This window comes from Tauraco erythrolophus, chromosome 2 (assembly GCF_009769465.1).
Source record: "Tauraco erythrolophus isolate bTauEry1 chromosome 2, bTauEry1.pri, whole genome shotgun sequence".
NCBI classification, from domain to species: Eukaryota; Metazoa; Chordata; class Aves; order Musophagiformes; family Musophagidae; genus Tauraco; species Tauraco erythrolophus.
Genome location: NC_141466.1, coordinates 73,697,165 through 73,769,253, shown reverse-complemented (window position 1 = coordinate 73,769,253; position 72,089 = coordinate 73,697,165). Strand labels below are relative to the sequence as shown.

General features: G+C 41.2%; 1 protein-coding gene across 1 annotated transcript; it reads left to right on the top strand.

Annotated features, from left to right (window-relative positions):
• Positions 1–44,378: 44,378 nt before the first annotated feature.
• Positions 44,379–71,113, top strand: OPRM1 (opioid receptor mu 1). Its single transcript, XM_086625103.1, has 4 exons — positions 44,379–44,719; positions 59,572–59,924; positions 60,864–61,384; positions 71,075–71,113. Exons 1-4 carry the CDS (start codon positions 44,379–44,381, stop codon positions 71,111–71,113), a joined length of 1,254 nt encoding a protein of 417 aa, XP_086481229.1.
• The last annotated feature ends 976 nt before the right edge of the window (positions 71,114–72,089 follow it).

Below are 72,089 nucleotides of genomic sequence, written 5' to 3'. Positions count from 1 at the left end.
TCCCAGAGCAGGTGTGTAATTCATACTCTAAGACAACTGGAAGTTCCTCTAGCTATTATTTGAATGCAACGCAGCACTGAATATATTAATTTATAGTTATTTTCCCTCTATATTCTAATCTGTCTCACATATATCTAAATAACATGACTGATTCATGCATTATTTATCTGGTGCCCAGTAATATGCCTGTCAAGGAATGCAAACTTGAATTTAAAAGTTGTTGAGATGTATTTGTCAAAGTAGGAAATTATTTGGGTTATTCATTAGGATCAAAGAGTCTTCCATGTTGTGCCCACAAAACATGATCCTTCAGGTCACAATTATCCCCTATTAACTTGCTATTTGTGTATACATGATGAGCAGGACAAAATACAGAGCAGAAAGAGTGTGATTGGATCAAGCACTTTATTATCATGTAGCTCCACTCATCTGCTCAATTATGATTCATTTTGCGAAGTGAACTAAATGATTCAAGACTGAAATACACAAAGATCTCTATTCCTTATTTATCTTCAAGACACTGTGAGCAGATCCAATGTTTCCCAACTTCAGATCTCCCTCATGGAGGTCTTTGAGTTAGGATAGGTCTTATTTTTCTTTAACTTCTGCATTTTCAACAAGTAATGTGCATGAGCAAGGTGTCGGTGGAAGAAGTGTTCCCTTTTATTGGTCCGCAAAACCTTAAAATTGTCATTTTCCCCAAAGCAATATGGATGTGGAATAGGCTTTCCTTCATTCAAAATATTAATGGATAGATAATGTAGAAACTAGTTACATTTCCATCATATCAAACCTGCCCTATTAATTAAGAAATAATTTTCAAATATTTTCACTGACAAAGCCCACTTTAAGTAACGCAAATACCACTGCTGAACAACTAAGAAGTCATTAGTTTTTTCTTTCTTGCTTTTGTATTGCTTACTTTTACTAACCTGGTTTTGAATATTGACCAATTCTTTGGCAGCGTTTAAGAACAGATACATAATCTGAGTGGTTTTTTTCCCCATTTTCCATCTTTTCTTTTTGCTTCCTCCTGCAGTAAACTCAGGATTGCATATTAATGACAGTACTATCTACTCACTGAGTTCATAAAAACCACATTGCACCACTTAAATATTTCCTGAATCAATCCTTCTGTCTCTCCTATTCCCAAACACATATACAAACGTATCAGGTTTGGAATATCCCCTCCACCAAAACTCTCACAGCGTAGGAAACAGCATGCAGTAGGAAACCTCAATGAGTATCTCTTTTTGTAACAATCCCCTGAAAGCTTTGTTAGTGTGGGAGAGAAGCCTCTGTTCATTATCATATCAGCTATGATAGGGGAGGTCAACAAGGTTGCTACTGATATGGCCACTACCTATACAGCCAGAAAACTCCTCATAAATCCTACTGCCAGATACCCATCCCATTGTATAATGGCTCCCCTAACTAGCAGAGAACTGCCCAAATTCCTCAAATGAAAATATCCTGGAGATGAGAGTGAACAAAAATTGCGTTGATTTCTCACTCCAACAATTAGCACAGTCTCCTGACAGTGCTGGTTGACTTTGTGACTCAATGGCAGTCCAGTTCCAAGAGTCAAAGTATTGGATGTTTCTGAACACTTGATTCAGGAGCATCCCTGCAGAAGGACAGCAGCCCAAGCCATAGGACGGCAGGAGAGGGGAGGGAGTGAACTTCATGTCATACTGAATGAGAAAGAAACAACATAAACCTGCAAAACTCTTCCTGTAGGGCTACCCTTCTCTCTATATGAAAAGGAAGGTAAACTGAGGAAGAAAGCATGTCTCCATACAATCTTCTCGATATAAATCTAGGAGCATAATTAACATTTTTAATGCAAAAAAAAAAAATGTTACTCCGGTAGCCTGATAACATCAACAGTAATTCAAGTAAGAGCACGACAGACACAAAAAAAACCTGTGAGGATGTGGAAAGGAATGGGATCTGTCAAGACTAAACTCAAATACACATCATTGTCCTTGTGTGCTGGTTTCCATGGCAAGTTGGCTTTGACACAGGCCAGAAGGTGTCTTGGTGTCTTGGCCCACTCAGACTAATTCCTTGTCTGGACAGTAAGGGCCTTAAGACCTAAGGTTGCTCCAGGTTTATATGCCTGCCTCTGCAAGAAGGACATCCTGGAGCCATCCAGAAGCACTGATGAAGACCTCAGTGAGGACAAGCCCTTCCCAATCTATCGGAATGTGCTCCAGCTGCATCTGGGGAGCATGTCCCTGTTACTAATGAATGAGATCAATACCATAGGTCCCCATCAAAAGGGCTTGATGCAGCTGCTAGCAGCAGCAAATATGGAATAAAAACTGGGGAAAAAAAATGAAATCGTGAAAGGGAATTTCCAACTGGTTTTGTTTGTTCCTTGTATTGACGTTCTGGTGATATTTACATGAATCAGAAAAGACATTATCAGAGCATAAAAGCCACAGGGAAGAAGGAGCTGGAGAAGACCAGAATACAGTGCAAAGCAGGCTAACTTTCCAGCCTCATCTCAGAAAGCCTCAAATGTCCTTATCCCAGTAAGCCCTGGCACTGACTACAATAGGGTTGGTTTTGGATAATGAATTCATAACAAAGGAAAAGTTTGCAGAGCTTGACCTCCACTTACGGTGCAACTTCCCACATGCTCTGTGTCACAATATTGCACAGACTTTCATACCAGAATAAGAGATATGAAATGAGAGCAATTAAGAAAAGACAGTAAGAAATGAGCTGCAACCCACAGGTGCTACTAGTAAATCGAGCTTATTTTCATTTCCACTACCTGTCTGATGAAGGCTAGATGAATTCATCTCCAGCAGATTACCTTTTTTTCACTAAACAATAAAATATCAGTAAATATACCAAACAAATAAACCTTGTTTCCGGTGTTATAGCTTCCCAACCTTTTTTCATTTTCTAAAATAATTTTATGTTTTGCTGTTTGGCTAAGTATTACAAGTAGGGTGCTTTTCTCTAATTTTAAATTCACTCAAAGTCATAACTCGTGGCAGCTGAGCATAGTTATGATTAATACCCCAAATCTCTTCTGTTCAAGTTCCCACTGCATTTCACTCTGCAGTACCTGAGCAATCAGCACCATCTCTGGTCAGCTGCATAAAGTACAAGCTTAAATTCAAATAAACAAAAATCTCCAGTATGAAATTCACAGGACTCAAGAGGGATGAAGTTGTCATGAAGATTTTGTAGAGAAAAAGACCTTTGCTAGTCTGGAACACAAGGTGCCCCTAGAAGTGAAAAACATGTGAAATCAGATTTAGTTCTTTCTATAAAACTCTAAAATTTCTATAAATTTCTGTATTACGCATTATGCTTTTCAATTTGTGATTTATTTTTTCCTTTATCTAAGAAGCATTAAAACCCTGTGCTTCCTTTTGCAGGATGGCAACATTTTTTGCCTTTAGATTAATCTCACTATTTAATAGCTGCAGAACGATGGACTAGGCATAGAGAAACTGTGAGGAAGAAATCCCTACTGGGACTTGAACCTCTATTTCCTGCTTGGTTCCTTACCATAATGAAGCAAACCAAAACCACAGAACTAAAGACTCGTTATTACAGAGGAAACTTCTGAATTTGAACTTACGTATCTGAATCAAGAAAAATGTCCTCTCCAACCTTCTTATCCTATATTGAAGCCTGCATCTTTCCTTCATAAACTGAAGTGTAAATGTATTTGAAGGATAAAGGTAATATGTGGAATCTAATTTGCACATAACTTTTCTTTCAAATCTTGGCAAAAAATCAAGTTTCACCTATTTGGTTGCATGAGTCCTCTTTCAGTGGTGGAGGTTTAACAATATACAGGAAATATTAAATGACTGGAGTTGAAAAATTATTCCCTCGAGTTACATAAGCTGTAACAGACACTGTTTCTCCACACATAAACATATTTATATAAACACATGTATGAAAAAAATACAATATTGAGGCTATGTGGGTTAGATCAAGCCTTAATCTCTATAAGTGGTTTTATTCACACCTGCTTTTCTTCCCATGGTCTCAACTGCACACTTAGCAAAGCCCCAGAGGAGAACAAGCTCTTCAACTGTATTTGCATGCACACAGAACAAGGACAGTGACCTCCCACCTGTGAGTCTGTGTTAAGTGCAAGAATATATTTCAGCTGCACATTAAATTCTGATCCCTGACCCAAAACAACTCAGAAATTCACACTGAAGCAAACTTAACATAAGTCTTCCATCTTCATTCTGTGGTCTCACATTCTACAGCATTTGAATGTTTTTCTTCCCATTACAAACTGATAATCACCTCATTGGCTTAAATGGTTTATAAAAAAGAGGATTGACTCATAAGAGAAATTTCAGACTTCAAAACTACAAAGGCCTAAAAGGCAATTTAGAATAAAAGTATTATGATAACCTAAATTACAGACAATGCCACATTGGAAAATATACTTCTCATCTATTCAAATTAAAATATCTCATCGGCATGCTAAGTAGCTAGGCATGAAATAAATACCAATTAACCAATCCACTGCATTTTCTCCGATGTCCCAAAGACAGGAAAAATAAAACTGAGTTTTCTTTCTATTTTTTTTTTCAATTCGTCCCTGGCTTTACTCAAGAACCGCAAGCAGAACAAATGTCATAAATTCACCAAGTATTTACTCAGATTTTTATTCTAATTGACTTCCTGTGTTTTCCAATTCTTTGCATCTTCTCTTCCTGTTAAGGTAAAAAGCAACTGACTTTCAACAGCATAATGTGGTTGTAGAAAGCAAATTTAGACACTCAACCTTGAATACCTGAGGTAAGTGGATTTAAAACTCAGTGTTCAGAAGAACTTATTTGGAAATCAGATTATAATCAGCTAGCTTTCATGCTATCCTGGAACCAAAATAGTCAGATGTCACTTGTGTCCCAGCCCTAGAAGATCAACTTTCACTGCTTCTGAAAGCTGAGTAAGGGTTACCTGAGCAGGGGCTTGTCATTTTCCTCTGTTTTATCCCCTCAGCTCCCTGCGTGCCATCCGTTCCTCTCCCTCTGTTTCTAGCTCATGCAGAGGGTTCTCCTCTTCACCCTTCTCCAATCAGCTCACCTTCATCTGTATGGTCTCACATTTCCATTTTCCACATTCCCACACACGAGGTCTCTCCATTCCCATTTACCAACTGTCCTCTTTTCTCACATCAGGACTCCTATGTAACCATTCCTTCACATGCTCCTCTTCTTTTGTATCTTCTTGCTAGGCAAAAAGTTTCCCTGTGTACCTGAACGTTCCTGTTCCCTCTTTCTTCCATCTCACAGCTCCTCTGAGGTTGCTCTCAAACCTAGTGCACCTTCTCTTGGCGGAGAGAACAGTGACGTTGGAGGAAACAAACTTTGGACAACTGAACCCTGCTCAGCCGAGGTGGTAATACCAGGGGAAGAGGAAAAGCAGGAATTAAGATGCTGAAGAAAGTCCTGGACTGCTTCATGGATGTCATTAACTGTCAGTTTGACTCTTTGAATAAAACAAATTGTAAGAAAAAAAAAAAAAACCAACTGTAGATAAAATTGTGTGTATTTTCTCTCCATCCTCCTTTTTCTCTGACTTTCCTCTCAATTCAATAGGATTCTGACTGTCATTGCCAAGAACTTGGTCTGAAATATCATTCATGAGATACAATGTTCAAAAGTTCATGTCAGATAAATGGTCCAATGCACCATGAAGTAGTGTGCAATCTTGGTTGATTCAATCAAGTAAGTGCTGATTTAAGTGGTGGGCCCTAGATGAAACATAAGCATGCAAAACATTACTAAATGTTTTCCAGTTAGCACAGTTAAGGAAATGATCGTTATTTTCTGAAGGCATGCGGCAAAGAGAAGGGAACAACATTATTAAAATGACCTTTCATTAACAGTTATTCTCTCAGCTCCAGGAAAACGAATCAAAGAAAACAAATGCAAAAGAGCTCAACTTGAGGAAGAGAAGAAAATGTTGAAAGCGTGGCATGTCTTCATTCAGTTGGGGTTTTGTGCATCTTTTCTGTATTGCAGATTTCATGATCTTAAGCCCCTGTAGGCCCAGGGACGGTTGGGTAAATACAAGACTTTTTTCTAAAGCTTGTTTCCAAATTATATGCTAGAAAGAAGAGAAGTTAGAAGAATTAGCAGCAATTCTGTGGTCAAGCTGAATTGCATGCCAATATTAGGTAAAAAAGGCATGGTTATGCATGCAGAAATCTCAGCAGAAGGCCTGCTTGCTTCTAAAATGTACAGCAGCACCTTCAAGGACAATAAACAGCAGGATCTTTACGTTTGTGTCTCATTTGTGCCTTGTATGACAATTCTTCAAAGCAATACAGTGTCTCTAACATCTTATCAGAGCTCTGGCTCAGTAATAACTTTACAGAAAATGTGACATCCAGATCATCAGCATCACTTACGGACAGTGTATCGTTCCCTTGAGTATTGAGGATTTCTCAATCACAAGTAATGTAACACCTCAAGAAAACAGCATGGCACACAGTGTCCTTCTCACCAGCTCCACAGTACAGCTTAGATATACAAATGCCATACATTACTTACGAGACCTGTTAGTAAATTCTTGCAATTGGGATACAGTGACAGCTACCGAGCTGGTGTTTATTGTCATAAGTTCAGTTTCTGAAGGCACGCTGCAAAGTGGAGGGAACAACATTATTAAAATGACCTTGCATTAACAGTTACTCTCTCAGCTCCAGGAAAAAGAACCTAAGAAAACAAACTGTTTGGGGACAAACAAAACAGTTTGTCCCATATCCCCTTACAGCTGGGTTTTTTCAATTGGCTTTGGATTTTTTTTTAAGAGTGAGCTTTCCTCTTAGAAATTCATCTTTGAACATGAAAACAATTACTGATGATGGGACAAACTCTACCTTCGTTAACAAATTCATACAAATCCAAATCAAATTTTACTTTGTGTTTCAAATGTTTACAAATGCTTGCAAATGAGATTTATCCTTGACTGTTGCATAGGGGAGTAACCCAAAAAGACAGAAATTTTGCCTCTTATATAGAAGAAAGACAGAACTAATTTTTGCCATTTCTAGTTTTTATCTTTTCTTCCCAGTTGTTTGATGCATATCAGAGTAAATACCAGAAAAACAGAATCAAAATGCTTACACTAATCCTGAAGTCATATGTAACCCTTACTAATGCCTCTTACTTCTGTCACACAGGATAGAGACCCACTGGTGTTTGACAGAGACGAGCATGTGCCAGGAGCAAAATCTTAGAGAGACTGACCAGATTTGCAACTGGTATAAATCATCAAAGCTCCACTGGATTTCATACTTTTGCAACTGAATGGAGATGGCCTACAGCTTCAGAGAATAAAAATCTGTAGCTGCTCTTTATGAAATCTTTGTGTAAAATCTTAGCATTAAATCATGAAACAATGGCAAGACACTAACTACAAGGCAGCAAAAGTAAGATTTGAAAGGATAGCGTGACAAAGCAGAGACAAACGTGTATGACAGATATAAATGTTTCAGAGTTAAAAAGCAAGTGCTACTCCCTTGACATTTCTTTTCTGTCAAAATATAATTAAAGAATAGCAAAAATGTGTTTCAGTAATGCATATAATTATGTCTCCAGCTGTAGACATATTTGCTTGAAGTGATAAAAATAAAGGCATTCCCAGGTGCTAATGTTGACTAATCAATCCACTATTAAAAAGTAACACAACTTTAACAGAAAAAAAGGAAAAGGGCATTTTCCTACATCAGTTAATGCATCAGTCAAGAAGTCAATCAAGAGAAATCAGGATAGCAGAAGCATTAGATGCGTACCACAGGCTCTGAATTAATGTGAATTACTAGAATTAAAAAAAAAAAAACTTCTATCCAAAAAGTTAATATTCCTCCAGCTCCTGCAAGAAAGGTAAAACTGTTGATCACATTTCTTGAGAAGCCTGAATTGTAACTTTTGCATATTATTCTTCAGTAAAGACGGAGAAATTATGAGTTTTGACATGCAGAATTGTTTCCTGATTCTTCTTTGGAGACAGAGCAGCAAAATTTGCAGCTGTTCCCCACCTGCTCCTTCCCAAAATACATATCTTTTCAAACCTGTAAAGTCTCCAAAAGTGAAGGTAAAATGCATTTCCACCTAAGCTACCTGACAACATACTGTCACCAAAATTGATCCCTCCTTCCCAATCTGGACAGAAGAGTTTGCTTTGCCATTGCCTCCCTTGCCCCTAACTCTAAGAAGAACTCATCCAGGAATGAGGAATGACAAAAAGAACTTCAAATGCACAAATGAGTAACTAAAAGTCACGGCAGACCTTGGTTCACCATTCACAGTGCATATTGCTTTGCCTTGCAAGCACTGAGGAAATGGAGGAGGCTTCACTGCAGTCCTTTAGGGCAATCCCCACATCTATGCCTTCCACTCTTCACAAACCTGGAGCTGAAATCATAGCTAGGAGCCCCAAAAAGACAATGCAAAAGTCTGTGCCAACTGGGAAGAGCCTGGCAAGTCTAGTTCCTGCTCTCAGGATCACTTCTGATTTATTGCTTACTGTTGGGAAGCAAGTAAGGTGTTGGCCAGAGTCCTCTGCCTTGTAACTCACGTAGATCCTGCTCTGGAAACACAGCAACACAGAAGCGCTGGCACTGAAGGGACCTCCAGGTCACAACAGAAGGTACCAAGTCAGCTAAAGTGCTGTTGGTATTAGGGTGAAAATAGTGATCATAGTATGGGATCTTAAAGTCCATCTAAGTTCTGCTTTAGTGGTCATAATCCTTTTCTAGATGCTTCCTCTCTGTCCTTATAGAAATCTTGCACCTGAACAGCAGGTGTGAAAATCTCCCATTATTTTGGTGGTGTGCTTATTGTATTCTCCCTCTCCTTCAGACATTTCTAACTTTTTCTCCAGTGGCTCCAGAGCACTAGTTATCTCATTTATTGTAAACCTAATGCAATGGTAGTATCAGAACATCAATCTGGCTTGCTGATCAGCCAAGCAGTCCTGTCTCCAAATGGAAGAATATTGCTAATGGAACAAAAAATTCAGAAAATCTAAATTATTTTTGTTATCAAAAAAGGTAGGTAAATAAGCAGAGTTTATAAACTCTGTAAATATCACTGTTTTCTCTTGGGATATTTGATTGGCTCCATTTTTAATTCATGTACAGATAAAAGGTCACATTTCTGAAAAGTGATTTCTATTAGCTGTGGAAATATTATGATTCAATGTTCTTCTCACAATAAATGTAATGTTCAGGGACTCCTTTATATGGACCCAGTTCAGCAAAGCTCTTAAATAAATGTTTACACTGTAGTGATGCTATGTATGAAACAATATCATACATTTCCTGTTTTTCCAAAATGATTATTGGAATACCTGCTTTGACAGAAACATTTCCAATAACTACGAACCACACCCCAAAAAAAGAAAAAAATATCAATAAAGGAATTATTGAGTTTTTTTCCTACTGATGAATAATCATATTGGCAAACAAACCGATCATAATCTCCTGGCTGCTAGGGAAAAAGACCTTTTGTGTCTGTGTGGAACAAGTCACATTTAAATCCTGCTTTATGACTGAGACTCCACAATGCTATTGTATTTAACAGTAATAATACTACTAACAATGGCCTGATCCTTGCTCTCAAAGATATCTCCTTTCACACACAGTGACAGCAATGATACTTTACCTTCACCCAGGAGAAGCTTCTTGTACCACTGTATGTCAGGAAAATGAAGGAAATGCACTTTCTCAGCAAACACACCTGAGTGCTGCTCTACCCACCCTAACCCAAACAAATAGAGAAAGCTTTTCCATACTTCCCAGCACAGGCACACACACTCCCTGGGCACCACGAGGAACGCAGACTGGACCATGCCCGATTCTACCCTGCATCGCGCCGACCAACATCTTAGTGATGTCAGCTGCAGCAAGCGTTCTGGGAAGTGTGGAGATGGACCGAAAACGTTGCTTTAACCTTCTAGATGTTTCCAGTTAATTAGAAAACATCTTGCTACATGTCTAAAGGTTAAAAAAAAAGTAGTAAATAGTTTAATGCTTTTGGGTTTCTTTACTGCATTTTAATCAGTTTTCTGGCCGGATGATAGCCAATGATTGTAATACTTCAACTGTATCAACTTTTCCTGGCAAGTAATGTTTCAACACAAAAGCACAAACAATTAAGGAAAAAAGTTAATCAGGGATTTTTATGTTAAACCACTATGCACTTTTGGAAAAGAAGAGGAGGTAAAGAAGTAGAAATGCAGGACAGCTTGTTTTCGCACGAGTTAAAGGCATCGGCTCTTGTCTTTCCATGTCATCTCGATATCAATAAGCTGTTGCTAGGATGTGGATGTTTCCATGGCAATGAGTGAACTCTTCAGCTTCACTAACAGCACTGTTCTCCACCCACCCTCCCGCCTTTCGTTTTCTGAGACTGTTTCTTTTTTCATACCACTGGAACAAATATGGAAATGAAAATATAATGAGAGGGGCAAATCGTGCATCAGGCTGAAACCTATGAAGGCCTGAGGACTTCAGTGTGACTTCAGGTAACGTCACTGAGAGGAGACCACAACTTTAGCCATAGTTTGCATCTGTTTCTTTGTCGCGGTTTAGGCCAGTTTAGTCTTTAGGTGGTTTAGTCTTTAGGTGGTTTAGTCTTTATATCGAACTTCTGACATGGAGCAGAGTACTAGACCAGGCTCAGAAAATGGCCTGTAACCTGAAAGGCAGCAGCTTGTTCAGAGGAAGCTGAATTTTAGGAGCCATCTTTGCTGGGTTTGGAGGACTTGGGAGGGCAGAGGCTGTTGTGCAAGTGCACCTTGGAGACGGAGGCCGGGCGGCGATTGCCACCTGTTGGGTCTGGAATGGCACCTGCAGGGCCGGGAGCACCACGGGGTTGTCCCCCTGCCGGGCACCGCTGCCCGGGGCCGGCGCTCCGCCCGCCGGCCATCCCCACCCCGCGGCCCCGCCGCCTCCTGCCTCCCTCCGTGGGGAGGAACCACAGCCGCTTCCGCTGCCCTGGCGTGCAGAGTAACTTCTGCTTCAGCTGGGTTGTCAGGTACTTATTTTTGCTTGACAAACTATTCAAGCGAGCAAACGTTAAATCAGTAGTAGGTGAGAAAAAGACAAGCGGCTTCTTTACTTCCTCCTCTCTGTTTTTTACAGGAGGAAAAACACCTGGGAAGGAAATTTGTTGGCGGAAAGTTTCCCTCCTTAGGCAAAGCAGACAATGAGGATAAGGCCATAGCTCTCACCTCTGTTGCTCTGTTTGCTCTTTCTTCTTCAGACAAAACACAAGGAGATAGGGAGATAAATGGCAAAAGGGGAAATTGAAGTTCCCCTTCTCAGCTTGCTGCTCAGTGTCTGAAGGACACTGAGAGCAGATGGCATCTCCACAAGCTGGGTCTAAACCCTGATGTCACGCTCTTATTGCTAAGAAACCCTTGACTGAGTTGCCCTGATGCTCCTTTCAGGAGACTTGAAGCCCATACAGTTGCTCAGTCATTATCTTCAGCCTGTCAAACTAGTTCCCCTGGGTTCAATTCTGTATATTTTTTAGTTACAGGGAAAAGACAAAAGGAAGAAGAAGGAAAAATGTGATAGAAAAATGATACACAAAAAGGTAGGAATCCGCAAGAAATTTGGATTCAGCATATAGGAAGTTGTAGATAAAGCAGTCAATGAAATCCTGATCCATAGTTGCTTCTTTGCCTGCATTCATCAGATGGCTTTCTAGGAAACAATGAGTGACAGTAAATCCCAGCAAGGATAGTCCTTATGGTGGTGGAGTTCGAGGGCAACAGAGATGGTTAGCCATGCCAAAAATGAGACCAAGAAACTCATAAAATACTTATAAAGATCTTTGCTTTAAAATGGATCAGATTGACCAAAAATGAGAGGCACATTTATTCTGGTTTTCTTGATGACAGGGAAATACAATTTTAGAGCCCAGTTTATGAGCTCTTTACATCCCATCCCTTCTGCCTCACAATACTGTGCGGCAACTTATGCTAGGCTCTCAGATACACTCAGCATTTATTTTTTTACCTTACGAATAATTCATAAATATTTCTGGCACTAAGTACTTTGTGTGTTTATTTGCCAAGTGGCTTTGACAGCTACCCTTGATTATAAGACAATATTTTTCTTTAAACTACTCCATTTTCTAGACAGCCACCTTAGGCATAGACAGTTTCCTACAACAAAAAGCATATTTATGGAACTACATTGTTAAAAAATTAATGGTCTGTTACTGCTTTTCATCATTCAGCTTGTCCTCTGTTTTCCACAGTCAGCTCCTCTGCTTAGCTGAGACATCTCAGTCAGAGTCTCACCGGAACCACATAGTCTGAGGTTTAGTCAGGATCTTCAGTATCGCTGAATTTATCTCCTAACAACCATTGCCTTCTCTCACTTTGATAAATCTGCCTTTACACTGAAGGTATTTTCCAGCGCCACACTGGAAGTTAAAGTAGTTTTCGGGGCTTCCTCCTGAGAGGCCGATGAATCAAAAGTAGATCTGCCTCTGACCCATATACCTATTTGAAGCATTTATAACCCCAAAAATATTGCTGCTCAAGTTGCAAAATTAGCATAGGGCCTGTGATTTGTTACTAGCAATAGCAATACTGATCTTACTGGGCCACTTGGCAACAACATTAATTGATTTCTCATAGATACTACCTTGACAGTTGGCATAAGGCTGTCTTTTGCAACAAATATCACTTGAGGACGCCAATTTATGTCAGCTGGGGATCTAAAGCTACATGAACTAAGTGTTGATGGGGTAAGTTATATGATGGTAAGGCAGCACATGTTGGGCATAATCAGGTTGCTAAAAAGCTGAAAGAGGAGACTGTTAACTGGCACAAACTCATAAGGATACAAGATAAAAGCATAATATTCTTAGAGTTGCTTCTAGCTGTGCTAAATTCATTAAGTTTGTCAAATATATTCAGATCCTTTAAACTACTTAGCAAAAATTTGTAATTTATCCACTTTGAGAAAATGTGATTTGAATAAGAAATGGGTCAGCTTGAGACATGGCATAACTTATTCTTGACTATTTGTAGTGCAGATGAAGATAAACCACATGCTAGAATCGGGTCCAAAATCCACACAGGCCAGTGAGAATCCTGCAATGGACTTCAGGGCACTTTGAGATTCCCTTTACAAAGGAATTAGAAGTATTAAACGTAAGAAGAAGCACTAAGAGAAGATAACACTTTTTGAAACGCATCAAGCAAAGGCTTACATTAAGATCCTGAGCATCAGCTTCACACGAAACTCAAAAGTGAAAATATGAGCATGACTCTCAGCTCTCTTTTATTTCTGCTGATGTAAATTATTTTGGGGGGTAAGAGGTATTTCTTTGCTGCAACCCAATATGAAAGGCTCCCTGGATTCTGAGCCAACTTCACACCCCGCCTCGAGAATGCTGCTGAGAAGATCATTAGGAAAACCCAAAGCTGTCCTCCCAGGCCAGAGATAACAAGGGAATAGCACAGTAGCTGTCCTGCGCTGCTCCCGCTGCTGCAGTGCTCCCATATCCAAGCAAGCGAGTTTAAAGCAAACAAGACAAGTCCTCTCAGCTGGCACCGCACCACGGAGTATAAACACGCTTTGGCTTTCCATTGCAGTTACAGTTCTCATCCTTCATGCCTTGAACACAGTACTAAAATCTCTCTTTACCATCTGGAAGAACGTGTCCACAGAATAAGCTTTGGGTACAAATCCAGGCTTTTCCCACTCGCTCCCCTAGATCCCTACCAACGTTTCTTGACTTAGTATTCTCTTATAGCAAAGCACCAAGGAGTGAAGGGATAAAACAGTACGAGATTTAAAAATTAATATAGTGTAAATTAATTTAGATCAATAAACATTAAAATTACCAAAACGCAGTCTTGCAGGCTTTGCACAATGTTGCTATAAGGAAAGTCAAGATTTCTTCTAAAGGAAGTTGTTTCAGTGACGAATGAAAACTGGAGGCAATATCTGAACTATTTAAAGCAAACTCAGTGAGCAGGATTGCAGCCTTTAAACCAGGTGAGAATTTGGAAAGGTTCTGAAAGGGAAGATTACAGTTCATACCTCACTTAAACACATGTTCTTATGCCTTATAATGTTTAGATTTACCTATCTAATAATAAATTATCTTTATTTGTTACTTTTGGCTTGAAACTAATGAATTGCAACTGTCTTTAAATATATTTAAACATATTTCAACTTAAACTGTTGAGAAATGTTTTTAACCTGGACTTTATTTAAATGGATTTTTTGTCTGTGAATGAATCAAGAGCTTGAACCAATTCACAGGGCTCTTATTTGGTGATGGATTTTGATGCAAACTGAGAAAGGCCTTTATACAAATGGAATAATACTAAGTAAATCTACACAAAATATCTTTCTATCCTACATTATTTTCAGCATTTACCAGCCTTTCTTGAATATTTTATTCTCTTCAATCATTCTGGTTTATGCAAGATAAAATTTATGTTGCCTTACGACAAAGCAGCCTGATGTGCATTTATTTGTTTTCTGTATATTTATCACTTATCTGTTTCAGTTTCTTGATCTGGGCTGTCATTGCGTAAAAACTGTCCTTTTATCTACATTCTTGGCGTTTTATGTCTTGCATACACTCAAGACAGCTCGCTTTTTATTTTTGTTACTGCTAATAAAGCTTACTTTCTTTGACAGTTTTATTCTGAAAGCATCTTTATTTTGCCCCTGACACATGTAAGACAATATGTAATTTAGAGATGTGGCATATCAGGAAATCTGGATTGCAGTTTAAGTTGAAGAGAACCAGCATGTACCATGATTAGACATCTGCTAAAAGTAATAGATTTCAGCCCTATCACAGCCACGCAGCAATTCCTCACATTTGAAAGCCATGTTATCAGGGATGAAGGGGAACAAAGAAAGGCAACTTCTAGGAGATTCAATCTAATATTATTTTGGCAACACTTGAGAGGTGGTCATACACCATCAGGCCTTGGTATAGCTCATGGAGAAGAGAAAAAGGCTTGATGGCACCAAGCCATTACAAGTTTTCTCTGGGCAAACCAGGCAGGCATGGATGTAGAATTATAGAATAGTTTGGGTTGGAAAGGACCTTTCAAGGTGATCTAGTCCAACCCTCCCTGTAACGAGCAGGCAACATCTTCAACTAAATCAGGTTGCTCAGAGCCCCATCCAACCTCATCTACCACCTCTTCAGGCAAACTGTTCCAATGTTTCACGATCCTCATTGTAAAAAATTTCTTCTTTGTAGCTAGTCTAAATCTACCCTCTTTTAGTTCAAAACCATTACCCCTTGTCCTGTTGCAATAAGATCTACTAAAAAGTCTGTCCCCATCTTTCTTATAAGCCTCCTTTAGATATTGAAAGGCTGCAAGAAGGTCTCCCCTTAGCCTTCTCCAGGTTGAACAACCCCAACTCTCTCAGCCTGTCTTCATAGGAGAGGTGCTCCAGCCCTCGGATCATCTTTATGGCCCTCCTCTGGACCCAGTCCAACAGGTTAGTGTCCTTCCCATGTTGGGAGCCCCAGAGCTGAACACAGTACTCCAGGTGGGGTCTCACAAGAGCAGAGTAGAGGGGCAGAATCACCTCCCTCGACCTACTGGCAATGCTTCTTTGGATACAGCACAGAATATGATTGGCATTCTGGGCTGCAAGCACACCTTGCTGGCTCATGTTGAGCTTTTCATCCACCAATACCCCCAAGTCTTTCTTCTAAGAGCCGCTCTCAATCCCTTCATCCCCCAGCCTGTATTGATATTGGAGTTTGTCCCAATCTAGGTGCAGGACCTTGAACTTGTTCAACCTCAAGTTGTTCACATGGGTCCTATGGCACCAATCATTCTTACCCAGCTGGACTGAGTTGAAGATAATGACTAATTAACTACTCAACTCAAGGTACCTATCCTGCCTACAAGAGGCAGGCCATTTCCTCCTGGCTGTGGAGGATGCAATAGCGTCCTTGGTGCTGCAGCCCAGGCTGGTGAGCGACAACTGGTGACCCCGACGTGATATACATTGATGAGACCCTGGGAAGCCCTGACTCCCTCGCTGAGCTGAGAGCCCGAGCCAAAAGAGCCGGAGCTGGGAGCTTGAGCGAGAGTCCTTCGGAGAAGAAGGTAAAGCCGCAAGCCCCGACGTGGTATTCGCGGGAGGGAAGCGTGCTGGAGTTGGATGAATGGGCAGGGTCTCTGCTCACCCATAAAGCCTTTGTGAAAACAAAAAATGGTAAAACAAAAAGGGGGAATTACGGCACCAATCATTCTTATCCAGCTGGACTGAGTTGAGATAATTAACTAATTAACTAATTACTCTACTCAACTCAAGGTACCTATCCTGCCTACAAGAGGCAGGCCATTTCCTCCTGGCTGTGGAGGATGCAACAGCATCCTTGGTGCCGCAGCCCAGGCTGGTGAGCAACAGGTCCAATTCTCAAGCTTCTCCAGGTCCCTCTGGATGGCATCCTGTCCATCAAGCATGTCAACCACACCATTCAGCTCGGTGTAATCTGCAAACTTGCTGAGGATGCACTTAATCCCACTGTCTATGTAATTGATGAAGGTATGAAACAGTACTGATGTCAATACACCAAAATCCCTGAGGAACACCACTTGTCACCAATCTCCATATGGACATTGAGCCATTGACCACTACCCTCTGGATATGACCATCCAATTTCTCACCAAACAGTCCATCCATTAAATCCACATCTCTCCAATTTAGAGAGAAGGATGTTGGGGGGGACTGTGTCAAAGGACTTACAGAAGTTCAGACAGACGATACCTGTAGTTCTTCCCTTGTCTGCTGATGTAGTCAATCCATTGTAGAAGGCCACTAGATTGGTCAGGTAAGACTTGCCCTTAATGAAGCCATGCTGGCTGTCTTGAATCACCTCCCTGTCCTCCATGTGCATTAGCATAGCTTCTAGGAGGACCTCTACCATGATCTTCACAGGCACAGAGGTGAGGCTGACAGGTTGGTAGTTCCCAGGGTTCTCCTTCCTAGCCGTTTTAGAAATGGGTGTAATGTTTCTCTTTTTCCACTCCGCAGGGACTTCACCTGACTGCCATGACTTTTCAAATATCATGGAGAGTGGCTTGGCAACTACACCAGACAATTCCTTCAGGACTCTGGGATGCATCTCGTCAGATCCCATATACTTATGTATGCTCAGGTTCCTCACGTGGTCTTAAATCTGATCTTCTCTTATAATGGGAGAGACTTTGCTCCCCCTAGTCCCTGTCTTGCAGTCCACTTGAGAGGTGTGGGAAGAGAGGTGGGAGAAGGGATGACTCGGTAGAGGCAATGTAAGAAGTTCCCTAAAGTAACAGGGCAGCAACCAATGATCAAGCTTGGATACTTACTTTTCCCATGCCAGCACCCTGGAAAGGCAGGCTGGCTGCTAGTGAAGGAGAGAGACAGAGCTGATGAGGAAAGAGAGAGTGGGCATTACACCCGTGCTTTCATTCAATCCCCCCGTACAAGAACCTCGACTGTCCCAGACTTTGCCTCCCTCCTCTCCCTGTATCTCTTCTCCTCTGTGTTTCTGTGTCTGCTTTCCTCCCTATACCCCTACCTAAGGGCAGGAGCAGCTAAGGCTGAGCCCAGATGTGCTCCCTGCTGCTTGGCACTGCAGTATCTTACACCTACTCTGCCATCAAATTTACAGTTAGTTAGAGTCTTGGCCTGGATTCTCCAGAACTGAATTAAGTATTATTCTTGGCAGAATACTTAGGTCCTCCTAAGAATATAGATCAGATATAGACTTTTTCCAGCAATCAATTCTAGTCTCTTATTAGCACTAGCAGTTATACCACAGATCCCTTTCACTGGAGCTGGTGGAGCTCCAGTCCTAACCCTAGTCAGCATTTCAATCCCTTTACTGTTCTTGGAAAACGTTTCCAGAGCCTTGTTGTTTGGAGCAGACACTTCCTCCTAGTATTGAGCCAATTAGTGGCTAATTCATACTCACTAGCTTTGCTAGCCATGCACTTTAACCTAGTTGTTTCCTCTTCAGCAGTTTGTCTCTCCATGTACTTTCAGACAGCAATCATATCCTCTCACAGCTTGCATTTTGCCAGTTTAAATAAGCCAACCTCTTTTAACATCTTGTCACTCTAGCAGCCCCTCTCAGCAGGGGGTTGTGAGGTCTTCTTTCCTGAACAGAGGGCAGTCAATTTGAACACGGTATTCCAGATCAATTCCACAGTGCCTTTTAAAAGGACTTAATGTTTACCATCTGTTCTGCTAATACTTAATCTGAGACTTTACAAAGCAGCAGCTGGGTTTTGTTGGTGCAGGACATTTTCATTTCAGTCACCCATGACCAAGCAGTGTAGCTGGGTCTTTCTCTTCCTCTGTAATTTCCAACTGATGAGTTCCAAGCTCATCATAGAAAACCACTTTATTAGTCCTTAAACTCATGATGCTGTATTTTGTATAATTAACTTGTATCTTATTTCTAGTACTAGAACCATCAGTGTCAATCAAAATCTTCTGTATGGTATTCTGCTTCTTGTTTTTTGTGCTGAGCCCACCTCTGATTCTTCAGTAAAATTATTCCACTTCTCATGAACCATTTCTGATAACTGAAATGTAGTTCCATGAGACATATCAATGTGAGTGATTCAGTTTTTCTTCTCTGAAACTAGAGAAAGTTGGAATTAATCTTACTCTATACCTAGGTCTTCTCTTTGCTTTTAATTATTTATAGCCACTAGTACAAAATGGTGGATTATGGAGAATTTCACCCATTCTGCTATTCTGTACATCTATGTAAAATACAACACTTCTTCTGGAGAAATAAGACTAGATCTGTTTGAAGACTCAAATATTAGAAATACCTGTGTTAACCCTCTACTCTGTCACAGACCTTCCACATGACCTCAGGCAAGACATCCTATCACTGGACATTTTAGAAAAGGATAGATAAACATTTTTCAGAAGTGTATTTTGCATATTTAGTTCTGCCTTAGGGCTGGGGAGGAATTTCTAGCCTTACAATTCTTGTGGAGTAAATTTACTTCTCTGTATATTCATTTCTCGTTCTTCGCAGATCTTAATCAGTCTGTTTATCTATGGGTTTTACTGGTCAGCAACTATTGCTTACCTTATGTTGGTACAGTGTTTTAAATATAGACTTTTGAGAGGTTTTTAGACCAAAAGTTAAGAGGAAGCATTTCATCAGTTCCAATGGTATTAACATACTCTATATTAAGTACATGTTAACTGTATAAAGTAAGTTAATAAATATTTTTTTTCATGAACCACAGTACAATACTGTATATAATACTTTGCTATTTCAAAAAGTCTGAAGTTCTGAATCACTTTAATCTATCACAGGTATCAGTTTATCTACAGTTACTTGGATAGTAATTATGTTCCTCTCATAACACCTCAATAAAAAAACCTCATTGTATGGTGTAAATTCTCATTTTGAAAGTGATCTTATCTAGACAGTACTGGCAAGTCTGGGTCTTTTTTATTGTATGTTCTGTTGCTTTTGTGCAAAGCAGCTCTTGCCTTTTTATCTGATTTGCTGTTGTTTGTAAATTGCTTAGTGAATGTAACCTATAGGAAAAGAATATTAATAATTACTTGGGAGCTAAGATAGAATATTAGCAAGAATGTGGCTTAGTAGTTTAGTAGTTAGAGCATTCAGATTCAAGTAAGGAGTCCTGGGTTCCCACCTCTGGTTTATAAACCAATTAGTGCATTCTAGCCAATGGCTGCTTGACATAAATATCCAAGGGACTGTTGAAACAAGAGGCCCAAGCTATCTATCTTCCAGATGAACATCCTAAACATGTAGCTAAAGATCAGACCTTTTTTTTTAACCTTCTTTCACAAGTACCCTCAACTCTTTTATGAACACTGCCACAACTGTAACAGAAGAGCCTGACAATATTTTCCTAAGACAAAAGCACAATCCTTGGAGAAGGAAAACATGGATTCCTTTTTTTCAGGGAGAAATGGAAAGTGATGGCAGGCGATCCAGAACTCTGCATATGTGTTGTAAACAGGAAGCTCTCGCTTAGCAAGGAGACATCTGCTTGGAAAGGAAGCAATTGTCACTGCAATATCGCCTGCAACCTGGGCAGCATGCTCTGAAATTGCCTGCAAGATGAAACCCCTCAGTATAGACAGGCCCCTGTCTGAGGCCCTCCAATGACATCTCACATGGACTTCCTTTATTTCACAGTAAAATGGAAACGTCACAGTCTGACACAGTGCCTAAGCTGAGAGAAAAGCTGCCAGCAGCTCAGGGGTGGCAACTGAATGCTAGTTGTTTTATTCTCAGGTAGCTGTCAGTGGGGATAACTGAAATGAACTTTAAGTCAGTGACGAAGCCCAACATGAAGTCTCAATTCAGATGCTTACATTCCTTTCACAGATTTTGCCATAACCGAACACTTCTGTAATGCATATACCGCCATGCAATATTCTCCCTGAATCATGCACAGCAGCTAGCTATAGTAGTTGGGAAATCCCCCTTTTCCCATTTTCAGTATGTCACAACCACCAAAGAAAATTGAATGTACAGATGTTTTACAGAAATTAAACACAAAATAACCTTCTTTTGTTCTGTAATTTGTGCTACATTAAAAAAAACCTATAAATGTTGAACTTGTGACTTTCTGATTGTCACAAATGTCACCTTTCTCTGCACCTACCCAAAACCCAGCATTTCACTCTCCCCTTACAATTTTTTTACCAAAATACTACCAAAAAATGAAGTCCATGGAAAGCTGATTATATTCCTAACTAGCCCTCAAAGAATCTGTCAGTGGTCAATACTTACATACAGTTTGATTAGTAAGCAGAGAGCAATTTTACCTCAGAGGGAATTACTGGCACAGAAGAAATGCGAAATTGGGCCTATTTATTGGTCCATTTCTTATGTTTGTTTAAACAGTCAGACATGTGACATAAATTGTTAGTTTCTTATTTAAAATTTCATAAAGCATGGACATGCTATCAGTTCTTGTCTTTCACGTACCAGTGAGCAGACTGGAGGTATCACAATGTTTAGTTTAACCCTTCTCAAATTTTTGCCCAGGTGGCAATTCCTTCCCCAGGTATCAGAACCAGGTCCATCCTGTTACCAGATAAATCTTGAACTGAAATCTTTGGAAGGACTGAACAGTCAGCAGCAAAAGTCTACCTATTGAGTCTTCTCCTTTTTCTTTTCCTTCCCATTCTTCTTTTAACTGTGTACTTCTGACTTCACATAACAAAGCCTTTAGGCATCTCGTGATAACTAAGAATTTGAGCCAAAAGCTGTCAAGACACCCTAATTTTACCTCTGGTTTCAAACAAAATTAAACTAGAAATTATGGAGAACACTACTCAGAATGACTGAATAGCGCAAAAAATTATTAAACTAAAAATGACCATAAAAATGGAAGATCATCTATTCTATGCCTCCCTAAGTTGTTGATGAATGACAGGTAGACTACTCACCAGCTTTTTTAAAACTCTCCAGTGCTGAAAATTCCATGATGTCTGTAGGCTAGGGTTAGCTGTCTGCAAGAAAGCCACTCCACCGCAGGGCCAGAGAATTGTGCCACGCAGTGAGCAGTCCTGTTTTGTCTGTGACACAACAGTTCCCAAAGCATCAGACAGAGCAATGGCCCATTTTATTGTCTAGGCTCCAGGGTACACCTCAAAGAGCAGGTTTACACTTTGATTACTAAGCTACTCCTAGGTTTTGCACTTATTAAAAAGCTCAGCTATTACGATATGAAACAAATCCATCAAATGTGAAATAGCATCTTTGGAATAAAACCAAACCTCCTCCCTTAACCTTTCTGCCCTGTGTTTGACTTAAGCCCTCAGAGCAGGGAAGGCTGAAACATCATAGTAAATTCAAAAAATCATTTTATATCAATTATTCTGATTATTCAGGCTACTAAAATGATTGAATGATAGAAGTGAATTTGAAAAATGCTCCTTTCCTCTAAAAATTGGAAGTCTACCTGAATAAACTTCGGACACTGAGTAATACATAGACACCATCTGTAGCTATTGGATTTGGGAGAAAGAAGGGCTGATGTAAGTACAGCCTTCAAAGGAATCTCTTTGCTACAATTGTTTCTAGTTCTTGACAATGCATTCAATAGCATTTAAAATGCATATCATTAGTTGCTATGTGGATATCAACTGAAAGCAAAAAAAAAGTGAGAAGAAAAAACAACTATTAAAAGTCAGAATTCAGAATCATATTTAAAGCTAACTCGTTAAGGTACAAAATTTTGCCTAACATCAGAGGAGTTTCAAGGAGGTTTCTGGAGCATGTAAGAAACTCAGCATGTATATGAATTCAGTGGCAGAGGAGCACCACCTTGGCAAATGACTATTCTTTTAGTATCTTAATTACTAATATAAAATCATCTTAATATAAATAAAGTGACTGGATATCATTTTAGCAAAATAATTTAAAAGATATGTCCACTGCATCTTTGTGGTCAAGCTAGTTCTACTGACTTTGTCGCTGATGAAAATCCCTAACTCACTTCTTTTTCTCTTGTCAGTTTTCCAGTCATCTAGTTTTCAACTTAACTAAAGCTATGCTGACATGAACCACTTGAAAGAGTTACTCGTATACGCTACACTGCTACTTATATCTTACTCTATCCCTAGTGGTTGTCATGTGTTATTTCCTATATTATCTGACAGTAACTGCTACAGTTAAGCCTGCTAGAATTGGTTTAAATGCCTAAAGAATACAACTACCTGAAGAGACTGCATATTTTGTTTATTTTTAGATCCAGCTCTGATTTAATCAACCTAAAACACGTAATTTAAATAGGAGGTGAACACATGGATATTTCTCTGGCTGAATTGCAAATCAGGAATTCATATATGAAGGTCACAGCTTTCTTAACATTCATAAAGCATGTCTACGGATTCGATTTTTTCCTCCAAACATGACAGCAATTCACATAACACCAAAAATTAATCCATCACTGGGATTTTGCTCATGCAGTAAACTGCACTCTCTTCCTGAGGAGAAACCAAATGAGATAAGACGAGCAGTCCCAAGCCAGTTTTTCTTAAGCTGCAGGGTAGGGGCAAAGAAAAAGGAAAAGCCAAAAAAAGGAAGTTTGGGGTTTTTTCCCTAAAAAAGTAAGAGCTTGCTTTTCTGTTTTTGCACTGTTTTCTTTGACAAAAATATTTTTTACAACCCCAAGGCTCTCTGGCTTTGCATGCCTTGTCCCAGTAGTTTTCTTAATGGATCAGCAGATGAGGACATGCCTGGCAAATTCAATCAGCTTTGACATGGTAAAGGACAATACTGACCAAAGAGTAGGTACAGCTTTAGCAACTGAACATAACTACTTCTCTGACTGCATAAATTATGAACAGGAGTGTTTCCACTCCAGGAACTATTCACAAAGATAGTAGTAGATGTATGTGTAAAGTATGCTGAGGCAAACTAGACAGTCAGGGTGCTTGTTTGCATGCCAGCACTCAGGGAACTCCTCCATCCTGCAGACCTCGAATGGCAGCGGTCCAGCCTGAGAGCTGGGAGTCAGTCCGAAAAGGGTGAGCTTCTTCCAGCATCTACAGGGTAGTCTGAGTGTTTTTAAGGCCAAAACAATGCAAGTAAATACATAATCTTTGCATCTGCAATGCTGCCCAGTATACACAGAGGTTCATAAATTCATAACTGGCACTGAATCATTGACTAGGGAAAAATTCTTCCTGTTTCATTCATTACAAGAAGAATACCCTGTAGTGCTGTCCTGCAGTACTGGAAAAAGCTTTTCCAGCTGCTACAGACTTGACAAAAGATGCTGTTAGTCTCATGCAAACCAGAGCCAAAACAGGAAAGTCAAACGCTGGCACTGTTCCAATGACAACTATTTAAGTTCAGATTTGACAATGGCGTGACATCAGATTAATCATAAAACCAATCAGAGGTCAGTGAGTCACTGTTAAGAATGCATATGTAGTAGATGGCAAACAGTGGCCAAAAAAAGCAGCATATCATACAAGAAGAAATAAAAATTGTTGTAGAAAATGTCTGCATACCTAGCATTATATCTTTGAAAATCATTGAACTCCATCCTTAATTGCATTGCCTACTGGCACTCATGGTGCATTGGTAGAGGAAGAGGCACTGACATTTGGCAATATTATATTAAGTACAGTTGGGTGTTAATGTCTGTCAGACAAGAGAGGGCTAAATGCAAAATGCCTACAATTCAATTCTGCTGTTACATACAGCTGACAGTGGATTTCTGATGAATATGTTAGGATAAAGATAGGTGTAGGCTGCTCTGAAACAGTAGAAAATAGCATTACCACATGCTACCACATTACCACATAACTACTTCTTATAGTAGTTATACTTACTTGCCTGTGAAAAAAAATACAAGGTTCCAAATGGGAGCCAGGGAAGGCTCACTGCAGTTCCTCCTGGATTATTGTAGCTCATTATTACCATATTTATACTAAAAACTCTTCCACCTAGGTGAGGAAAAAAAAAAAGACGGTTGAGGAATAGTAACTGAAGAACAATTCCCCACAATTTCTTTTTGGAATGTCTCAGTAGAACAAAATTCAAAATTAACAAAAAATCATATTTCTCATATAATGGGTTGTTAAATCACATACTACTTAATGCCATGGATGGTAAGAGGTTTCATAGGTTCAAAGGGCATTTGATGAATTCCAAGAAGAAAATAAGTCATGTCTTACCAACTGCGAAGATATCCTCTCTATCTCGGGAAGTCCCCAAGTGAAAACCTGTGGAAATCAGAAGAAAATCTGAGGAAGCACTGCTACACGCTTGTCCTGCTGCTATCCTGTTCGCCACAACACCCACTATTGATCTCTATCAGAGTCAGGATTTAGGCTAACATCTTAATATTCCTACCCTTTATGTGGTTTTGTGAACCATAAATGGTATTCTGCCTTTCTCAAGCAAACACAGCCTTGATTCTTCAAACATCCGAGTTCAGCTGAAAAATGTCAGTAGGTGAAATGTTGACTTCAGTCTCTGCTCAACACTGAATTCAGTGGAACTGCTAATACGACTCACTTTAAATAAGCCATAAGGGCAGGATTCTTGTACTATTTAAGGACACCATGTGGCTGAAATGACATAAGACTTCCTGAAGACACAATACGAGGCCAAGGGAACACTGTATAGGATGGATATTTTTAATGTCAATAGATGTCTATGTTCAAACAGCTGAACTTAAACCCTTTTGGACTGGCCACTGAGAAAGGCTACAACAGTTCAGTACTAAACCCTCTAATTCAAGTTCAGCAGCCCACATTTCACAAAGCTTTTAGGCAGATAAGTGTCAAAGAACACTTAAATGTTCTGCTGCCTTGGGACACAAAGGTACTAATGGTCTAAAAGTCAGAGAAGAAGGATGGCTCTGGAACCTGCTCTGGAGAAGGTCAGAAACTTGAAGATTTTGTTCATTTAATTGATTAATGTAATTCCAATCCTTTAAACACAATTAGGGTGAAACAACAGGGACTCTGACACCGAGTAATACAATGGCGTGGAGTGAAAAGACTATTCCACGCACAGAAGCAGCACTGTGAACCTTATAGAGATGGAGTGATAAAAAGAGATGCAGTACTGTGGTATCTAAACTGAAGGTTCTGACAATGGTAAAAAACTACACAGAGTGCCATGACTGTGGTGCAAACTGATTTTGATTGGAACTTTTCATTTTAAAATTACAATTAGAGCAGATGAGACTAATAAGAACAAATCACAGACAGAAAAAAAAAAAAAGAAAATGCTTGGAAAGTTAAACATTGCTCTGTGTGAAATAACTTTTTCTGGAAATTATTTCTTGGCAAATTTTAAAATGTCAGGTTTCATATATAATTGGAATGAAAGTAAATTTTTAAAACTGTGAACTTCTCTGAGAGAATGAATTTCTACTTCGTGTGTCTCAGAAAGAGATTCTGCATGGGCTTGAGAAATTTACACAGGAACAAGTAATTTTAGGAGGAGACAGAAAAAAATGCCAGTAAAAGTAAATAATTGAAATTTGCACTATCAGGCAGTTTAAAACTGATTTGTCTTTTAGCTGCTGGGCTTATAAATTACATGCAACCTTGCTTGGACATAGGGAGAAGGTATTCTAAATGAAAGTAGCATTATGACCAGACAGAGAAGGCAGCTCCTGCTCTCCATTTGTGGAGTTGTTTGGGACATACATTAGTTATATCAGAATGGGTCATTTATTTTTTGGTGCCCCCAGTTTCAACCTGGAATATAGATTCTTGACTTCTTTTACAGCGTCCTTCCAGAGAGAGATTTCAGAGGGAGGCAAAGGGGTTGTTCTTGTCTTCTGTATGGAGGACCATACAAAGGGAGACACATATTGTATACATAATATGTCTCTCCACAGATAGGCCTTCTTCTGTTTTCCCCTCCCTTCTTTCTCCTTTTTTCTACTCTTAATGCTAGAAATAAACTTCTCAAGTTTGGTGGGCTTTGTAGGAGTGGGAGTTAAGGCCAAGATAGAAACCTTTATATTAAAAGACATCACATCACATAAAGTGAGCATTGATGATACCTATGCCTATATATATTCAAATACTGCTCTGGGATTACAAGAAAACCCTCTTTTTAGAATTGAATGGCTTCCAGCTTGCAGGGCATAAATCTGTTTCCTAAGATGACTGGAAATGTCTGGTAATGATGCCACATCCCCTCTGCCACACAAATATCTATTAGATGGAATGAGCAAATCTTTGGAAAATGAGATAGTGGGTTGTTCTAACAGCACATCGGGACAAAATCAGCCCTTCACCCTTATGAAAGAGTGCACAAAGCTACTCTACTCATATTTTTCTGTACCATCAACAAAAGTTCAAATCAACAGTTAAAAATTACAACATATTTAAGGTAAGAAGACACTCCCATCATCTACTAATATGATAACAGACATGGTGATTAATATACTTTGGTTTATTAGTTAGTGGTGCTTCTAGAAAACCACCAAAATACAATGAGGAAAATGTAGAGCAATAGGTACCAAGTGGGGAATCAGCCCTATGACATGCTGAGTGTATCCGCCAGAAGAGGCAGGTGTGGTAGAGTGGGCAACCAACGCACTGAGGGCACAGCTTGGGATCTGAATGTATGTCGACAGATCTAGCAGCAAGGAGTTGTCTAGTAAGGAACCAGACAGGGGATGTGCCCAGTCTCAGTTCAGGGTTCAATCCCTTTGTCCATGCACTGGTGTCTGGAAGCAAAAGCGAGGAGTAGCAAACAACTCCATTTATCAGCAAGTTACATCAGGTCAACTGTTCTTTTCTCCCCACTCCTTTCTCAGATCCACACTGACGGTAAGACTCAAATCACCCTCACTCAGTTGTTGCAGCTCACCTGCATCCCTTTACCCCTCTCCAGGGATGTGACAACAAGCATCAGAGTCTATCCCACTGGAAGAAGTTGGTACTCTATTATACCACAAATTTACAAACAAAACTAAGCAGAATGAATTCAAGAGAATATAGTACCAGCTGTCTTGAAAAGGCACAAGTCCACTGGCTCCTGCAAATCTACCTCAATTTACACCCAATAGAGCAAAAAGGCTGTTCTTTCCTGTCTTACAGTGTCATGGAAGAAAAGAAATAAATAAACTTAAGTCAAGCTTTTGTTGCCTCAGCCTGAAAACCTCTTGGTTTTAGTCAATCAAAATGATTTCAGCTTATTCCCGGGTAATATAGGACATGAATTGTTCTGTGGGCAAGTTATCACATTGAAATTAATGAAATTTAAGTCTATACCTGTTGCAGTGCCCTACTGTGGACGGCTAAGAGTCATGAACATACACCAATATGGTTAAAAGATCATGCTCCGTTTATTACAAACAACACACAGGTTATATAGCGGAATGTGATGTGACACGACTACATACTACAATTGGCTTGCTTAGCGTAAACACACTCTCGTGGGCTATAGTGATAGGGCAGCGCTAGCAGAACACAGGTAATAAGCTCATCCCTTCAGTCTCCTCATTGCGGTCATCGGAGAGGCATCCAGGAGGCGTGCATCTTGGCAGGCTATCAGTCTACATTTCCTTTTAAGGCCATTGAGATAACTTGAAGGACAAAAGTAATCTAGTTGGTAACCTTGTGCTCTGGGGCCCAAACAGGGATTGTCCATACCCGAGAGAATATTATGGCCAGTCTCGGAAAGGAATTCCTCCACATATACCCATTTTAATTTCCTTTGAGCACTTAACAGTGGTACTTGTATTAGGGCTTTTGAGGTCCAGCATAGTCCAGCATGGACACAGTCAATGGAGAGACAGAAATTTCCTGAGGAGGGAGAAATCCCTCTCACACACAATTCAAAGTACTTCCCACTCTGCCAGCAACTAATAACTTCTTCCCACTGTAGCTCTGTTCTCTCTCCCTCTTATACATCCTGCAGAGCTGGGACTCTTCCTTCAGTTCCTAGCAGGAAGTATATCTGATTATGGCCAAGCTGCTATAACAGCAGGTGCCATAAGAAAAGTGATACTGGAAGTTGCTGCACGCTTATGATACTCGAGCACAAAGCATAACTTTCCTAGCAGGACTCGGAAGGGAAGAAATAAGCTCACTGGTTTGCTGAGTTGTTTATTACAGCCAGATCCTCAGCTGCAATTAACTCTTCTGTATTACAACCGAAGAACTGTATGCATTTGCTTACATTTTATTTTGCACTTCTGCTCTAACCTCAAATAGCATTTGATGGTACAATGCTCTCCTGAGTGCTTGCCTTTCGAGAGCTCCATCAGAAGGGCCACCTGACGGATCAAGTGGGCTATTGGAAAGCATGAATCACTGGGTGCTCTGAAACCAGCTTCACCATACTTGTATATAAAAAGCTTTTATTCATTCAAAGAGGACAGACTGACTTCAGCCTTTCTTCTGTGCAAATGATTCATTCCAGGACTAATGAAAATTCAAGGTTTTGGCAATCCATCCTCCCACAACCTGGCATATCAAAGGTCAAACTTACAATGAGGGTCTGAACTCTAAATTCATGTTCTAATTACTATGCTTACTCTACTTGACCTTAGAATTGATGCAGGGATTGCAAAGACAGTCATGCATGGCAGGTGAAATCTTCACAGCACAGGATCACGGTTCCTGCTTTCTAGTCTTCCTTTCCTTTGTGCTTTTTCTCACACTGACTTCACAGGCTCTTAGGAGTTGCAGAACTGAGATTTGTTAAGATTCTTATATAAATAAAGTCATGAACAATGACTTGTCATTCTCCCTTCAATTTTGAGTGCTTTCAATGAGCAAAAAAATCTCACACCTCCTAATGCTATATTTGGCCAGTACCACTACAACAGTTCAAGTGGCCTTCTAACCAAGAAAAGCATACTTCTATCCAAGAGTAACTTGAAGAAAGATATATATATATGCATGAAAAAATATGCATTCAATGAATAATAACCATTTTGTGTGTTTCCACCGTATGTGTTGCGTGAGGATTGCAGAACACTTCTCAAATGCTAATTGAACTTCGTAATATCCTTCTGAGATACATAAAAGACATAATGGATGCTGATGCTTCAGCTCCTCAGTAGAATGCACTAGCTTCAAACTAGGAAATTATCTGACACTGTAGAAGCACTTCAACAGGAAGTGAGAAATGACAGCATATTACTTTGAAACAAAACAAAGGGAATTCAGCAGCAGTTTATTCTAGAAGGCTAAGGCTTCCTTTTGCATCGGAGCTACTGACTCATTAATGAACACATAAGTCAGGAATTAATTTATCTCTCCTATTAGGGCAGCAGATCCTTTAGTAACACAAGTGCCCCCAAGCTCCTTCTGAAGTATCAGTGCAGTAACAATTCTGCCAAAAAGTGCCATCTTCTACCTCCTGCAGCGTTTTCTATCACTGCGCAGTAGCTATACCATCAAATATGGCTGTTGTACAACCTCCCAAACTTGTGGGCCCTGACATGGCTGCAGCATGAGATGGTGTGGCCCCAGGCATCACTTAGTAGGTGAAGAGCTTACTGTTGTTTCCTTTCTCCTTGGCAGCCCTGCTCCATGGGACCAAGGCTCTAGTGACCTCGTTTGCCACAACTCTTTGCCCTGGTGCTCCGCACAGTTAGTTATAGCAAAAGGAAGACATTTTTCCCTCAGAACTTTCAGTCTAAGTAAATCAATACATCAGACTGGATCTATTCCCCTCGCTAATGATAACTGACAACAAGTCTTTTCTCAAGTTCCTGTTGCCCTGTGCAGCTCCACTGATTTCAGTGGAATTATACCTTACTCACTCCAGTAATATCAAAGCCAAATTAGACTTTTAGTTTTCTTTTTGATTAAATTATTTACGTACATAAAGATAGTGGCACCCACAAAAGAAACAGTTTTGCTGTTTGAGTGTGATTCTAAGGGTACAATACCCAAAACAGGCAAGAATAAGGCTAATGCAGACACTACTCTTCTATCATTTCAAGCACCTCAAACACATAAAAATATTTAAAAACAACAACAAAAGCAACCATGACATCCATGGTTTCGGTCATCCATCATGCAATTTTCCATTGTGTTCCCCATATGTGCTCCCATCTACCTCTGGCAAAAATGTACATGCTTCTTCACTCTATTGATTATCCCAGGCAAAGACAACATCAAAGTCACGCCTCAGAGGTTACAAGAAATCTCAACTTTATAGACTACAGATATTTCACAGGAGAAAGAAATGAAAGAGAGAAAAAAAATTCTAACACAGTTGGAATTACGGAAATTTATCCATAAACAATCATTTCTACGATCCAAACCGGGGGGGGAAAGACTATTTTTTTCTTTCACTTCAAATATCAGTGTACCACAACAGGACACTTTCCTATTGCCAGTGGCTGCTAGCATCCAGATCTCAGTGACAAATTAAAGGTCATCTTCCCATATGTCATCTTCTACTTCGAATTAGCTTTTGCAATCACTAATTGATGAGAAATTACAAGTGCTTATTATACAGACAAGTGTGAAAGCTTCTGTTGAAGTTGTTTTCTTTCTACTACTGTCATTTTTTTGGAAATGAATCATCTCCTATGCTGTCTTTATAGCAACTGCAGGCTACTTATAAATAAACAGAAAATAGAAAAGGAAGGAAGACAGAACAAAAATCAGAGAAATCAGAAACAAATGTTTCTTTCAAATTTTAGTGTTTATGTCACTTAAAAATACATAAATAAATACAGGCTTTACTTACAACCTTTCATCCTGTTATAAGAAGCACTATTATTCCTCCTATACAAATGTGAAAACTATGACTCAAACAGATGTATAGTTTGCTGAATCTGTTACGCATTTGATAAAGGGGCTTAATAATTCACTGAGCAGAGCCTATGCATGCTTGCACACATTCATAACACAACTACTTTATGGTATTCTGAATGCAATAATGTATCTTCATGTTCCAGTGAAATCTTATGCCATGTGGCACCAAGAAAGACTACTACCTCTTCATCAGTCGTCTCTTGTACATACTTCAAATAAATTAGCTGAGCAGGTATACCTCTATGACAAAAATCAGCCAGGAAAACTCTCTGTCCTCCTGCAATGTCTCCTTTCACCGGGTTCATAATTCAAAATGGATTAATGTGGGGACAAGGCTACAACAGTTCACTTCTTTCCTCAGTCCACGAACTGGCAAGCCACAGATGAAAGAAGAATCATCTCAAGATAGTTCTGCTTTCCGAGGAGAGAAAAGTGGAGAAGTCTAAGTGTCTTTCTTTCGTGCACTATGTAGAGACACAATACTTGTAAGACACAAACTTGAACATTTGTCAAAGGTATGACAAGGATGACTGCAAGTAAGCAAGCTCAGGAAAGAAATCTGTTTTCTGTTGTAAGTCTAAACTGAAGCTCAGGAGACTATCAGCATTCTGCTTAACGTACTCTATTTACACAATGTTATTATCTGACAACAGTCATCTATAGAGGATTGGGTGGTTTGAGTTCAAACCCAAGGGTGTTTTTACAGCAGACATTTGCAAAAGTTAAAAGGAATGTGAACAGCAAAATCAGCAGTTCTGCTTGGGACTTAAGTTCCCTAGACCTACATTTCAAAGAGATGCCTCACTCTAGTTTGAAATCATAGTCAATACTTCTTCTTCCACTGCTGAGTGCCCATCTCCATGTCACTTCAGAAATCACTGCTACTGCTGTGATGTTTTTTCCTCCACACATCCTAACCAGCACCTCAAGGACAAGAATGTCTGTCCAGGAGCTGGAAGGCCTGAGCCCACAGTAGATGATATTTTGATGGAGACAGGGAGAGAAGAGGAAGTGAAAGCTCTTTCTTTTTGGAAGGTGCTCCACTTTGCTTTGAATAATTAATCAATTACTTAGCCAGAGCAAAGGGACAATGATAATTCCTAATTCAGTAATTAGAGCTTACTGTCTTCAGCTGAACCTTAGTACCAGTGCCTATTCCAATGAACACTGTAAGGATAAAATATTCAGCATCTAGTGATAAATGGCAGCCAAATAGAAGTATGGAACTTTACATTTTGGGAAAGGTTTGTGATTCGGTGGTCACGTTTGTAGCTAAACTGATAACTTCACCTTTATTGATTCAAGTTAAGCTGAGTTGCATCTCAAGGCAATTGTTCCCACCACTCAATGACCCAAAATGAGGTTCAGGCTCCCTCACTGTTCACAGGGGTTTCTATGGCTGCACTCAGCATGTATGAGAAACCAGAGACTGACATCAGACTCTTTATGGAATTCAAGCTTTTCTGGTGTGACTCTTCTGTTGTTTATATCTTTGCTTAGTCTTTAGCCCTGCTTCTGCCTTCTGGTCTACATCTGTTAAGTGCAAACTTTAATGCTTAGTGCTCAGTTATGGAAAGCAGACAGTCTTCCAGACCGGTTTTGAAAGAAGCAAGGCATACTACCTGCAGCAAGAGCACACACAAATGTTTCAACGAGTATTTTGAGTACTCATTGCCATAGTGGACAAATTGAGTAGGAAACAACAATTACTGTCATGAGCTAGCAAACAGAGGGCCTTCTTTTACACTAATTGATACTTACTGGGAAGACAAAAGAGGGATTAATTTACCTTACAATATCAGTTACTGTGGAAAGGTTTGAAAAGAAAAGCTTATGGCATGCCTGTAGGTAATTGCTCCTGGTCAGGTTTGTTACTGGTGCCTTTTGCAAGAACTGTTGTGAAGACACTGCTTTCATGATTTATATGAGCCTCTAAAATTATCTCTCATAAATTACTGTAGATATGGTGGTGAAGTGTGCTTCCTCTGCATGTGGAAGAATAGAGAGATAAAGGCTGTGAGGAGGTGCGCTGAATTTTTATTTTGGCTCATTCTAGTGATGCCTCAGCTCTGGTTTATGCTTTCCTGAGGGAGCAAGCAGGGTATTTGAAGGGCATATCAAAGGTTTTCTCTCTTTATCCCCATTTAATAATATATTTCATTCAATTTGACTTGAAAAAAAAATGAAAACAATGGGGGGAAAAAAATCCTAAAATATAACATTTACGCTTTGTTAGGAAACATCACATTTCTTAGAAAATATTTTTAGGACTTAAGGTCCATAAGCTGAACTAAGAAATTAATCTCTTCTCTGCTTCTCTTCATAGTAATTAACAGTCTATCTGATAGAATTTTTTACTAGCCCTTTGAAATCTTCCACCAACTTCATATAGCATACACAGTTCCCCAGTGGAACACTTTGAAACACTATTATTCCTTTAGATTTTCTGAATGGCAGAAGCTTCCTCTAGGAAGTTTATTTTTGTGTTTTACATTAACAGCAAGGATATTTCTGTTGATATCAAAATAAAACACTGTTCACACACATGAACAAATATAACAAATATATAAAGATCATTTGTTATTAGCGCTGTCATGTTAGAAGCTATCTGAATGCAAAATATCATTGTAGAGTTTAAAAATCAATAATTCTCTGAAAAACACAAGTAATATCTCCCCACAAAACTCTGGAAAACATGTTCTTAACTTTTCCAGTGATGCTAAGAAAAAGAGATTATAACTCCTTAAGATTTAAATTTAAAATACTGTCTTCAGAACTTCTTCAAATTCAAAAAGACTGTTTTAGAGGCAAGACTCACATATACACAAAACTCTAAAACACCGACTTAACTGTCACAGCATTGACCACTGGTCCAGCTTTTGAACTGAGAACACAGAGTCCAGGGTTCTTGTCTCCTTGTGAACCAAACAAGCAGATTTAGGCAATTCTGAATGAGATCCACCAAACTCTGCCTGCCAAGGATGTGATCCCCTAAGCTAGATGACATGATATGGCAAGGACAAAGGCTTGTCTGACATCCTGCCCTTCTTGGTGCCTCAGAGATAACAAAAGGTATCGCTATCCACTTGATTCTCCTCCTGACTCCTGCCTGGAAAAGGACAGTTTTGTCTTTGAAAATAGAGACTGATTTTAGACAATAGTTAGTAATTCTGGATGATGACAGATGTTTTCAAATTCTTCCTTTACCCTGTGAAAACCTCTGGAAGGCAGTCTGCTACTGCTGTTGAACTTGGCTGATCAATAGGAGACAATTCAAGATTCAGTGGATAAAGAAGAGAAAAGCAAGCACATAAATCTGTAATCTAATAATTAGATCAGGAAGAAAAACCTTTTCCTCCTAAAAAGAAACATATTCCATTTATCACTTAATACAAAATACATAAATAATCTTTTCAGCAGGAGCAGAAATCTCCTAAAAGCCCAGATGTCTCCCAAAAGCACATATCCCTACCAAAAAAATCCTCACTCTCTTTTTGTGGAGTTCATCTAAGCATAAGCAAGAACTTTCTGAGCAACTTTGAAGATAAAAATCTAGGTGTCTATGGATTTCAGATTTCTCCAGAATTAAGGAACAACTGACAGGTTCATAATTTTAAACCTCAGAGCCTAAACTATGCTGATGTCCTGCTGACCAAGATCTTCTTGACATTGATATTGTTGTCCATGACAGGATGATATTTGAGTTCATTTAAGGCAAATTACAACTCCTAAGTACACTGTATTGAAACTAAGGGAGTATCTAAAGGGACTGAAGACAAGAAAGGGTGAACTCACTAACCTAAATGAAAATCACTAAAGACGCTCAGAGGTCTTTGCAGAAGAACAAAGAGAATTAAACTCCCATTGAATGCTCATGAAAAACATTACCTGGATGATCCCTTAGGATGTTGCACATCTAATATTTAAATCTAACTAACCCTTACAGTGTATCTCAGTTGTAAATGAGCTCCCCAAAAGGAAAAGCATACATCTCTGATTCAGGCTAGTCGCTGACACTGTACTGTCATCCATAGCTTCAGCTGCGCACTTTTTTCAGCACTTTCATCTTGTCTCAGTGTATTCACCTCTTGTGAGCAAACAGCAGCAACACGGCAATAAAGTAGAAACATCACAGCACAATGAAGCAGCAATCCTTTTTTCATGCAGCATGACTTTTGCAACACGTACAACACCAGAATGTTACTATCAAAAAGGAAAAGAAAATTTGCCAAAGCCTTGCCAGTCATTAGATCTTAAGTTGTTTTCTTGAAATTTAACAAAATATTGCTTTTACAACTTAAAGAGGCAACAGTTCCTGCCATCAAAAAACAAAAATACCTTTGATAACCAGAAGGAATTTGTAGATTTAATTTTAACACGATGCTTTCAGCTCTTGTGGTTAAGCCATTTTCACCAGTGGGGGGAGTTAAAGTAACTCAGCATATATTTCTTCTTAAATTGCGTAAACTTAAGATTGGAATAACAGATACTCTTAACTTGGCCAGCACAGGGAGGAGTAATTCCCCAATGCAGGCCCATTCTGAGAAGTGCAACATTAAAAATTCTGTGTGAAAAGATGTAGGAATAACTGTGAACGAAGTCACTGCTTCCTAATGCTTGTGCTCTTTGGACTTCCAACCCCCCGCCTTTTGATAAAAGGAACAACTAACTTCACTGTTGCATGCCAAAAGACAAGGCTGAGAATCTGACTAAATCTGACTAAAAGAGGTGTCAACAAAGATAAATACACTTAGTGGTACAGGGGACCTGCCCCAGGGGTAAGTTAATCAGCTGTTTAAATCAAATCCTGCCTCTTCCGCTTTCTCTGTCTTTCCAGTAGCCAGGATCCAACCATTTTCAATTTTCCAACCTTAGAAGCTCACAGCTGGCTTTCCTGAGGGCTGAAGATCATAATTTTGTCTTGAGAGCAAGCTGCCATATGTGCTCTACCTAAATTTCAAAAAAATTGAGATTCATATCCCAATATTGAGATTATCATTAGGAAAGACCATTATTCTTTGTCTTTGATCAATTATTCAGACTCAGCATCCTACTTTTCTTTCTCTAAGCTGTGAAATTTTAGAAAGACAGGAAGGTGCAGCTCATATTATTTTTTTATTAGCTCTCTGCAATTTTGTTCCCTGCACCACAGCAGTCGAGGTAGACCTGGAGCATACCAGACATTATTGACTGCATGGCTCTAGGGATGATACAACAATGGGAATCTCTTTGAGAATCAAGAACTGCTAGGAAGAGATGAGATCCACCTGCAGTGGGGCAAAGGCCCACAGACTGGACAGCCTGTGAGAAAAACTTTGAACTAGGAATGGTGGGGAGGGAATGGATGACTAACAATTGAGTGAGGAAGAGGTGGACTGGGGCAAGAACCAAAGTGAGCAGGATGACGTGAACAAAATAAATTAACAAATCAGGGCAGATAATTAACAAAACAGGGCAGAAAGGAGACAACCCCAGGGGTATGCACGCAAACAAGCAAGTGCTTTAAACCATTTAAACATAAGGAAAAACCTCATTACTCTTTGTGTGGTTGAACACTGGAAGAGGTTGCCCAGACAGGTTGTGGAGTCTCCATCCTTGAAGTTACTCAAAACCTGATATGACAGCCCTGAGCAACCTGCAGTAGATGACCCTAAAGTTAAGTTTGATAAACATGTCAGGCAACAAGATCCCAGAGTCGGGTTTATGGAAAGAATCATAAGTTCATATTTCACACAGAGCAAATTGAGTCTGTTTCGTCATTTGAAAATAAGTAGAGCTTGTCAGATTTTAAATTCTGTAGCTTTTAACTATTTATAAAATTAACTAAAACACACATTGGAAAATTCTCAAAAACATAATTAACATTTTCCCTCTCCTTTTAATTCTGAAATGAATGTATTTCTCAAAATAAAATCACATGGAGAAATCAAAAAGCTAGGCACCACCATGCCCACTCTGTAGCAATTTCACTAGTGTTCTTCCACTCCAAGAACCAAATTAATCTCTTTATTCTGCAACACTGTATTATTTAATTTCGTTAAACAAATAATGGGTGTCAATTGCTTAGTGTCGCATAACGCTTTATTCTCAGTGCTAGCAAAATAGCATTAAACTGTGATTTAGAAGTGACGTTTGTTACAGGACAATTTATGATGGCTCCTTGGAGTCTTCTGTTTATTTCAAAATGTCTTGTGGAACCTGTGAGGACTATAACAAGTACTTTACTAATGCATTCTGCCGATTTCCTAAAAGTATGTCCTTTTTTTTTACCTGCCTATTTGAATTTTCTTCCTTCAGCAAAAGCCAGTTGTATCACCACAGAAACATTTTTTTCCATACATTACTCTCTACAGCTGGACAGAGGAGTCAGTCTCTTTGTGGATGGTATTTCTCCAACAGGTGCATACTTTGCAGATGTCTAACGCTGTCTTTCTGGCATATCAGAGAAATCAGTATTTAGTAGTGAAATTGCAAAGATTACTCTTAAGTCATGTGACATGTGTCCGCACACATGCAAGGAGCACAGAGAGACAACAGCAGGTGGGGGAACCTAAATAACGCTCTGCCCTGGCTACTCCAGGGGTCACCACAGGAGCCATCAGCCCATCAAAGACCCATCTTCTCACACAGGAAGGAGCATCGGGGCACAATGGCAGGTGGAGGAACCTTGACAATGCCATCAGAGAAATGAGACCCTACCCTAGACTGTCCCCAGGCTGTCACAGGAGAGCCTCAGCCCCATGGGCTGGGCATGACTCCCAGCACCGTGGATCTAGAGCAACAACTTCCTGGAGCACCTCATAATTGAGGAGTGTCATTGCCTAGGGATATGGAACACAACATGGGATGCAGGGGAGGAGCATTTTGGGATTGCAAAAAGCATATCACAGGATGCTTAAGGGAGGAACCACAGGTGGGGAAAGGGAAGGGTCCGGGCCAGATACTGGGTAAACTGAAGTCTAAGGAAAGTTCCTACAAGGTCTTAATGTGTGTCCCCGTGTGTGTGTTGGTGTTCGTAAGTGGGTACACATCAGCAGTTGGAGCGGTGCTGCCACCCCAGGGCTTGTATGTCCAGGTGCCGACAGCTGGGCTGCGGGGAGCAGCTGCTGGGCACACTGTGTGTCTGATCCCAGCTAACCACTGGAGAGAGCCATGTGGTGTATATGTATTCCCACTAGTAGACCTTCATCCTCAACAGCCAGAGAAGGGAAGAAGATGAGGTCGTTGGTGCCATTTGTGCTTCTGTGAGTGCTGAGCATGCATTTGTGCTGATCTGTGTGGCCGGCCGTGCGTATATGTCCATGTATGGGTTCTGTATGGGTGTTTGTGTGCATGGCTAATGGGGATACAAGCCCAGCCTTGATACTGGTTGGACCTGAGGACACAGAGCTGCAGCAGCCTCCCCTCTGTTGAGCTACTGGATTTGGTAATGACCGAGAATTAAACGTGAAGAATCAAAATATTCAAGAATTAGAAAATGTAAGATTGTATGAATTTAAGTGTTTCCCTTACTACAGGGAAACTACTACTTTTATCACATACTAACTTCTTCTAGACCCTTACATCATTCAGTGCAGCAGTAGTTTTTCAGAATGCCTTTCATTCTTATCATTCAATATGCAGCTCCAACTCAGAAAATGCAAAATTATTAGTTTCTTCAAGGATAGTTCTGTTAATATAGTCCTTAATACTAAGGAATCTGCCTGATAGACTTGCCAGATTAGGAAGTTCAAGTCTATATACCCAGACCATGAGGCCCTTCAGACTTGTTAAACAAACACAAAAGCTGTCACCCATAACTACATTTATCAAACTTTGAACCTGCACTTTATTTTTCACAAGTGCAGAAGAACTCAGAGATCCTGAAACCTAAAGCACTTATTTTCAACTAATGAATTTAGTATATGCTACCTCACATGTTACCCTCATATGCAGAGTCACTGTCACAAGTTAGCAGGGAGACACAGGTGACCTGGGTCACTAATACAGAAATAATGCAAATGACTGAGATTGCTTCTTCAGTGTGAAGAAGGAAAAAGCTGAACATAGAAACTTCTACTTTCCACAAAGATAATTGACCGGAGACCAGCCTCGTACATGAGTTATTAATACATTACTATTATTATCCATATGCTAGAAAACGAGGCAAAAATGTTAGTATCAAATTTATTAAAGCATTCAATTAATTTTAGGGACCCAAACTGTAGCAAGCACGTCATTCACATATTCCTAGCACCCCAGAATTCACAGCAGCCCTCCAGGCCATTCAGGCTGTTGGCACTGATATCCCTCACTTCCAAAAATCACTCCTCACGTGGCTACTATAGAGCACGAACTAGTCAACTCTAACCATACTGCTTTAAATGATATGCACACAGATTTTACGCCAGAAGTCAGGACAACCCTCATTTCCCCAAGACAGCACCTGGTTCCCTCACAGCTAAACACCTGTAAGAGCAAAGGGAAAGCCCTGCTACATCAGACCAGGGATCTACTTCGCATCCAACCTCTCTGACACTGCCTTGTACTAGACACCTAAACTGAGTCAGTTTTGTCTTTCGCTCTGTTAGCACCTGTCCAACTCCCTTTTCCTAAGGCACAACACAGTCCTACCCAAGCCTCTCACATCCTGGATCTTTCCTTCACTACTACTTCCCTCCTACCAACTGCTTCATATACCCTGGCCTCTTCTCATTAGCTACCACCATTTACCCTAACCTCTTCTTCGATGGGCTAGTGCTTGGGCTCCTGCTGCCAAAATCCACACTACTATTTTCATTGTCTGTGAAGATTAGGAACAGAATTTTCAAAAGAAGATATGCCAATGCTAAACATTTTTACAAATTCTGAAGTTATATGAAAAAAGTGTTGAAATCTATGATTCTAGATTATGTGTATTTGCCATCATCTGAATTCGGTAGCCTAAGTTCTAGGATAATGTAGCATCGTTACATAAAAATCATACTTAAAATCCCTGTACATTGAACAATGGAGGTTTTATTTACTTCAGCGAACCCAAGTTTTGGATAAAATCTTGCACTGAAACTAGGGGGATGGAGACATGCTGATCTCAATTAGTGGGATTTTGGATAAATGGCTTAAAGAAGAAACAAAACAGAGAAATTATCTGAGCTACATTAGATAAAATATCAGCCAATGTGACCACAGTCAGCCCTTCTGGCCACTGAAATATTAATATTAATTAACAGAGTTGCCTGTAAATTCTTAAATACCATTTTCCATGCCACACATTCCTTACATTGATGGTGTGCTGGGTTATGCCTAAACCCCAGCCAAACCTCAGACCAAGTCGTACAGCCTGCTAGTATTGTATATGTGATTTAAAATAGCCTTCACAATGCTGATACCTAAACATTATTGCTATATCATCTTGAAGATATCCTTGAGGGGTCAAAGGAGGATGTCTGTTTGGAGGACTTCAGAACCAGTTGAAGGCTATGATGCAAATGGCTCTGGCATTACTGAGTGTTGTGGTTTAACCCAGTCGATCACTGACCACCACGCAGCTGCTCGCTTACCCTCCCTCATCCCTGGGGAATGGGGAACAGAATTAAAGGGGAAAAGGGAAGGCAACTCATGGGTTGAGATAAGAGCAATATAATAAATGAAGTAAAATTAACTTAAAAGTAATAATGATTAAATTTTTTTTGCACACTGGCAAAACATGAGAAGCTGAGAAGTCCTTGATGTCTCAGCAACAACTATAAACATCACTGTGTTATCAACATTCTTCTCATAACAAATCCCATACAAAATCCAAAGATTTAGTAGCTATTCTAGCTACTAAAAAGAAAACTAACTCTGTCCCAGTCAAAACTAGGACACTGAGATAGTGGTCTCCTTCCTCTCTCTTCCATAACTTCTCCTGCCTCTTCCTCTGCTCAGGATACATGGATGCAGCACAAGGTCCTAGGTAACGCACTGCAAAGAAAGGGAATACTTCCACCAGAAAGGCTGAAGGAGAGTACAGCCTGCTTCCAGACTCCTTCTTGCCCTGCTCTTCGAAGAAACAGGTCACATCGCCATGCTAGTAGTATACAGACCATCTTTACAAAGTGCCAAGACACAACAACCCATCTCTCAGCTCTGTTTCTTAACTAAAAAGTGAGCAAGGCACGTGGTTCCCATTTAGCTTAGGATTCCAAGAGAGACTGAAGCAAGTGAATGCGCTACATGAAACTCTGTCAATACATAAATATATATATACATACATATATAAATATATATATGTGTGTATATATGTACAAAAACCTGCATCTGAGTGACACGATTGACCAGTACTCCTAGGACAATCTTCGACAAACTATTTTCATCCTGAAATTCTCTGCAAGTCTTGAGACTTTCTCAAGGCTTCAGTTCATCCATTTCTAGTTACAGCCCCAGAAATTTCCCTATTGCTAGTGCTTTGCAGAAAAAAAAAAAAAAACCACAAGCAAAACTCTGATTTGTGATGGAGGCTGTGATTCTGACCCCAGCCTGATGATGAGGTATTTAAAATGTACGTGTCTCAAAGCTATGCAGTTCCCTTTTCTACATGCACTACACTCCTGCCCACAAGAAGGAATTACCAGTCTGCAACTTCACAAATACCTTTTCAGCAGAATCTTGACTACACAGTGCTTCATTATCTGAAATTATTTGAAGAAAGGGTCTCATGCGTTATTATACTTAAAATGTCCTTCACCATCTGAAAGCATTATTGTGAAGATTTATTTCATATTGCCTATGTCCTTGAGAAATAACATTTGTAATAACTTTGCAAAGAGCTGCACTTAACTATCGTTCCCATACCTTGAAATTTTGCTTAATGAGGCCTATCCTAAACAGGCTCAACTCCCATGGCTTTTTGCCAGTCCTCTCCATAGCCCAAGTTTTCATCTGTACCTGCCAAAAAGTTGATTTAATTGGGCATAATAATTCTTCTGTCTTTAATAATAAAGACTTGTATATAACTCTAGATTTATCTGGGCATCTATTTTTAAGGCTTTTTTAAAACACTCATTTTTAATACACCAGAGGCCCTTCTGGCAGTGAGGATGATACAAAAAAAAACTGGCTATGACACAAGATACAGAGTGGATCTCCTAGCAGCCTTGATTTTTATTCCCCATCTTCCCCACCCCTTCCACAGCCAGGCACAGGTGTACTCAAAGACCTAAATACTAATTGCATCCAGACTTACATTAAACCCTTCTGATGGCTTTGGTGGAACAAAGGGCAAGCACAGAGAGAGGCTCCTGCACGCTATGCACGTACCCAGAGGTAGAAGTCTTTGAGAATAGCCTGGTTTTAAAGCCTTGTTCCTCCCGCTCTCTGCGTGACTAAACACGCTATAATTCAGAAGGGGATAAAGAGGCAGTGACTTTGGCCATGTGAAATCTGAGTTCTTGCTTTCATTTCTCCTTCTCCACAATTTTTTCCAGCAACAATATAACTCCTGTTCTAAAGCTCTTTTTCTGAGTATAACGCTAAATGGCACTCTCCTGTCAATAAAGGACACTGAAAATGCTCTCTCTGGCCATGAAGTAACATGCTATCCATGAAAAGTGCCCATTAACAGCTTACTTGATCTTCTTCCTCTCTTTCACTATATGACTGATAAGAGTTGACAGTACATAACTTGAAAAAAGGAATACTAATTACACAGATCTATGGCCCTCTCAAAGACCAGTGACACTCCTTTTCCTTCCCCTCTTCTTCCTCCACATTGCTAATGATCAGAGATACTTTGGAAGAGTGTGTCAACTACCTCTGCTACTGTTCCCTGCTCTAATCGGTTCCCAACGCTTGGAGCACAGAAACATGGTAACTCCTCAGACTAAAACGCCTGGGGTTTTGAACCTTTCAACTTGCTGCTGCTTCTCCACTTCTGTCATCACCACTCTGGAAGTAGCAGGAGGTGCTCTGCACATGGTGAGCACACTAAGCGTATGTCCAGAACGAGGCAGCAGGAGCAATCACTGCCACTCTGTCTCCTTCCTGCTCACTATGAGGTATTTTTTCTGCCTTACCAGGGATCCCCTCTGATTTCACTGATGAGACATTAAAAGAGGTAAGTCCTAGTAATTAGTGATCAGTCATCCAGCAGGCAGTCCTGGAGATGCATCGCTGCGCTCATCTGGAACAAACTGATCACAGAAATGTGCTGATGCAAATCAGCGGTGTGCCAGTCAAACACCCAGTACAGCGCACAATTCAGAGAACGGTTTGGATGTCTTCCTTATCTGTCTTATAGCACCCGATATCAATCACACCAACGTCTAGGAAAGAGCTTCCTTGGAGCTCTGGATCAGAAAGTCCTCGGAAAAAAACTGAGAATCCGTGAGACCTGAGTCACTTCCAAAGCTCAATTCTGTTCACGGTCACCCCTCCCTGCGTGGTGCCGTACAGTTCACCACGTTTTGTTACTAGGTTCAGCAATCTCTTCCCCAAACTCCGTAATCACAGAAGGCACCTTTTGTCTATATCCCTGACTCACTACGTTAATCGGTCACGCACTGATCTCCTCCCTGCCCCGGTCCTTAGCCCAAGAAGTCAGTCTCTCCCGGTACCTTCCCTCCGGTGTTTGCCACCGACGCCTGCGGCGCTCGGGAAGGGAACGTTTTGAGTGCTTTGCTTTCAAGTGCCACCGGCAGGGGAGAAGGAAACCTGCTGGCGCACCCCCCTCCCGCCCCGCTCTCCCCGGCCTTCCAGCCGCTCCCCGGGGCGGGCAGGCCCCGCTCTGCACCGGCTGCGCCCCACGGGGGGCTCCGCTCACCGCGGGAGGCGGCCGCGCCGGGGGGGTGCCCGCCCTTGCCCCGCCGGCCCGGGAGGGAGCGGAGAGGGAAGCGCCGCCTCCCCGCCGCCCTCAGCCGCTCTTGCCGCCACAGGCCCCTCCTCCCCTGCCCGCCCCGCCCGCCGCACACATGTGCCCGCACCCAGCGGCGGGGCGCGCCGTCGGGGCGGGCGGGCGCCGCCGCCTCCCCGGCACTGCGCACCGCGACAGCCGCGCAGCGCACCAGCACCGCACCGGGCATCCCTCGGGCGCGGAGAGCCGGTGGCCGCGCTGACGCCGCTGCGCGCCATGGCCGTCGCCTACCTGCTGGGCAACGGCACCGTGCCGCTCCTCGCCGGCGCCCTGGAGGTCCCGTTCGCCGCCAACGCCTCCGTCGCCGCTTGCCGCTCCGCCGCGCCGCCCTGCGCGGCCGCGCCGCCGGGCGCCTGGGGCAACGCCTCGGCAGCGGCGGGCTGGAACCGCTCCGAGCCCTGCGGCGGGGCCAACGGCAGCGCGGGCGGCGGCGGGCCCTGCGCGCCCGCGGGCGGCGGCCCCTCCGTGGTCACGGCCATCGCCATCATGGCCCTCTACTCCGTGGTCTGCGTCGTGGGGCTCTTCGGCAACTTCTTGGTCATGTATGTCATCGTCAGGTGAGTGCCGTGCCGCCCTGCCCTGCCCTGCCCTGCCCTGCCCTGCCCTGCAGCATCCGGCCGCTGCCGTCGGGGCGGACGCCTCACCGCGGGGAACCCGGGCAGTGTGCCGGCGTCCTGACGGGGATGCTGCGGTCCCTCTCCAAAGGGCCAGACTAGGGGGCGCGGAGGGGCTCCTGCGCCCGCGGGGAAGGAGTAGGAGTCTTTTGAGAAAGCGTCGGAGCTGGTGATCAGGGAAGAGAAACTTGCGGTGGGGCTGTGAGGACCGGCCGGGATGGGCGGTCCGTCAGAAACCGCTGCAGGTCCGGGGATGCTCTACGGACCCTCCTTGCTGCAGCACCTCTGCGAGCTGCTCTGGCCAACGAGGCCTGAATCCCGCACCTGTCCGCTGAGGAGGGAAGCTTTAAAGGGACTTTAGCCACTGCCCGTGAGCGGGTGCGAATAGAGGCGCACAGACGGACACCCGGCACCGGCACACATCCGCGCGTTTTTCCCCCCACCTCTCCCAAACGCAGAAGCAAAGTATAAATGGCTTGGCCGCTAAACGCTTCTCTCTGCTGGGTTTATAGATCCTCTGGCTCAAGTCTTGACATATATGATTATATTCATATACGTTTATCTATGTATCTATACATACATGTGTGTACACGTGTATAAACACGCCGGGATCGCGGCCGCTATCCGTAATCCCGCTGTGCTGCAGCGCTTCGCAGCTTTCCCGCCCGCAAGCCCACCCGGGCGGCGGGGCGGCAGCTGCCGCCTTGTTTTGCAGGTCGCTCACAAACGTGCCTTTCACGCTCGAGAAGCCTCAGGCCCATAAATCGGCGGAAAACGGGATTAAACGGGCTCCCCTGCCCGCCTGGGAGCGGGGCGGGCGCCTTCCGTGGCGGAACACTGCCACCTCCCGGGAGCGGCAGGACGGGACGGGACGGAACTGGGTTAGGTTAGCCCCTCATCCTTCCTGTTCCCTCGTCTTTTCCAAATCAAGCATCCTCTGAGCCCTGCAGAGCCCGCCAGGCGCTGCTACGACGGGTGCCCCTGGGGCGCGCTCCCTCCGTGCCGGGGCAGCCCCAGCACTTCGAGTTTCCCCAGGTCTAGAAAAGCGTCCCTTTTCCCTTTGAACACTGTTTGCCGAGGAGTCGGGGCCGCAGCCGTCGGGCATGGATGCCGCGGCTGCAGGGAGCTGGCAGGTGGGCACCTAGCACCACATGCAGGCCGGCGGCACAGGAGTGCCTCCGTGGTGGGAGTGGCAGCGCTGACTGTAAAAAGCGGGGCCAGGGGTGAGAATGGCAATGGAGTGCTGTGGCACGGCGGAGAATGATTCCTTCAGCACGTGTTGAGGATGTCACTGCAAAGCCTGTGCAGCTCGTAGACCCCGTGGGAGCGCAAGTAATAATGCATCAGTGGTTCACATTGTAGTAGTTTAGAAACCTACTGGTTTCAAATGTACTTTAGAGACAGCATTTCAGATGCGCAGAGCAGGGGAGATTCTCTTCTGCCCTGTGGTTTTGGTCAGTCCCAGGCTCCAGCCATCTCTGTGAAGGTACAGCTGCAGAGAGGCTTCTGAACAGGGCTGTGACTGCAATGGGCTGAGCAGTGCTGAATGCATTCCTCTGGGAGAAAAAGCAGATGCACAATGTAACAGAGCCAGGATAGCTGTCAGCAGAGAAATATGCCACAGGTTGTCTTTGTAACGGACATAACTCATACTAGGTTCATATTTCTTACATCAATTAATCAAATCACACTTGCACCACAAAGCCAAATTGAATGAGGCACTTACATTTAGATTTCTATCTAAAGAGAGCATCTTTCCCTGAGATTGCAGCTTAAAAACAAAAACCAGAGGCAATAGGAGAGAGCAAAAATATGTTTTCATTTTACAGAGGAAAACACAGATAAATTAGATGGCTTCTCCAAAACCATCCAGGAATTCTGTGGCAAAGCCTGGACCAAACCCAGGTCTCCTGTGCAAGAACAGCTTTTGGTATGACAGAGCTCCTTCCCAATTGATATCATGCAGCCATTTACTAATTTGGGATGAAAAAGAGTTTACATATTAATGGTTTAATAGGATCTGTGGTTTAAGCAACATAAAAATGCATTTCCTTTCTGTGCTTCTCTATAGGTTTAGTATATCTGGACAACAATAGGGAACTTTCTTATTTATTTCCTGTTGCAAGCTATACTAACATGACAGTATTCCCAATCATATAATATGCATACATGAAATGGTGAGCATATGTGCTCACATTCATGTATCCTTGGATCCAGCTACAGATGGGAGGCAAACCTTTCACTGGATTGAATTTGGCATAATGCAAAGCTCCCCTTCTTTATCTACCTTTCCCACCACACCTGCTCAGGAAAAACAAAACATTGACATTTGTATTCATTTTGAGAAGAATTGAGACTACTAGAAATAAGATTTTAAAGTGAAATTGGTACCTAGTTTGCCTTGAAAATGGTAGGAGTTGGGAGGTAGGTGCTGAGGTATTTGAAACTCTGTCCCTACTCACCTTTCAGAATCCAGCACCAGTGAGAGCAACAGTGACTTCATATTCAGTGTGCTGCATACTAATATCTCACGCCCAGTTTCTTTAGAAATATTTTTTAATAATGATTATATTATTCTTGTAAACATGATCATTTTTACAACTTTTCTGCATGAAGCAAATCCATGGGTTTGGAGCCAGAGCCGTGTGAGTGCTTGCCTGATGTGGAACTGTCACTATCATTCCATGATGCCACCCTGCTATCTCAGCTGGGGCAAACAGGAGTTAGAAATGTATTGTCATTATCAATATGAAAATCAGTTTTTTCATGCAAAGCATGTCCCTGGATTTCCTATTTATTTATGTGTTACTTTATAACTGATGAGTTCTCATCCACTCTCTTCACTCTCCCAAATGGTTCCTTTTCAGCAGAATACTTTCATCCTTGAATGAATATTTACATGTTATATCTGTAGTATATGAGGCTGAACCCCATGTTACTAACACTGAGCTGTTTCCTTTGTGGAGTACAAAAAAATGCCTTCTGAGTGACAGCAGTAATAGTCAGGTTTTACTGCCAGCCATTAATTTCCTGTAATCTGAAAAATCTGTAGACAATTTTTGTTACCCATTTTCCTCATGTGCTTTGTGTAAGTGTAAATCACTAATATGAACACAGTGTTGTTATGGCTATGTCAACAACAAATGCTACTTGTAGCTGCTGCAGAGTACAACAAGACAGTGTACAATTACTAGCATGTGGCTTTGAATTAATTTACACAGTAATCTATAGGCTTTTCCAGCTTTCTCATCAAGTTAGAGGGATATTAGTCATGCATTAGAGCAGGAAGAAGAATATGCCCTGTGATTAAGGCAATGTGCTAGAAAGCTGTAATACAATCATAGATGAAAATCTTTTGCATCACTGATCTGGAAGAGAGGAGTAGTTCTTGGAGGCCCCAGTCCTCAGCGATGGCAAGTGTCCTGAGAGGACTGTAATTCCACCAACAGCCGCTAAAGTCACTCAAGTCAAGAGTGATTCCTTAATTTGCTATTAATTTTGTCAGATATCATAAACAAAGGGGCCTCAGGTTCTCTGTGATTCCTCACAGGAGGAACGAAATGTCTGGTTTAGTTAGAGTAAATGATTACTCTGCTTAAAAAAAAAAAAAAACAGAGAAAGAAGGCCTGTCTGAAATGAAGAGATTTCTTTCTATGTTTCTCAAAATGGCCTCTTAATAGTGTTTTGGAAAAAAGAGCTGGGACCGAAACATCGTCTAATCTGGAAAGACTAGGCAGTACTGAAAGCTCTAGTTCCTTCAGCTCGGCTCACTCACACTTCAGGAAAACCGTTTTACTAAGTAGAAAGGAATTTTGGGTGAAATTTCCATTGTAGAAAGAATTGATATCACCAGAGAAATAAATATTCTCACGTATGTGCACAGAAAGAGAGAAGTGAGGGATTTGGAAAGAGGTCATAAGGTATGAAGTGGAGAGAGTCTGTTTAGAGAAATAAACTGAAAATGATCACAAGCCTGGAAGTGGCTGAAGTGAAGCAAGTTTTTCTGAAAAACAGGGGTTCTTCTTTGTAAGGCGACATGGAGTTATGGAGGTAGTGTGAAAGACGGCCTGCACCATCTCTTGTAGCAGCAAAGATCAGGGAACTTAGAAAACAAGAAATGCATAAAATTCATTCTTTTCTTTCCTGTCCACATCCGCAGGAATTCAGAAATGAATTTCTTTGCATTCAGATGGCGTTGCATGTGCCAATGTGTGTCCTGCCTGTTCCACTGTCTGCAAAGGAAAGGTTCCACCCTATTGCTAAGAGCTGTTAGCAAAAGCCACAGCAGTCTGAACCACTTGTGTCAATTAAGAATTGATACTGCTGACCAGCACAAGTCAGAGAAGACCTGGTGGAACAGCACAGAAGCTGAATTAAATGAGCAACATAGTGAGGGGGTGACCTTCAGCATCCTGCGTTACAGAAAGGCAGGTGTCCCTGTTTGCACACTGCTTGTGATAGGAGCTGACCACCTCTGCTAGTGGGTAAATGTTTGAATAGCAAGTGGCTCCTCTCCCTCCTCCAAGATCAAGGGAAGCAGACAGGTAAAATGGCATGTATACCTTGATATTCTCTTTTTCTTAAAATTATGCTGATACAGACATGATCAAAATTTGGCCGAAAATACATTAGCCTGCAATTTGGGGATAACTCCATCTCCCTGAGGGAGCAGAGAGGACTGCGGGATGAGTGAGACCTCTGCAGCCCCACGCTCCTCTTCCGACCTTGTGCCACCCCGTGCCCTGTGCCCAGTCCCAATGGGCTCTCGCCCCAGGAGAGCAGACACCCCTGCTCTGCTAGCGGCTACCCCCAGGCACTTCAGGGCAGAAAACATCCTCTCTCACTCAATTTCTCTTGAAAAAGCTGGTTTGATCCATCTGTATTTTTCCTGGAGTATCATTTCCCCTGAAACATAATGTTAAACACTTCCTGATTATTTTTTTAAATTTCCTTATAAAAATAAGTCAAATTGTACCAACTTTTCATGGCTTCAGTAAAATTAGAAAATATTGTAAGCTCATATTGTTTATATTATGTAATTATTAAAAAGCTAATGACTAATTAGCTAATTAGCTAACATAACCCTGAAGTACTGCTTTATTTAATTTTAATTTATATTATTTTTTCAAATCATTAGGCATAGCTTTTGCTGAACATTGTTGATAAGCTTTTACATTTTTTCTAGATCAAAAGGTGACAGATTTGCAAAAATCTCAAACATAGCATGATGTAAGCCCAAATATCTCAGAATCATAGTCCTGCTTACTAACCTCTTTTCCAACCATAGCCAGCAGCTGGTGTTTAGTCAAAGAGGAGAAGATTCTCACTGTGTGAGAATCCTTCTGACAGACTGTTACACTACAGAGAGACTTTCTGAGCTGCAGTTTGCATCAACATTTATTCAGTAGCTTTTTGTGGACATTTCTAACATGCAGCAGTCCCAAAAAATCACAATCAAAAATAAGGTTGGAAATAAAAGGTGACAAATATTAGCACTTCTAAACAAAGCTGCTTTGAAACAAATAATCTCTAAAGTAAAACTTAAGAATTGTGAAACATTTTTAAAGATTTTAAGTTGGTTATTTTTAAGCTTAGGTATTCTAAGATGGATGTTGTAGAGATCCTGATTAATGGACATTTTCAAAAAATTGTTTATTTTCATTATGATTCCAAGTGAAAACAAGTTTTCAATCCTTGATGATTCTCTTCAAAATACAGATCCACTCATAACTGTGTTTTTTAAAAACCTAAAAGCAACTATTTTCTGAATTGCTGTGGTTAGGCTGATCTCAAATGAAATTCTTTTTATAACCATCTGTGCCTTCTTTGATTTATACTATGAAGTTTCAGTTTTTGGTATTATAAGTGGGGATGCTGTCATTATCTTTCAAAGCCCCTGCTCCCTTTTGGAAGTTGGCTTTTAATGGTGTTCACTATCAAGGAGTTCCACAGCTTAGCCCAGCTGTGTTAAGAAGCATTCTCATTCTTCCATTTAATGGTAATGGCTTCTAAATTTTATTTGTATTTCTCTTTGAATTTACATGATGAAAAAAAGGTAAAGATGACAGACATAGCTAATCAAATAACTGTGAAAGACATGAAATAGCGTATTTTTTCCACCTTCTTACTGAGAAGTGTTCAATTATCAGCTGTAAGATGTTGTCTCAGATCAGGAACAAAACTTCAAAACTAACATGTCTGTGTAACACGGAGCAGATCCTCCTCGTGTTGTATGGAGCAATCCCAGCTGTCTCTTTTTTTAAGGGGGAACAGGGAGCAGCAGTTAGGGTATCTTTTGCTATTTTCCCCTTGCGCTGTGCTAACCTGCAACCCTTGGATGTGCTACCTCTAATAGAAAAATCACTCAAGAAGCCAGTTACCCAAATCCTTCTCATGCGGAGATGGTCTCAGTACCTCCCTCAGTGCCCCAGTTTCAGACGCAATCTCATCCTTGTCACATGGAGATTCAGTCCACGTTTCCTGGTACTTTTGATCCTGTCTTCTCAAAACACATAATCATGCTCCTTCATTCTGTCACACCTGCCTGTGCCATCGTCTGCTTTTGCCTTTCCCCCCATCACAGACAAGCCTGTCTCCATGGAGAGAATAAACTCTCTCCAGTCCCTTTATCTCACCTCTGTCACTCCTTTCCAGATCACACTTGACAGCTTCACTGGAAGATCCCAATCCCTTGTATGTGAGAGACCATACCTTGTGTATTTGGCATTACTTTGATCTGCACAGTCTATGGCATTGCCTCGATCCCCATGCTACCTCCCTGACACCCTCTGACCAGGGGGGATTACCACTGCTGTTCCCCATCACACCTTTCAGGATCTCGCACCTACTAGCAGTAGAACTGTCATCAGAGGCTTCCATGCCAGCTTCCCTGCTGAGCAAGGGATGTTTCATGCAGAGTCCTCACCTGAGGTGATCAGTCTACAAATCAGGAGGAGGGAACCAGCATCTGGAAACCAGAGGAAATAGCTGTTAACTTGTTGTCCCTAGGAAAACGTCACCGCAGTTGTCATAGATGTAGTCAGTGGTTTTACTCTCAGTCACGCTTCCCCAAAGGCAGAGGGCAGAAAGTTGGGTTGAAGACACCGACAGTTTTCCTTTCCACGTCTTCTTAGCAAAGCAGGAACTTCAGCAATAAGCACCCACTGCTAGATAACGGCAGTGTATTGGAGTCAGCCTTTTGAGCACCATTGATTTATTACAGAGAGATGTGTTACACAATAACTGCGAAAGCAGCAACCTTTGCTGGAGATCCATATATGCCTCAGCACCAGACAAACAGAGGCTCAGCTAAAGGTGGTTTAACAAACAGGCCAGATTAAGTCCTGGAATAATTGGAAGATAATTTTTCCCCCATTTAACTAGGCTGGAAGGGAAGGAAGTGTACCACCAAATAACCATTTGGGCATTGAAGCATACATATTACTGTTATTTGTTTTTTATCATTAAGTAGCTTTTTACAGTGTCTGGGAAAAGAAAAAGAAATTAGGGTAATAAGAGTTATAAGACATTGCAACATCTTAAATGTGTGGAAAGTTGCTATGAATATACCTATAAAAACTTCTTCTTGGCTTGTTCCCCTTCCCTTTTTTGAAAAAAGAAATAATGTATCACATCTAGCTTTATTTTGTATGGATTTCTGCCAGGATATTTTGCATATATATGTAATTTAAAAAGGCATGAAAATAATGAGAGAGAATTAATAAAACAGTTACCTGTTATGACTACTGTGGAGTATGTCTGAAGTAATCTCCTTGCTTGTTAATCCTCTCAGTCAGACTTCAAGGGAAAGGACCAGCCTTCCTCCCCAAAATAGTTATTTTTCCCAAAGAGAAAAGTTTTGTTTTCTCTGGGGAGGGACTAAACTCACTGATTTAAACTAAATAGCAGAAAAGGGCTTCTGTATGATGCCTTTCAGTAGCGAAAAAGCAGGAAGAGCCATAAAGAAAGCAACAAGTGCATTTTAGCCTAAAGCCCAACACAGTATTGTAATAAATTGAAAACAGGATGAGTCAAATGCCCTCCCAACTCTCTTGGTGCCACGTCATTCCCAAAAAGACCGGCACCAGCGTCTGAAGAAAGTTGACTCTGCCCAAAAGGCTTTCATTTGGCTTTCCCTCTCCCAAAGCTGAGGTCTGAGAGAAATCACTAATTTGTTCTGAGTACAGGAGAAATGGCCCTGAGCCGGTGCTACTCCACAAGCAGTGGTGTGCTCTGCCTGCTTCTCCTGCCTTGATCCGGTAAGCAAGTGCTGGTGGATCTCCACATACCTTGATACAGACCCTAATGCAAGGAGAGAACAAGCTGGCAAGTCAAAGATGCTAGCAAGATAACGCCAGGGAAGGAAACTTCGGTGAAATTCTGGATTAATTTCATTCGTGCTATGTAGGAGAATAAAGTGGAAAAGGAACTTGGCAGTGGGAAAAAAAAAGTATTAGGGAGAAAAGAGGTAGCAGCTGAAGCAGCTACAGTCCAGCAGTTGTCCACCCTATGTTCAGACTCACATTCAGCACATACATTCAAATACCTTCAGGACATCTCCTTGCCAGTGTGCGAGGAAGTGACGGGAAGGCTGCTCCACCACAATGTATCTGGAGACCCTGCTGCATTCCCCGCCAAGTATGTCAAATAACTAGGCCTTGCTATTTTAAGTCATGTACGCTCCCTTAGTTTGTCTTGCCTTGACACCTGAAGTAATGCTTGGTATGTGTATGTTTTTTCATCTCTTTGATTAACCCACCATCACCGGTCACAGAGGTGACCGGCTAGCACCATGTTGGGAGTCAGGATGCAAGGCTTCAACTGGAGGAAACAATCACTGCCTCTGTCTTTCTTAAAGGCAGTAAAATCTTGTTCCCTTCCCCAGTTCTTCTTCCCCCAAGAAGTGAATGTGCTTGCAAATTGCACAATTCCATTGTAACTAAGTGTGAACATTTTCTGCTGTAATGTTGTACCTGCTGGAGATTTTGTTTTCAATTTGTTGTTTGTTTGTTTTCCCTGAAGGCTTATTATTTTAAAATTACATCCTTGTATATGATCTCTTCAGAGTAAAGGATGAACAGATTGTTAACCGCAGTATGGTACCTCCACTCTGGGTGGCCTGACCGCATAATAACATATAAGGTTGTACACATATTTATGGTGCTTGTACCCAGGCCTTGAATTTAATGGCTTAGGGCATAAGCATTCTGAAGTATCCCTGAACAGAAAAATCAAAGACTAAATCTTCAAGCTGATTAAGTCAAATGATCCCAGACAGGTAGGTTAAGCTCATCGAGAATATGTATGACTTCAAAACTTGAATAGATAACAGTCTGCCACAGCACATGTCACAACTGTGGCTGAGAGACAGTACAGGTCTTTCACTCTATAGAGACCTACTACTGTGCAAAGAAATAAAAGGGACAGTAAGATAGGATGGCCATCAGTTAAGTCCACCATTTGAGACCCTTTAGTTCAAAAGCACTTTCCAGAATATGACCTAGCTGAGAGACATCATTTCAGTGTCAAACATACTAACTGGATTGGCAGACAGAGGACATTGTGGAGTTTTATTTCCAGACTGTCTTGAATATGACATGACCTTTATCAAAGCTGTAAGGGCTTGATGAAAAATTAAATTAACTGGTATCTCATGAAAGCATGCAAAAAAATCCCTCTTTCCTACTGGTTTTGTGTTGCATATACAAGATGCACCAGAACAGCCATGGAAGTAAATGTTCATTTAAATTGGTTCAACTAGGTATACTTCACATCTTTTAATCTTCCCACCCAAGGAGACCTCAACTAATCTAATGTATGCACATAATGATTCTTCATTTGTTTAACAAGAAGTCATTTATGCAAGAAGAACATGAATTTGAAACACTAACCTAATCTCCTCCAGCATCAACAACAGTTATGTCAGGTTGTCTGTATTGAAGACCTAATTGCTGGCTGTTGTTTCTTACAGCAGCCAAACCATTTTCATGAACGACTGCTTTCTACAATGAATCTCTGTAATTAAGCCAGTTTTTCATATATTTTGCATTGAACTTAAAGGTAGATCAGTTGAAGCAGGCTTTGTCTCCAAATTAGCATTCTGTGGACAAAAGCTTTTATGCTTTTGTGTTGCTGAAAGCAGTCATTACCAATCTATCGGCCAGCCCATTTCCTAAGTGCAAAAGACTGTTTCTGCTTTTCTCTTCACTATTGTTATTCAGATAGGAGCAGTTTTCAAATTAATTTGTAATGGTATGTATTACTGTATTCATTGGGCTAAACGAACCCATCTCTGGCTTCTTTGCACCTGTCTCCTGATAGAAGGATGCTGTAAGGCTGATCTGGTACAGAAGGGCTGAAGGGTCTGGCAGAGGATATGTTCCAACAATCCACACGGATGTAAATGGCTTGTCCAAGGAGCGGTAGGGATACCAACTGTGTCTATTAGGCTTAGAGAAAGCATAATGCAAACTAAAAATGTCATGATTATTTAAGAAAATATACAGTTGTCATGCTATATGTTCTTTACTTTTAAGCCATGGAGGCTTAAAAGAAAAGACTCTGCCAAAATTTTTGGAGGCAGTAAGGCAGAGACTAAGCCATTGGAGTGGGCAGGCCGGAAATAGGGCTGTGGCACGTGTCTTGCAGAAAGAGAGGCACAAGCGTGCTCACACCTCTCTTGTCGCATGACTGTGAGGTGGAAGGGAAAATGCTCATAGCTCCTGCTCAAGATGCTGTCACACTTGTGCAATGAAGCTGGGGCTCTCTCCAAGTTAGTTTGGTGAATCTTTTGTTTGGTTTGCAAACTACAAGTGGCCCATGGGCTGCCAGTTGAAGAGGTCATTTCAAGACGTTTTATTTATCCTGGAGTACTAGGAACTTAGTAACTGTCTGAGTAGGAGTCTCATGATTTTCTGTATTGCTTTTTCTTATTCCAAGCAAATCCCAGTTGAGTGGACCTCTTCAGATCAGATCTTCAAACATCAAGTATATTTTAAAGCTTTGCTGGATTGAAGATAAAGGCAAGGCTGACTTTGCCCTACAGAATGAGAGAGACATAAAGTATATTCTTACTGTTGTAAATCTAATCTGTCATCTACTACTAAAAAAAAATGCTTCATAAACAAAGATATTTTATGATATAAAATACACTGAGGAGATAGGAAGGGCATACTAGTGGGTATCAGTATTATAATGAGCATAATTAATTTTAAAACATATCAAGAGCAGTATCAAGCTAAATATCCGCAAAAAAAATGGATCATCTTGTTTCTCTATTAGTCTTTCATTGCAAAGCTGTAAAAATAAAAGTAATGTGGCCCAAAGCCAACTCCTGTCTTCACTTTTGGCCTTGCTCATTGTCATGCAAAATTTAATCTACTTTTTATTTCAGATGCTGGAATTTCAATGCAATCTAAGTACCAGCATTCAGATTTTCATGCGTTTGCACTTAAGACCCTTTCTTTACACATCTGTTGGGTTTTAGGGTCTCTAGTGGACTTGAATGAAAGTATGAAAACAGTATCTGTTAAATGATTGCATTTATAAATCCAATACTTTAGATATTATAAATCATAAAGATATCCTGTGACTTTAATTACATATAAAATCCAGTCTCTCTCTGAAGTATCAAAATCTCATCACATACACATCTATGTCCAGATGATGGAAATGTTTGTGCTGCTTGTTCAAATAGGTATAATAACAGCTAAGACCAAGACTTTGAAGAGCTCCATTTTGAGGGACTGCTATTTTTCATGCTGATAAAATTACTTTTAATCAATTGTTTCAGTATTTATTTACTTGTACCAAAAAAAAATAATCCTGGGGATGCTGATAATCTACTTATTTGGAAAAATACATGTTTAACAAAATGTACCTTTCAGAAATAAACCCTTTATAAAATCTTGAAATATCCAGTACAAAGAAACACCCAAATCCCATAGAATTCAGTGAAAAGAATATTGTGCATTTCAATAGGCTTTTGTTGATTAGGCAATTGTGGAGGTAAATACTTTCTATCACTACAAAAGCTCTGCTTCTTTTTTTTGTAAGAATAGCATGATTAGAAATATAAAGATTACAGAGTACATCAAGCAAAATCCTTCATTAATAGCCTATAGAGCCCATTAAACAAACTAAATCCAAGAACTTTTAAGCTTAAACTGGCAATGAAAGCAAGGTAGCAAAACTGAAAAATGTGTAGCATTTAAGTGGGATAAGGCCCACGTCAGTCCTTGTGAAGAAACTTTATTCCATTTATCCAGAGCTTTTCCCTGCCCATCCTTTGGCATGCTAACCTGAAAGTCACTTACATGTTGGTTGATGTCTTTATTTTTTTGTTGAATCAGGTATTCCCTTTAAATCGTAAGAATGGCTTTAATTACTGATAAAAAAACATTACCATTATCGTCTGATGATGCACTCTCCAGACAGAACTGTGCCAGAATTGTGTGTGATGGCAGCAGCACTGAGTAGCACACCTAAGCAAGCTTTCTTGTCCAGCCATAAAGATAGAGCGATCACCTCAGGGCTGAGTAGGGACCAGCAGCCTGGGTGAGGGTGCAGGATCCTCATGGCCTTCACTTGTCTGTGCAGAATTGGGAGCCCCTGCCCCTCTGCTGCTGCTGCAGCCTGAGCTGATCAGACTGGAGTGAGCTGGGTATGTCTGCTCACAACGCAACCAGACCTCCAGGTTTGCTCTCTGGACATAAGTCCTGGATCTGTTGTCAGACCTAGGGAGAAGACATTCATCTTTGATAAGCAAGAGGGGACATGGCAAAAAAGAGGGCTTAGTACAACGTTTTCATTCTGGGTAATAGTAAAGTCAATATAAGAATGTTGCTATTTTCGTTCTCCTCTGTAAGATTCTCCAGCAAATTGCCCAGAAAATATTTTCTCCTCCCTCCAAACTGTTTTTCAGAGCTACAGCTTATTGTGTACCTCTCCCACGACACGCTGCAATCTTGTACATTTTTTCTAAATAATTCCCGGCAGAGAGAGGCATGGATGCTTGCTGCATCTACTTCTTCGTAAGTTAGTGTTGCAATCTTGTCAGATGTATGGTGTCCTCCTGTAAGAAAAGTTTTTAAGATGTTTTCAGAATATAGATTTTATTTAAAACTTGGAGGTATCATACTCAGATCATACTTTCAGAAGACAGCAGAGCTTATCTCTTTCTCAAGAAAGAGCTTGGATCTACTTGAAAATCTTTTTTAAAAAACATCCTAAATTGAAATTAGGGTTGTTAGTGGCTCCCCAGGCACAGTGCTAGAAAATGAGAGAACAAAGCCAGTACAAACTTCTTCAGATGTTCATCATAAAAGCTATCTAGATTCATTCAGCAAAAAGTCTGCGTTTCTCCAGACCCTACCAAAAAGTTCCAAATGTGTTCCCTACACAGCCCTGTCATTGGGTTGTTTTGCAGCTAACTCATATTCTGAAGAGGTCAAAGTCACAGAGAAAAAGAAACCCTGAAATACTGTATTTTACACTTTGTCTTCCCTGACAGGTTGCCTGAAAGATCTTTTCAAATGGGCTATTCCTCTTGCAAATCACTCTATAAATTGTAAAATGTTTGATCAAACACTGTACTTGTTAACTTTGCAGAAACAGAAAGAAGTTTTATCAAAAGAGCAATTCATCTGACCGCCCAAAAGCCAGGCAGCCACAGTGCCCAGCAACCTCAGCAGCAATCAGGACAGCAGGGCAGCATGGCCAGGATCGTTCCTTAAGAGTGAAACATTTATTTTACTGCTGCAGAAGTATACCAAGCTCATAAAAAGTGGATCTCAAGTGCTGCTCAGCTGACACGATGGGCTTGAAATAGTGAAGGGCTCTTCAAAAAGTTGATGAAACTAAGGAGGAATTTGGACTCTACCTTTCGTAATGCAAATGCAAGTTAAAACATAAAAAGCTCCCCCTGCTCAGCTATGATTGAAGTGTGACATATTCAAAATTCATCAAGTGTTTTTTGGGTTGTTAGCAGCACAGACTTAGGAAGAAAGAAGTGAAATGGAGGCAGAAGACCCTTTTGCCAAAATAGGCACTGTGGAGCAGAGCGAGTGTTCCTACCTTAAGCAGCAGGGCTGCAGCATGCAACAAGGGTCGTGGTTCTATTGATACGTTCAATGCATATGGTTAACGGCATCTGTCTTCTTATTTGATTGAAAGAACATCTGTCCAACTTACATTGGACATTGAGATTAGTAAAGCAATGTGGTAACCATCATTACAAATTATTTTAGAATTCTGTAAACATAAACAAATGAAAAAGTCTAAAAGCCTGGCTTTTTAGACACAGTGGATTTAATTATTATAATAATCTTCTAGGTACTTTTTCCCTAAGGAATTACATTGCTACTACTCAACAACCTACAAATGAGTTCTCTGTTTCTACAGACCATGGTTCTGATACTGGACATGACATCAGAAGATACAGAAAATCTAGCTGAAAATTAGTACATTGTCTGATATCTACAAATACATTTTTTTCAACTTCTCAGTTCTTTAGCATCTGTAATATTGTTTCTTCTACATGTATCCTTTTTCTCTGCACAAGTTAAATTAATCTTTTGTTTTCTTTCTTACACTCTTCAGCTAATGCCTCACTGAAATGCAAACATTGTTGTAGATAAATCATAGCAAGGTCATTTGGTTAAAACCAGAAAAGACGATCTTTGACAGTATCTTGCACATTATTCCACAGAAGTTTCTTATAGATGGTGCACTGGACTCAATTTTGTTTAACATTGTCACTTGTGGTCATTCACGTGCTTTGCTGATTTTTTTTCTAGGTACACGAAAATGAAGACTGCCACCAATATCTATATTTTCAATCTTGCATTGGCAGATGCCCTAGCAACAAGTACTCTGCCATTTCAGAGTGTGAATTACTTGATGGGAACATGGCCATTTGGTACCATCATTTGTAAGATTGTTATATCCATAGACTACTACAATATGTTCACCAGTATCTTTACACTCTGCACCATGAGTGTGGATCGCTACGTAGCTGTTTGCCACCCAGTTAAGGCCCTTGATTTCCGTACCCCTAGAAATGCCAAAATTGTCAATGTCTGCAACTGGATTCTTTCTTCTGCCATTGGCCTGCCAGTTATGTTTATGGCAACTACTAAATACAGGCATGGTAAGTCTGGCTTTCATTCCTAAATTGAGTGTTTCAATGTTTAAACTCCTTTCTGCATTGTTTCACTTTACCGTAGAGGCGTTGAATTAACTTCTGACCTCAAACCCGTCTAAAGCAGGTGTCAGTGCAAATGGACCCCTCCAACAATTTTGCATCTGTCTGTCGCTGACTGGACCCAGCACTGCACATGATCTGTCGTTTACAACAGGCAGATCCAGCTCCTTCTGTGTGTCCATGCAAGTCTCACTGCCCCACACAGTTATTGTGGTGTTTGCAAAAGCATCTGTGCCTATCTGCCTTCTGCTATGGGGTGGTTATGCCCTGTCCTACAGCACAGAAGTCTGTACTTTACCCAGGATATTTCCACTGAAGTCAGCAGTCATAGATATGTTGCATCTAGTCTGGCTGGACATGACAGAGCAGAGAGCATGTTCTGGATCACTAGTGATCATAGACCTTCCATGAAGCAACAGCATCTCAACTTAAATCCATACTCTCCATTGTGCGCAGTTACCAAGTGTCATGTCATTCTCTTCCCCGTTGCCTCGAAATGTCCAAACTCTCAGTAGATACAGTGGTTAAATCATCTGTCTTTTCACCAATATTTATATTGAAAGTGAAAATGAGTCAAAGTTTGAGCATTTATGACAGTTCAGTTCTTTTTCTTGTCCAGTATACATGCCATTCCAAGCAATAAAATGTAAAAGTGAACACGTTACTCCGGTTTTGTTTTTCTAACTCACACTTCATACACGTTTTGCAGCACTGTGTCCTACCAATGTTTGTGCCGATGACAGGTCACAAATAGCTTCATTTTACTTGTTTACTTAGTAAATCTACATATATTTTCCTATGATATTTAACAAAAAAAAGGCTTAAAGAAAAGCAAATGAAAAACTGACCTGCTTGTTCTTCTCTGCTGTTTTCCTTTTTCTCCAGGCTCTATTGACTGCACTCTTACGTTCTCCCACCCTGCGTGGTACTGGGAGAACCTCCTGAAAATCTGTGTGTTCATCTTCGCCTTCATTATGCCAGTCCTGATCATTACCGTGTGCTACGGGCTGATGATTTTACGCCTGAAGAGCGTTCGCATGTTATCTGGCTCCAAAGAGAAGGACAGGAACCTGCGGAGAATCACAAGGATGGTTCTTGTAGTGGTGGCGGTGTTTATTGTTTGCTGGACTCCCATCCACATTTATGTCATCGTTAAAGCCCTGGTCAACATCCCAGAAACTACTTTCCAAACTGTCTCCTGGCACTTCTGTATTGCTCTAGGGTACACAAATAGCTGCCTTAATCCAGTCCTTTATGCATTTCTAGATGAGAATTTCAAAAGGTGTTTCAGAGAGTTCTGCATCCCCACTTCCTCAACCATTGAGCAGCAAAACTCCACTCGAGTCCGACAAAACACTCGTGACCATGCTTCCACTGCCAACACTGTGGACAGGACTAACCATCAGGTATGACTAGCAGTGGAGATGTCATCTCTGGATCCAGGCCTCCCGCTTGGAGATGACATGTATTCTGAAGTTACAGTTTATACTGATTTGTAGCTGTTGGAAGGTCTAAACACCTTCAGGGTTATATGTGAAACTGCAGTATGCATACACAGAGACCCCAGTCCTGCATGGTGCTAGTTGTTCTCTAGTTGATGCTCAGAAGCTGAGGGCTTTCAAACGTACCTTGCATGACTGGGTCCAGCGTGCATGCATATACAAAGCACACAAAACGGTGTTTCATTTGCAGAATATTTACAATAGATGACTGCTTTAGAATTGGTTGAAGATTAATCACAGATTTCTCTATTGCTACTCCTTGTTTGCTGAGAGACAGGAGTGGAACATAATATAGGTCTCTCTTCTTCTCCCATTGTGATAGTGAATGAAAAAGAGAAGTAACCGTGCTTGTACACTTTTGATTGATGTACAAAGAAGGCCTACCTGGCCTTGCTTGTCCTGGAAGACATGCAAGAAGTAGACAAAGGCTTGTCTACATGCAGTGCTTGTATCAGATAATTATCTGTGTTGGCTAAGGTGGATTTTGAGATAGATAGATAGATAGATAGATAGATAGATAGATAGATAGATAGATAGATAGATATTTTAAATATATATATACAAACATGTTAAGGAGTATTGTGCCATTTTGCCATTTAAGGTATACTGAGAATATACCTTTTCCATGTAGAAAAAGCCTTTGAGAAGTAGGGATTTTATGGCACAGTGGATACCAAGAGAAATAGATGAAGTGTTCAAGGCCAGGTTGGATGAGGCTTTGGGCAACCTGGTGTAGTGGAGGATTTCTCTGCCCGTGGCAGGGGGGTTGGAACTAGATGATCTTTAAGGTCCCTTCCAACCCAAACCATTCTATGATTCTATGATTCTATTTTTGCTTAGCTTTTGCAAAGCTTTTTTGTTACATGCTCAACATCTATGTTCCTGTGATTAGTCCTGAGAATTTCCAATATCCATCCGTCAGTGAACTTCATGCAAAACATGAAAGCAAAACTTAACATTCATGAAAGTAACTCAAGCACGTCACAAGCACTAGAAAAAGTTTGCATCATCTCTGTAATTCATTAAAAAGAAGAACAAAAGGCACAAGCCTAGTTCATTCCTTGCCATATCCCCTTTCAGCAACATACTTAGGTTGCTGCTGCACCAGTTTCTCCTTGCTGCCACTTCAGCCACAAGATAGCTGCCTCCTTGAGATGCGGAAGTCAATGGCTGCTTGTGAAAGCAGTTACGTACCTACCACTGAGCTGCTGCCCAGAATCCCAAATCAGAACATTACCATCTCCAAACAGACAAAATAGTAATTGCACCAGAAAAGAGGAGGGAGCAGGCTAAAGGGAGAAGGGCTAAAGGGAGAAGCTTTATTAAGCATCTACATTTGGTGTTGTCATCCACCAGCATCTGATTCGTACATACCGAACCATGGCCTGTGAAATCAGTTAGCACCTGCTCAGTCTTATGCACACTTCTGCGGTGGAGCAGAATTGCCAAACTTGGCATAGACACATAACATATATGTATGTATATATGCATGTATATACGTGTAGTATTTACTAGGTGTGGCAAAAATTTATTAGACAAATTCAGCTGTTAATAATGCATTCATGAATCTCAGTGGAGTCTATTTTGTCCATGTGTCTGACAACAGGATTGTATCTGTATCTAGTACAATTCCAACTTTTTACAGGGCAGTGTATATGCACACATTTTCTACTTTTAGTTATGTATTTTATGTATCTTTAAAGGCCAGGTTAGATGAGGCTTTGAGAAACCTGATCTAGTGGAAGGTGTCCCTGCCTGTGGCAGGAGGTTGGAACTGGATGATCTTTAAGGTCCTTTCCAACCCAAACCAGTCTATGGTTCTATGATTCTGTATTCTTTCAACCTACACCAACAAGCGAGAGAGCCAGCTGAGGCAAGGATAAACCAAGTAAGTGAAATGAGCTTGATAGTGGCAATAAGGAGAAAGCTAGTCTCATAGTTGGGTTCCTTGTTTGTTGGAGTGGTTTTTTTTCCATTCAGGTAATAGTGGTGAAATTACTGAAGAAGAGATAAAACACACATAAAGAGAAGTGAAGGGGAATATGCTGAAGGGAAAGGGACGTGAGAAGCAGAGTGCAGAGGAGAAAGGAAAATGTGAGGAATGAGGTCCGAGTGAGGCAGTAAGGAAGGAAACTGAAGCAAAGAGTCAATATGCATGGAACAAAAAAGGTGTGTGCAGAGCTGTAAGAAATTGTTTGACTATCCAGCTTTGGCTACTTTGGTAGCTCTTCCTAGCAACTAGCCATCAGTTTTCCCCAGGGCTGGGGAGAAGAAGACAACACTTGGAAGCTCATGTTCTCATAGGTGGGTGGAACTGATGAGGTAACAGAGAGAGGTCCAAAAGCCATCAAAAGGGACTTCAGGGCATTGGGGCAATTGGTTGAAGGGTCAGGAGCGCAGGCAGTGTTTTCCTCAGTCCCTTTAGTGGCAGGAAAGAATACAGATAGGAACAGGAAAATACACTTGATTAACAGATGGCTCAGAGGCTGCTGCCACCGGCAGAAATTTGGTTTCTTTGATCATAGGAAGGCTTTCACAGAACCGGGTCTGATGGCAAATGATGGATTTCAGCTGTCTCAAAGAGGGAAAAGGATTCTTGCTCATGAGCTGTCAGGGCTCATCGAGAGGGTTTTAAACTAGGTTTGAAGGAGGAGGGGGATATAACTAGGCTCAGTAAACTAGGCTCAGGGAATAAGGCCTCCCACCCCCTAGGGTGAAATCCGCGTGCTCAGCTGGCTCTCTGAAATGCCGGTACACCAATGCAAGCAGCATGGGGAACAAACAGGAGGAGTTAGAAATCTGTGTTCGATCAGGGGGTTATGATCTGGTAGCAATTACTGAGACTTGGTGTGACAGCTTGCATGACTGGAATGTGGTCATGGATGGCTATGTCCTCTTCAAGAAAGATAGGCCAGCAAGGCGAGGTGGTGAAGTTGCTCTTTATGTGAGGGAGCAACTAGGGTGCATTGAGTTCTGTCCAGGGGCGGATCAGGAGCAAGTTGAGAGCTTGTGGGTGCGAATTAAAGGACAATCTGGCATGTGTGATACTGTTATTGGTGTCTATTGCAGACCACCGGATCAGGATGAGGAGGTTGATGAGGCCTTCTACAGGCAGCTGACAGCGGTCTCGCAAATGCAGGCCCCGTTGTCATGGGGAACTTCAACTATCCTGGTATCTGCTGGAAGGCCTACTCAGCCAGCCATCCACAGTCCAGGAGGTTCCTTCAGTGCATTGATGATAACTTCCTGATGCAAATGGTGGATGAGCCTACTAGAAGAGTAGCGCTGCTGGATCTTATTCTCACTAGTAAGGAGGGTCTGGTTGAAGTGCTGAAGATTTGAGGGTAGCCTTGGTTGTAGTGACCATGAAATGGTGGAGTTCAGGATCTCATGTGGCAGGAAGAGAATACCTAGCAGAACTAGAACCCTGGACTTCAGTAGGGCCAACTTTGATCTTTTCAAACAATTGCTAGGAGAAATCCCATGGGACAGAGTACTGGAAGGTAAAGGGGCCCAAGATAGTTGATTAGCCTTCAAGGACCTCTTCTTCCGAGCTCAAGACTGGTGCATCCCAACAGGCAGGAAGTCAAGAAAGGGTACCAAGAGACCTGCATGGTTAAATGGGGAACTGTTGGGCAAACTCAAGTGGAAAAAGAGAGTGTACAGATCATGGGAGGGGCAGGCCACTTGGCAGGAATATAGGTCTGCTGTCAGAGGATGTAGGGAGGCAACTAGGAAAGCTAAGACCTCCTTGGAATTAAACCTTGCAAGAAAGGTCAAGGACAACAGAAAGGGCTTCTTCAAATACATTGCAGATAAAACTAACACTAGAGGCAATGTAGGCCCACTGGTGAATGAGGAGGGTGCCCTGGTGACAGAGGATAAGAAGAAGGCAGAGTTACTGAATGCCTTCTTTGCCTCAGTCTATACTGCTGGAGCCTATTCTGATGAGCCCCGGAACCCTGAGGCTCCTGAGAAAGTCAGGATAGAGGAGGAGTCTACCCTAGTTGATGAGGACTTGGTTAGGAACCAGTTAAGCAACCTGGCCATCCATAAGTCCATTGGTCCTGATGGGATGCACCCGCAGGTGCTGAAGGAGCTGGCGGATGTCATTGCCAGGCCACTCGCCATCATCTTTGCTAAATTGTGGGGAACGGGAGAGGTGCCTGAGGACTGGAGGAAAGCAAATGTCACTCCGGTCTTCAAAAAGGGCAAGAAGGAAGACCCAGGTAACTATAGACTGGTCAGCCTCACCTCCATCCCGGGAAAGATAATGGAACAACTTATCCTTGGTGCTGTCTCTAGGCGTATCAAGGATAAGAGAGTCATTAGGGACAGTAAACATGACTTCACTAAGGGGAAGTCGTGCTTGACAAACCTGATAGCCTTTTATGAGGACATCACCCAGTGGATGGATGATGGTAGAGCAGTGGATGTGGTCTATCTTGACTTCAGTAAAGCATTTGACACAGTCTCCCACAGCATCCTCACAGCTAAACTGAGGAAGTGTGGTCTGGATGATCGGGTAGTGAGGTGGATTGCGAACTGGCTGAAGGATAGAAGCCAGAGAGTAGTGGTCAATGGGACAGAGTCCAGTTGGAGGCCTGTATCCAGTGGAGTCCCTCAAGGGTCGGTACTGGGACCAGTATTGTTCAACATATTCATCGATGACTTGGATGAGGGAATAGAGTGCATGGTCAGCAAGTTTGCTGATGACACTAAACTGGGAGGAGTGGCTGACACACCTGAAGGCTGTGCTGCCATTCAGCGAGACCTGGACAGGCTGGAGAGTTGGGCAGGGAGAAATTTAATGAAATACAACAAGGGCAAGTGTAGAGTCTTGCATCTGGGTAAGAACAACCCCATGTACCAGTACAAGTTGGGGACTGAACTGTTGGGGAACAGCACAGGGGAAAGGGACCTGGGGGTCCTGGTGAACAGCAGGATGACCATGAGCCAGCAATGTGCCCTTGTGGCCAAGAAGGCCAATGGCATCCTGGGGTGTGTTAGAACGGGTGTGGTTAGTAGGTCGAGAGAGGTTCTCCTCCCCCTCTACTCTGCCCTGGTGAGGCCGCATCTGGAATATTGTGTCCAGTTCTGGGCCCCTCAGTTCAAGAAGGACAGGGAACTGCTTGAGCGAGTCCAGCGCAGGGCCACAAAGATGATTAAGGGAGTGGAGCATCTCCCTTATGAGGAAAGGCTGAGGGAGCTGGGTCTCTTTAGCTTGGAGAAGAGGAGACTTGGGGGGGACCTCATTAATGTTTATAAATATGTAAAGGGTGACTGTCATGAGGATGGAGCCAGGCTCTTCTCAGTGGCATCCAATGACAGGACAAGGGGAAATGGATATAAGCTGGAACGATTATGATTCTATGATTCTATGGAACACAGGAGGTTCCGCTTAAACATGAGGAAGAACTTCTTCCCAGTAAGGGTAACAGAACACTGGAACAGGCTGCCCAGAGAGGTTGTGGAGTCTCTTTCTCTGGAGATGTTCAAAACCCACCTGGACACGTTCTTGTGTGATCTGATCTAGGTGGTCCTGCTCCGGCAGGGGGATTGGACTAGATGATCCTTTGAGGTCCCTTCCAATCCCTAACATTCTGTGATTCTGTGATAGATCTCTTTGCATGGTCTGGTTTTGCAAGAACTTGAAGTAGCCATAAATGGGCCCAATTTCACTTCCCTCACCACCGTCCCTGCAGTCCTTGCTTTAGCAGCTGCTGCTACTGCCACTCATTTATTTCTGTCAGATGTGCTCACTAGTTGCTGACCTGAGCCTTCTCACTGCACTCCCTGAACTACAGTGCACCAGCTATTGAGTGCTGTCTTTCTCACTCTCCACAACATCTGTGGAATACATTTACACTAAGCCATGTTCAACCTTGAATATTAAACTTCATTATTTTTTTTTTCTCCAGCAAACATTTCTGTATGAGACGACATTTTTGTTGTCTGCTACTATCAAAATGACAAAGTTGTAGAACTAATCTACACTAAAAAAGGTTCTCTGGGATAGTACTACAACTGTAACATCTAATATTTTTTTATTATTATTGTTTTTTAAACAGAGAAAGCCCTAAGATGATTGCAACTTTTGCTCACAGAAAAGAAGGAAAAAAAAAACAAACCAAAACAAAACAAAACCACAACAGAAACAAACCACTGTTTCCTGAAACAGTGAGGTTAGGTAAATTCTATTGACAGGGCATTCTTTCCTCAGGTTAGTGCTTTCTGTACAAGAAAGTCTAGCTAGTATATCTGTATTGAACTAAGTATACTGGCAAGCTCCTTGTATAGATGAAGCCTTGGAGAGCATTTGGTATGAATTCTAATTGCAAGGCTGTATAGTACTCGGCATACTTCACCTCAGGTTTGAAGAAACAGATGTTCTACGCATTGCTTTTGTGCCAGGTGAGAATTCTTTACTGCTAAAGTTAATGAGAACTGCAAGCACTCAATTGCTCAATGACTTAGTGCCTCACACTGTTTAAGCTCTTAAAAATAAACATTCGCTGGTGGAAGGAACAACTGTGTTTTCTATGAGCGCACAAGCAGTAACAGGAAACATCATAAATATCCATGTTATTCTGAGTTAAGATACTGTCCTTTGGCCTACTCTGTGGCAAGTTGACATTATCAAAAAGATCTCGAGTTTAATTATTGTTTTATCAGCATTTACAGAAAGTGGAAGAGTGGAAGAAGTTCAAAACTCCTCCAGAAATGCAGCTTCTTTCAAATGAAAGTAGCAAAGTAACATCCGATCCATAGCACTGATAGCGTGATCATTTATGGAAATTGTACATGCTCAGTGGAGCAACATAGTTCTGAGGGAGAAAAGGCAGTGGCTAATCAGGCATGCAAAAACTGGAAGAGCTGTGAGAGTGGTATGTTTCATGTCTGTGGGGATGTATTCTGTGTTACACTCAACTAACTCCTGCAGTAAAATGTGCAGGTTACATTTGTTCCATGGTGAGCTTAAAGGCTTGGCTCACTTTAATTTTCAGGGAGGCATATACAATCTTATAAGTGCATTTGCATGAAGAGCTAAAACGAGAGTAAGAGTGATTGAATCCTGGAAAAATTGCTTGCAAAGCAAAACTGCTGACTTTGAACATTTCTCTGTATGACCCAATATTGGCAAGGAATGGTAATAAAGGATCAAATACTAGCTTTTGCAAATGGCTGAGGGATTTTTTGGTGTCATTGACATTAACCTGATTCATAACAAAGACTTTAACAAGTATTTTGAAATAAATAGCTTTTGCTTCAAATGCACAGAGACTCTCTGCATTAATTTCTCTCTGAGATTAAAAAAAAGTTTGAATATTTTTAAAAATGTAAAATTCATTTATTTTTTTTTCCTGAAAACTATGTTTTCTAAATATCTTTTATTTTTCTTAATATCTGTTAATAACAAAAAATCCTACATACTTAGGAAATGAATTATTAATAATTATAGAAATCTGAGAAATTTAATTTGTTTCAGTGAGTTAGTTTCTTTGTAACCTATTTAAGTTTTTATAGCAGCCTCACCTGAATGTATCCAAGCAACTAAGCAAATTATGTATAGGCACGTTTTCAGGACAATTTAGTCATCCTATGTAACTATATTTTGTCTTTTTTCCTTCTGATGCTTTCTCCCTAACCATTCAAGTGTGGAAGCTTGATAATGGAAGCTGCAAATCCTCCTCATGTGCTGAAAATGAGGCCTCAGGTATATTCAGTAGCCAAAAACTCTGGTATTTGTGCTCAGCCCTGAAAGCTTTGCCCTTATTGCTTGGATTGGCAGCCACATGTAGAAATAAAAAGGATATTGGATGAAAGAAAAACTATTTTTAAGCTGAAACAAGGAAAAATTGAAAGCTAGTTTCAATTTGATTAAATAAACGAAGAAAGTACTTTCTTACATTTTCATTTTCCCAGTGCTATATGACAGACTGCAAACAAATATGGGGAATGCTGGTGAGTCCTATGCAGAAACATGACAAAAGCTGGGCAGATTCTTTAACTCCAAACCTTGGCAGATTCACATCTACCTGTATTAATAGAGAATGGCCTTTCTCTGTATTTTTGGAAAATGGACATATCTCCTTTGTAAATAATACTATATTTCAATAATAAAGTATTGATTTCTTATAAGGCCCATTTCTGGCAAGATAATGGCATTTATGAAAAGCTTGTCTAAATTCCATAGATCCTTAAAACAAGGCTTTCTATTGTAGTTGATTTCCACTCGTACGGGCCCTTTGTGAATCTTCTAGTAGCAGAGAAAACACAATGTGTTTGTCAAACTATTTCATGAAAGGAAACAAGAATAAATTGTGCTTTGAGGACCAGAACTAATTAGATGGCTTCTAAGGTTGCCTGTGTTTGTGGCATTCCTTGAACTGTGAATTAGAATAAACAGGGAACAAAACATTTCAATTTTTCCTTAATAAATTAGAAAAAGCTCATTGGTAAAAAAATACAAAAGAAATGCTTCTATTTTATCTAATCCATAAAGATAAGTTAATATCGTCTTCAAAATGAATTTCTGGATCTAAACTTCTCCAAAAGACAGGCACATTCACATTTAGGACCTGGCCAAAAGGAGCTGAGGAGAAATGTTCCCAATACAGAATAAAGAAAATTCCTAAATATAGCATGTTAAATTGAACAAGCATTTGAGTTATGTTGTGGCCTTAGAGACATTTATCTCCAAATCAGAAGTCCTAACACTCTGCTAAACGTGCTTGGGAAGCGATCTAGTTAGAAAACGCACTTTCCTTCTCCCTGCCCCAAAATCCTTACCTGTGTCCCATTACTTTTACAGGAGCACATTCCCTCTCTTGTCTCCATTGGGCTTCATCCTTGATTCTACTTTCCGTATCATAAACCCTTTATTTGCGGTGTGTCCCACCCTGTTGCCAACAGGTTCTAGTGCTGTAGGACAACATTTGCTGGGCAGTAAAAAGGGTTTGCAGGCTTTCAGGACGTGCTGTGCAGTAAGCAGATTTTCTTGACGAAAACATCTGTAGTGCTGTTGTGCCTGTTTGCGAATGGGATTTAGCATGGGTACTGTGGACACACAGGGCTGAGAGGTTGTGGGGTTTGTCTGCTGACAAGTGCATCTGACAGAGAATTTAGACTAGACTTCAACTGCCAATCCAAAAGTTAGCTGATGTGAGCACAGAATGTATCATCTAAAATACTGACTCCCCTGCAGTTGCTACAAAAAGGATACAGGAAGGGAGTGAAATCCTTCCGTACTTGTGAAATTCATAGAGTTCCCCTCTAGAAAGAGAACTGGCTCGATATCCAATATATTCTAATTCTAATTCAAATTTCAGATCTACTAAAGTTTCTTTGTCTTTGAAGGTCAGACATGAAACTTCTCTGTGATCATTCCCTCTGCCTTTGTTGCTTCATGGCAAAGGCATAGTCTTGCCTTACTCTCCGGGCTACCTGTTTAGCTTTGTAAGGCAGGACAGTAGCTGCAAATAAGTAAATTCCTCTTTAAAAAATCCCCACATGTGCAAACAAACACATAAACTTGTGGGTGGGAAGAAACCAAGTAATTGTTCATTGTATGTGCAATTTCTTTCCTTTCAGCTGGAACTTCAAGAAGCTGAAACTACGCCACTGCCGTGACAGGGTCTCCTGCCGCATAGCTCTCAAAGCAATTTCACACCAGTGCCACAGTGTGTCTGGGCAGTATGCTATGGGAATGCGTAGGATACGCTTTCCCTCAAAAAAATGCCACAGAGGAAAGTGCCTGCTTTTCCAGTCTGTCAAATATTGCTTCTGCAGCACTTCTACATTGCGCGTAACAGAAGCATGAAACTTAACAGCAAGCAGAGCCAAGAGATATGGGGGCTTGCCAGGCTCCAGTGTTCAAAACAGTCATGTTTACCAGGAATGTATACATTAGTCTAAAGCAAAGCTACTGTACCTGCAGCGATCTGACATGTTCTGACAAGTTACAGTGGTGTTAAACAGGTTGGGAACAAAAATTCAAAGGCTAGACAACTATAGTTTGAAAAATTAAGGTGAGTTTTAATGATGGGAAATAATGGGAAATGAAGTTGTAAGACTGTTGGGTACTTGATTTACTCTTAAAATTTATTTGTAGAGGTGTTATTTGTGTGCTGAAGTCTCACAAGATCATCTAGAACAACATACTGGCAGTTCAAAAGGTCTTCTCTTACAAGGATTGCATGTTCCACAATTTCAAAGGGAAAATATTTCTTTCAATGTTCACTTAGCAAAAAAACCAAAACTCCAAGCTTCACCTTCTGCTTCTGTTTCTCACATAAAAAATAGACTTTAAAATCAAAACAGTGAGCTATCACTTCTTCTAAAAGAGATGAGTAAATGAAAGTATTCCATGTTGTTATTGATTGTCAAATGATCCCCAAAGAAGCATAGACTCTATTAACATAAATTCCTATGTGAATAGAAATCTAGCTATAAGCCTGTCAGAGGTAGTACATGCTGATGATGATTTCTCTTTCAAGCAGTTTCTCAAATTTCAGCTGCCCTGTCAGCAACATTTTGAATTTGTAGGTTATTGACATTCCCTATGTGAAGTGCTTGGAGCAGTTAATGCATTAGACCTTTTTTTTAA

Excerpts from the sequence above, each read along its gene's own strand:
- OPRM1 (XM_086625103.1), top strand. The coding sequence starts at position 44,379 with ATGGCCGTCGCCTACCTGCTGGGCAACGGCACCGTGCCGCTCCTCGCC. Across the intron at positions 44,720-59,571 it reads GTCATGTATGTCATCGTCAG|GTACACGAAAATGAAGACTG; the intron begins GTGAGTGCCGTG and ends TTTTTTTTCTAG. Across the intron at positions 59,925-60,863 it reads AACTACTAAATACAGGCATG|GCTCTATTGACTGCACTCTT; the intron begins GTAAGTCTGGCT and ends CTTTTTCTCCAG.